Source organism: Teleopsis dalmanni, chromosome 1 (assembly GCF_002237135.1).
Source record: "Teleopsis dalmanni isolate 2A chromosome 1, ASM223713v2, whole genome shotgun sequence".
NCBI lineage: Eukaryota > Metazoa > Arthropoda > Insecta > Diptera > Diopsidae > Teleopsis > Teleopsis dalmanni.
The window spans coordinates 112,132,734-112,204,822 of NC_051846.1; the positions used below are offsets into that span (position 1 = coordinate 112,132,734).

Here is a 72,089-nt window from a genome sequence, read left to right on the forward strand (position 1 = left end):
ACTTAAAAACCTCATATAAATATAACAACGAATGCGTATACACCCACTCCCAATACAGTTAATTAATTTATGTTAATTGTTAATTAACATAATTAACATAATTAATAATACGTATTATTCACCACATACATTTAAAGCAAATGCGCGCGTACCCTCACAATTTATCATGCATCACTTAAGTGCTGCCGTATAAAAAAGTGAATTGGTAGTAGCTTCAGTCTTTGTCATGATTTCACATCAAAACGATATTTAATGATTTATTTGAAAATCATTTAAGAAATTATGTTTACACGCTCAAAAAATTTTGAAGAATATATAACTCATTATATAAGAAGTATTCAAACTGTTTTTTTTTATTTAATTAAAAAATTCGCTTCTACCAAGTTTATTACCGAACATAATAAATTAAAATATTATAAAATTCATATGAAAAAGGCAATAAAAATTAATTTACTGAATGTATATCACATGATCAAGCAAACTAATCCGATTTAAATATTAATACATTAATTTGTATATTTATTTATCATATATTATTTGTTACAATATATATTTTGCTTAGGTAATGTGATATTATTAACCAAATAAAATACGCCTAAGTTGTTTATGTTACTAAAATGTAAACATATGATTAGCAAGCAGCAACAATTTATTGCACTGCAACCCCAAAAGAGAGTAATTTGATGTTATCGTGATAAGATCACATGTATTCAATACGTCTGCCAAAATGTTATAAAAAATAAGTTTTCAAAAGCAACTTCTTTACGTTACGCTCGAAGTGGGTGGAGTTTCCGTTCTTGTAAAGGTATTCTTTGGTTTCGTGTATTTGATATCTGTGAATAAACATATGATTGTGTGAATATATGATTTAACAAATTTTAGTTATGATTGTGTATAAAACTATTATTCAATAAATTTAATAAAAATTTCACTCACTTCGGCATTTTCAGATTTTCAATGTTTGTTTTGAATAGATTTTGACATTTCTTTTCCATTCTTCTAAGATCCTAAAAAAATCTATGATATTAGAACATTTGCAGAGTTGAACAGAAAAATAATCACCATTTCTACAAAGATTTATTTGGTTGAGAAATCTCAACCAAAACGAGATTAACTTTTGTGGGGTAAATCTGTGATTGAACAACTAAATTAGTACTCGAATATTGCTTTAATTTACTTTTAGTCTCATAATGTAAATTTAATAATATACATATTCTTGTCATTACTCGTACATGCTCGTACATGTATGCAAAGTACTCAAAAATAAACTTCCAACAGCTGATTCGACAATTAGACATTAACAATTTCGCAAAAATTATTCAGCGTATATTTCAGACTCTGTATTTATTTAGGATGCTAAACAAAATCAAAGTCATATAATTTTGTACAATATTTAAGGAATTGCATATTTATAACATTAGCAAAGCATTTGTGTCAGTGTAAAATTCACACTTATTTGTCATTCGATTTAATTTTTAATCCTCTTATTATTTATTTATTTTTATTTTTTATTTATTTATTTATAATATTAAGTGCATTAAGTACATGCTTTTTATTGCACTATCTTAAAAACTAACTTAAAAGCTAACAAGATATTTATTCAAGTACAATTTATTTTGAAAATTACAAATAGTAGAAAATAATAAAATTGAGTTAAAAAATACAATTTTGCTATAATTTCAAATTGGATATTATTATATGATATAAAGGAAGTATAAAAATTAAACTAATATTAACATTTAATTTAAAATAAAAATAATAATTTAAATAAGTTCAGTTAACAATAACTTTTTAAAAACTCTTAAATCACATGCATTTCGGGTTGAACTTGGTAAAGCGTTCCATAATCGAATTGAATGAATAAAGAAAAACCTAGTGGTAGCAACAAAATTAAATCTTGGAATTATGAAAAGAAGAGATCTTGTGGAACGCATAGGCTGCAAGCAATTATAAAGGTACTCAGGATATTTAGAAGTTTTTAATTGGAACAGAAATAGGCAGATTCGAATATTTAAATACTGCTCAATGTCACAACCCAGTATAGCGTTTCTATAAACTGTTAGATGATCAAAACGTTTAAGGCCGTAGACGTATCTAGTACAACAGTTTACTACAGTTCTCAGTTTAGCAAGGGACTCGTAGTCCAGTTTACAGTACACCAACGCGGCATAAGTAACTAATGCCAACTATTATAGGCAATATTAGTTGTCTGACCAATAAGCCACGGACATGGACAGGGGTATACTTAGCAGATAAATTCAAATATCTGAGGCAAATAAATGATTTCCTAACGACATGATTGATATGATCAGAGGCATGTAGCTTTGAATTCAAATTAAATCCTAGACATTTAACTGATGCACTATATTTAATAATTGAGTTTCCAATAGCTACCGATGGTAATTCGTCTAAGTTTAATTCAGACCTACTAAGCGGCAATATGATGGTTTTATCTGCATTTAGCAGCATATTGTTTTCAACCGCCCAGCGATGTATGCATGTTAAATCTATATTGATCTTTGTGACAATGTCATTTAAATTATCACTCCGACACGAATAATACATTTGTATATCATCGGCATATCCATGTAGCCTCGAAAATTGACATACTGAGAAAACGTCATTAATATAGATCGAAAATAGCAATGGCCCAAGAATCGATCCTTGAGGAACCCCAGAAGACAGAGGTTTAAAATTTGAAAATTTATTATCAGTAACTACTGACTGAGATCTCTCAGTTAAATAACTAAAAATAAATTTAGAAGCTAAACTGGAGAAGTGGAACTTATTTATGAGCTTTCTACAGAGCAAAGCGTGATCAACTCGATCAAATGCTTTTGAAAAATCTAGAAGGCATAAGTAAGTAACCAAATCCCTATCATAACTTAATCTAATATCTTCAAGGACTTTCAGCAAGGCAGACGCACAACTATGACCTTTTCTGAAACCAGATTGATAAGGAGATAGCAGATGAAAAACGTTTAGATGATTACGAATCTGTTCAGACATTATAGCCTCACACACTTTGGAGAGAGAAGAAAGAATACTGATAGGTCGATAGTCAGAAACTAATGAAGCATTAACTTTTTTCTCAGTTGGAATAACTTTAGCTTGTTTCCATGCCACTGGAAATGTAGAGGTAGTAATACAATAGTTTATAATATGAGTTAATGGAGATATTATAAATGGTGAAATGAGCTTTATGAATTTAAGAGGAATTTCATCTAGCCCAACAGCATTAGACTTAATATTCATTAAATTCTTAAAAACAATATCTTCACTGACGCAGTAAAAACTAAAGCCTTCATTAGCGTCAACAATATTCATATCAAAGAATACTGAAGAAGAGCTACCATTATCCTCTACAGAAGAAACAAAGAAGTTATTTAGAGCATTTGGGTCCATATTGCATATATTTTTACTTTTTCTTGTAACCCCAAGCATTTTGATATTATTCCAAAGGGTTTTAGTAGATTTAGTACCATCAAGCTTAGATTCATAGTAATCTGACTTAGCCTTAAAAACAGTTCTAGCAGCTACATTTCTAGCAATTCTAAACTTCATCCAGTTATATTCCGTAGGGTACTTTTTCCAAACTGCATATTTTCTATTTCTTAAATTAATAAAACGTTTTATTTATTTTCATCTTCAACACCAAATTTTGGTATTTCAACTTTTAAGAACACAAAGCCGTTTACATCTTTTTATTACTAATGCCTTCCGTTGAATGCTTTTCAAAACACTACATCCCTTGGCAGTGGCGTGGCGTCAGCTTTTTGGCAGGGTGTTCACAATTTGATCAAAACGAAAAACCAACTAAAATCTGTTCCTCCACTTTTTAAAAGCAATTTTCCCACCACCTTTGAGGTATGCATGCGGTGCGCTACCTTTTTTAAGGATGTGCTTCCCCAAGAGGCTCCCCTATTAACATCCATTTTCACCGTCGATATCAATTACTTATAAGTGAACCCCATGCGTCTACTTTTCAGGCAAAAATTTTCAATAACAGTATTATAAAAATCTTCCTTTAGCATTAGTTTTTTCAGCAACCTTTTTCTATGGAAATAATTGCTAAACTGAAAAGCCTCTCTTGTCCCATCGAATATCTCAAATATGACTTTATTCTTATCATTGCCGAAAAACTACGCTCTACACTAGCAGTACTAACTGGCTTTGTCAAGATCAGGTTGCATAACTTATATCTTTCCGAAAATGCTCCTTTCAAATCATTATTCAAATATGTCCAAGTATCTAGTTCACCTGAAGATCCTTGAATGTACTATTGTTGTAAATAGATACTAACTCATTATTGAGTTTAATTAGATCAAAAAATGTAGCGTAGCCGTCTTTTAAAGAATTGAATTAAGTAGTGGAAAAAACATTTATATAGCTTTATTTAATAATTCCACAAAAAGGAGTTTATTAAAACTTTTAAATCTTACTTCCATTTGGGATATAATTGTATATATAATTTGATGAAACAGAAATTCCAAATGACTGTGAAGACTTGTACCATCTAGACGACGAGTTTTGTTTGGAGGTCCTATAACGGCTACCGTCTCGTCATAATACTTTTAACATCTTTCTTAAAATTTTGATATTCCGTTTTTCGTTTCTTAAATTTGTGCTTGGCAGTTGTTTATGGCCATATACTTAGCTTGCAGGATATTAAAAAGGATATCTGTAAAAGTACAAATTTTTAATAATAAAAAGTAGGTGCTGAATTTTTCTAAAAAATGTACAAATCCGCTAACACACAGAATACTTATCCCATTGATCTGGGTCCGCTAAAATTCTTACAAGAAAACTAAGTTTATCTATCTTTTTATTATAATCAAAATTTACTATTCTGGAATTTGAAGACCAACAAGTCGCTGCAATATGAAGAAATTTTTGTTTCAAGTGTTCAAAGAAAGCTTGTGTTCTTTTTGTGGAATGTAAAAAGTAGTTTTTAATGCCAGCTATATCACAAAAAATAGTTTACACGCTCCTACGAACTCTACAGATTTCGACAACACCAAATTTAAGCTATGGGCGGAACAGTAAATAAAAACGGCATTTGGGTAAATCTCTCTAACTGCTCCCCCATCACATCCTTGTGCCACTACTGTTTTGCCAAAATCATAGGAAGTTGCTAGGTTAAGGTTATTACAGTAGACAGCTGGGATTGTGATATGTGTGATGACTCATCCAATAAAATACCAACAAAATCAGAATTTTTAATATCACATTTTAGGTGTTTCAAAAGTACTTGATTAATTGCAGCAATTAAATCATTCCGAATGCTATGCAAGTGATTATAAAGTGTTTCATCATATTTACTAATGAAATTCAAAAGTTCAATGTAATTTGCACGATTTTTTGATTCAGCGCACTCATCATGACCGCGTGAACCGTTACGTAATCTTGCATACTTAAATAGCAAGCTGCATCAATCAACCTAAAGCCTTAAAATTTGCCGATTTTTGGAGACAACTTCATTGTATTTATTAAGTGCCATTTTTTTGATTATCTAACATTAAGTTAATTCTGTGTCTACCAAATGTTTTGCAAGACAATATACAGTTTAAGTGCGCAAAACTTTTCTCATGCCTTGCAATACTTGCGCCAAATCCACCTAGAGATTAAACAGTTTCATATGGTGATATGAGCTGCAAACTTTAGCCGCTCATGCAACCACTTTGGCAAATCATCATGTTGGATTCGTATGCATGCAGTTGATATGCGAATAGAACAGAAAATTACTCTCATACAATTCCCACTATATAAATCTCTATTTCTAATATTACGAACGGAAGCACACGTACATTATTTTGTTCATATGCAACGTATGAATGTGCGACCAACTTCTTCGCACACAAAGGAGAGAGACGAAATATAATAGAAATATTCTGTGATTTGAGCTGCAAATATATGAGCACAACTAACAAGTATAGCAGCTAACAGAAGCAAATTAATTGAGTTTTCATAGACAATTATATTTAATTGTTTTTGCTAAAACTTTAAAAATATGTATGTATATGGAAATGTAATAAATAATAATAATTCTTGATGTGAAGATGCTTAATAAATTTATATACCTATGTTATTTGACATTTTGCAAATTATGTTAGGGTGTTCACCGCACACCTCCGCACCTTAGAGCAGTCGTCACTGCTTGCTAGTATGTATAAAATTGCCATAATGACTTTGATTTTTGTTTTGTTTCCATCCTTTGTATGAACTTTTGTCATTTCCACCTCTACATAAAAGTAGGAAAACTCTCATGCAGTCATTTTCTCTTTTACTATATATTTACTTTACGCGGTTCAGTTTTCTTACTGAACCACTTGCTCATAAAAAATGGCAAGCGTGACTTTGATTTTATTTGCACGCTTTTTATGAACTTGGGGTTCACTTTAGTAGACTGAACCTCTAGTCAAATGTAAAGCGATCATCACTCAGTCTTTTCTCTTCTCTTTTGTATTTGCTTGACATAGCATTGAAGGTTCACATTTTTTAGTGAACCGCTTGCTCGTATTAATTTAAGAGTTACGATTATTTTACGTACATATTTTGAGGGGCTTGTTTTCTGTTTTATTTTTGTATTTGCTTGCATGTTTTGTGTTGTGTATTCAATATTGAACATAGTCCCACTGTGAATGTGATTTCATTTGCATGCTTTGTGATCAGGGCGGTGCAGTTTATATCCTGAACTTTAGGATACTTTAAGAGGAAAGTATTTTCTCATTTTTAATTGGAAGTAATGTTGAGTTTAACTAACACATGTTTGATTTTGTTTGTATTGTACTGACAACTGACAACAGTTTGGTGAAATATTTCCTTTTACTTGCTGTTATACTGACCACCTTTATTGATGCGAATAAAAAAATTCCTAAAAATTACAAATGCATCAAATTTTTTTTGACGAACTTTCACTCAAAATACCTTGAGAAATCAGGAGAAATGTCCGTGTGAACTAACGACATTTTTCATTGTAATAGCATGGATAATGTAATAGCACATGTGCAAAATTGGAAATCTGGAGCTGTGTTTAATTTCATACCGTATTTCATACATAATTTCTTAATTCTTTATTTAATAAAGAATTGAACCGACCACGTTGCAAAGTTCTCATAGGTCACACTTTCTATATAATTCATACTTACTTATATATTAATTACGTTGCACGTTATTAATTAATTACGTTATTTTACGTTATTTACAAATTCGTCACTTTAACAGAAACACATGTGTGTAAAGTCCGATAACATTTATTGTGAAATTCGCAAACAAACACGACCGGAAGTAAGCAATACTTAAACTAATATATTAGATTTGTAGATTTTAGTATACTTTATACCAATTAAAACAACTGTCATGTTTCTGATTCTGACATTGTTCTTCACTAGATGAAGAAACCTCGAGTCTACGCTAGCGACCTTTGTTGCAAGTTAAATTGCAACAAAAATGGGTTCTCGTACTTTCCAGACAAAAACTAGCTGACTTTTAGGTTGGATATACACGAGATATTAATTTTGATTTGTTTCATCAGTCTAGAAATTCATCACAATAGAGCGGCCAAGAAGTAAAAACTTCGCATTTTCGCAAGCGGATCAAAACCTTAAATTAAAACTGTTATTTTTGTGCCCAAGATAGGAAGATAAGAAGAAGTAAATATGTAGTTTAATGTCCCTCATTTCTTAAGCTAGTTTCTTATTTTATTTACTAATTTCATTACCTATCGATCAAATTTTTATTCCATAAAAATAATTGTAAATTTATAACATCCGATTTGTAAAAAAATGCATGCTTTGTTGAAAAAAATGCATGCAGGCCTATATTGCATTAAAATAGAAAAAAAATTAGATAATTAATTGTCCTTTGTCAAAGCTACAATCAATTTCATTTCCATGTCGGGCATTATTCTTGAATAGCCGGGTTTATATAGTTTCTTTTGAGTCGCTGGGTTCCAGTGCTTAGGATAAGTTTTTTTACTTTTGTGTGTTGTTGTCAATTTCATCTTTGACTGTGTTAATTCGAAGATCGCGAAGATGAATATTCGCGTTTCTTATATACCAGGGGGCACCGACTATTTGCCGGAGGATTTTTGATTAAATTCCTTGGAGTTTTTCAATGTTTGATGAAGAAGCAGAGCTCCAGAGTTCAAATCCGTAGGCCTATATAGGTTCTATCATTTTATTATAAAGTTGCACTTTATGGGTGAGATTAAGTTTAGAATTTTTGTTTATCAGCCAGTTTAGTTCTTGTTGCTTGTGTTTTAATTGGGTTACTTTGGATTCTATATGCTTTTTCCAAGAAAGCCTTCGTTCGAGGTGCATAAGTATGTATTTTGTGCCATTGCATTGGGGTACTGAAACAGACTGCAGGAATTTACCGAAAAAACTCTCCTTCATTTCTCATTAGTGATGACACTGAAATAGTTTTTGACATAAATGAAAAGAAAAAAATTTGGAAAACATATATTGAAAACGTTTTTTCTGATAGCAGTAGACTAAATAATGATATTTATTTTACAAGTATGCCAACTGGAATGTACATAACTAAAGACAATGTCAAGAAAGCTATACAATCGATGAAAAACAATAAGGCAAATGGCCCAGACGAATTCCATCTGAAATTTTGAAATTAATTGATGAAGAAAATACTAATCAATTAGTAAAATTGTTTAATCATGTATACGATACTGGACAATATCCCGACGACTGGGTAAAATCTACCTTCATAACACTGCCTAAGAAGAAAAATGCAAAAAAATGTAGTGAATGCAGACTTATCAGCCTTATGTCACATGCTCTAAAAATTTTTTTAAAAATTATACACGGCAGAATATACAAAAAATGCGAAGAAGTGATGGGGAAATCACAATTTGGTTTTAAGGAAGGACTTGGAACTCGGGAAGCACTATTATGTATTCAAGTTTTAGTTCAAAACTGTAAAGACGTTCACAAAGACGTTTTTCGCTGTTTTCTCGATTCTCGATTTCTCGAAAATTGGAATTGTTCCAAAGAGATCAAATGCCGTATAGAAATAGCACGAAATACTTTTCTTAGATACAAAAAAGTGCTTAATAGTCATGATCTCAATATTAAAACTAAAATCCGTTTTGCAAAATGCTATGTCTGGTCTATACTTCTATACGCCATGGAAACCTGGATTTTGAAAATTGTTGATATTAACAAACTCGAAGCATTCGAGTTATGGATTTATCGGAAAATTCTCAAAATTCCATGGACAGATCATGTTACAAATAATAAAGTGTTACGAAGAATGAGGTTTGATCGCGAATTGTTAACAATTATAAAAAGAAGGAAAACATCGTACCTGGGACATATTATGCGAAATTCAAAATATGAGCTACTCCAAATGATTATTCAAGGAAAAGTCGAAGGCAAACACGGTATTGGTAGGAAACAATTTTCATTGCTGCGAAACATTCGTCAATGGACTCAAATACGAGAGGTTAGCAGCCTTATAAATATAGCTAGATGCAGAGATCAATACACAGAAATAGTAAAAATTTGTAATTGTGTTTATTAAAAACTAATCAAACAATATAGTATTATGTTATGTTATTATGTTATAATTATTATTATGTTATAATTAATCAATATAGTATTATGTTATGTTATATGATCACCAATATACGAAATCGAATTGGCAAATAAAGAAGAAGAAGATGGGGGTATTACTTTTCCATTAATACGAAGTGCAGGGCAGGTTACTCGTCGTAGAGTGTAGGTTATGTGTGCACTTTTCGATTCGTTAACTTTTATTCTCCGGAGATCGAGCCATTTTTACAGTTTGTTGAGGTGATCTTAAACAGATTTTGTGGCTGTGATTGGATCGTCGCTATGGCTGAGGATGGCAGTGTTGTCTGCAAATGTTGATGTTGTTGTACAGTCTGATGTGAAAATCAGAGCCTCTTGCTCTACCTGTACACTACCTTGGGGTGTTTTATAAATCTTATAAATCTTATAAATCTTCTTTTTGAGAGGTGGTTTTTGATAATTGACAATATATTGTATGGTAAATATTTTTCAAGTTTCCAAAAAAATCCTTCGTGCCAAACTTTGTCGAAGGCTTGAGTTATGTCTAGAAAGACGCTTGAACAATATCGCCTCTACTCAAATGTTCCCTTAATTACTTGTACTATGCGGTTTATTTGTTCAATTGTGTTGCGGTCTTCTCTAAATCCGAATTGGTGGTCATCGAGATTTCCTTTACGAAGAGACACAACATGGAATGAATTTTTTTCAATACTTTATGTTAGGGAGTATATGAGAGCGTTTGAGTTTTTGTCACGCAAAAATATAGGTGGCGGTTTCTGGGTATTGTCGAATCGAGTATTGTGATCATCTTCGGCTAGAACGGCAAATCGATTCGCTGTTAAAATATTTTCTATTTTTTGCGTTTTTGTTGCATTTCCATTATTAGCATTTTCTGGCTTCGGGCTACGTTTTCTTTTAATGATTTGTATATATTTATCCAAGCCACGGACTTTGAGTGTATCAGGGTGATTTGATATGTTACTATTCTTCTTCAAGATAGTTGGCTCTATATTAACATTTTGCGCTGTATTAATTTGTTGCACTGATGTTGTGTTAATTTTAAAGTTGTGATGGCTTGGAAGAAGTTTCACTTACTGAGTATGAGCGTTACCTTTGGGATATGTTTTGTGGCTTTAGTATCTGCTTCGTGGCTGGCATTTCAGAACTACCATCCGCTGCTGAGTGGCATTTAGGAGAGTGGTTTGTTCCTCCACTATGCGAAGGCGGTAATCTATTAATTGGCATATTTTGGCTGGTAGCGCGGAAGTCAGCTGACCAGTCAACTATCTCTGAGTAATTTGATGTCGCCCCTTTTTCTAGAAAAAGAAACTTCTAAATACGTTTTTAATCATAAATCTTCAAAGTTCTATTTTAAATTGCACGAAAAAGGTTTCGTATATATATATTAATAATTTAAATTTCAATTTTACTTTATCAAATAATATTTTAGGCGTCCTTTAGCGTATTTATTTATTTTTATTTATTTGTTAATTTATTTTATTTAATTAGCATAAGTTTTTTATTTAACTACACAACTACACAAATTCGTAGCTTGTAATATGTTTAGTTATTCTACTCTTTTGCAACACTTTTTTTGTAAATTTATTTGGAGCTATTAAGCTTTATTTGCTGTCTCTATCAGCTGTTTTCAAGTGCATGTGATTAGAGAAAAGTAAACAAATTCCAAAATAAATAAAAAAATTCACTTATTCTACAAAAGAAATAAATATAATAATATTTTATTTTTATTGGGCTCTCTTATTTTTTAATTAATCCTGCGTAAGAGTCACTGTCTCGATTATTTGTAATGAATTTAATATCACTTTTTATTTTTTTCACTTACATATGATTGCAATATTTTTTGCATATGATTGCAATATTCGTTGAAATTTGCAATGCAGGAAATAACACTTTTATTTCACAATAGTAACACTTTTATCTTTACTGGCCGAAATGTTTGGCCAGTAAACAACTACTAGCCTAGATAGAAAAAACAGTGCTGTTGTTTTGCGTACATTTCAACCAGTATAGGCTAGCAACGTGCTGTTTTTGCCACACTTGCGAGCCACCGAAAACGCCTTTTTTGAAATAAAAAAATATTAACTCATTACATGCCCCAACGATTTAATACTTTTTATCAGTAAGTTGCCGATAATATTCAAAGAATTTTATTTTGCTCTGCTTAAAAGTAAAACTCCCAGATTTTAAATTATACTAAAGGATTTGCCTTGTGATTTATTTATAGTCATAGCGAATGCAAGCCGAATAGGAAATTGAATTCGTTTAAACTTAAAGGGCATATCGATTGAGATCATTGGAATCCTCGGAATGAGAACTTCATCACTTTTGAATTTTCGTTTGAGTATCATTGCGTGAATCACATTGGCTATCAGTTTTGTTATCACTAAACGCGTTCCATTACATAGTTTTGGTTGGTTTAGATTTCGAAGCATAATGACTACCGAACCATTCTTTAATTGTAAATTGTGCGGTGGTAAGCCAGGCTCCAAGGAGTTCAAAAATTCAGTTGGATAGTTGGTAGCTTCTTCTTCGTTTGTTACACAGTCAATAGATTTGAATGTATGCAGAGTACCAACGATTTGATTTTGAATTACAAAGTTTAAGTCATTCACATCTTTGTTCTTAGCTGCCAAAATTGCTCGCTCACTCAACCATTTTTTGTTTTTATGATTATCAATGATGTTCGGAATTGCTTTATTGATGAGTTCGTCTTTTGATGAGACGAAATTGCAAAAATTTGAAGGAAATGCAATTAATCCTCTCGATTCTTCAACAGCTACACGGCCATTACCGATTAACAGCAATTGCTTGGAGAACTCTTCAGCAGATGTATCGTTTACCAATGCAACTCTCACGTTTGTTACCAGCTGAAGTTTCTTCACATAGCGCCAAAGATTTGATGATTTAAGGCAAGCATTTATTTCGTCGGCAGCAGTCGATTTTGGAATGACTGGGAGTGTTTGGCGAAAATCACCAGACAGTAAAATCATTGCGCCTCCAAAACATCTCGAGTCATTGCGAAGATCTTTCAATGTGTCGAACTGTCAACAGTTTGAAACAGCATTTACAAATTTATTATTTTTGCTAAAATTAGTGGATTTTTCCAATATTTTATAATGTATTCTGCTATTCGGAGCGGAGACGATTCCAACAAATCAAAGATAATTAAAATCGGTTCAGCCGTTCTTGAGTTATGAGTGGTCTAACTAACTCGACTTTCTTTTATGTATATATATAAAGCACGAAAATACAAAGCATAGAATTTACACGCAGAAGAACAACAACAACAGAATATAGCAAGTATCAAAAATACCAACAGCAAATGTACCGATGCGCTACACGAAAGCTTCGGTCGTTTGAGTATAAATAAATGCGTATTGTACAAGCAAATCACTTAGTAATCGACATTCAAAGGCATCAGAATCACGCAGACGACTCAGTAACCAACATCCAACGACATCAGAAGCACGCCGGAAGACTTGGGAATTAACATTTAAAGAAATCAGAAGCACACGGAAAGACTTTATGAGCAACTTTCCCAGGCATCGTAGACACGTCGAAGAGACTAAGTATTTAGAAGCCCCGTAAACAATTTGTTTCATATATATTTATTTATACAAATTTTTATTTTTTATGTATATTCATATATCCATTATATTATATTGATATATTATATTATATCTATATTATATAAAATAATATTCTCCTAATTAAATCCCATTATAAGCGTGAATACGTTTATATCCCACTATAAACGTGTTTACGTTTATAATATAACTTTATACACTACGTTTACGCGAGTCTTAAAATCACTTTTAAAACTGATTTTAAAATTTGTTCTTAGAGCGTTTACGCACAAAAATTAAAAGCACTTTTAAGGTAGCTGTCAATCAATCAGCTGTTTAACAGTAAACAGAAATGTTGATTTTAAACATTTTAAAATGAATAGAGTAAAACTACAAATTGTTTTACTTTTATTGCAAAAAAGAAATATAACCAAAATTGTAGAAAATAATAATGAAGCAACAATGCAGATTTTTAAAACATCTCGTAAAAAATTTACAAAATTACGAGAAATGCGATTGCAGCTCTTTAATAAAATGGCAATAAGTTCCGCTAATGAGGCTTTAATGAATGTAAATGTTTTTATAAAGTTTTTCATAAAATATTTAGAATGCATTTTTGTTTTTAGCTTCCACCACGAATAAGAACTTTTAGCAAAAGGAAGAGAAGTTCGGAATGGTGGGATGTTGAAGTTCTGTAGTTCTATGACGATGAACAATGGATTGTTGCTTTTAGAGTGAATCGACAAATATTTTTTAGGCTTGTAGATTTACTTAAGGATAAAATGGCACCAGCAGAAAATACTTTCGTTGAAGGGTTGAATATTCCCAACCTGAACATATGTACAATCGACAAAATTTGTCGTCCGGACAACTTATGCGAGATCATATATGCGCGTACTTGGCGAGAAAATTTCCACTTCTACATAGAAGCAATTAAAAAAATAATGTAGAAAAAACCAATTTTAAATTAATTAATTTATAATTTTTTTTATAACTAACAATATAATATACAGTGGCTCACAGCTTATTTCGTGCAAGCAATATTTTTGTAGATTTAGTCGTGAAAATCCAAAATTTTGTTCAAAATAAAAAATTTTAAATATGCAACTTTAAAGAATGTTTAGTTCTTATTATAAAACAAAAAAAAAATTTAGCAAAAATATCAATATTCAAGAAGTTAAGTGAACAAAAACAAACATACACCAAATTCTGACCTCACAGCTTATTTCGTGCAATACATTTTTTTTAGAAAATTAATAATTTTTGGCATAAAAAAGTGAATTTTAGTATTTAGTGGGATAGTCCTTTTGTTTAATTACTGCCTCCAACCTTGAACGCATTGAAATAACTAATTTTTGAGTATATTCCACTGAAATTTTTTGCCATTCCAATTTTAAAGCAGCTTTCATACTTTCCTTGCTATAAATGTTATGTTTTCTTATGTTAGTTTTAGAATATGCCATAAATTTGCTATGACACTAAAGTCAGGTGATTGGGGAGGTGTTTGGATGATGTGTGACCAATTCCCAACAAACCAAGTCTGCACAAGACCCGACTTGTGCTTCAGATCGTTATCCTGGTAAAAACAGAAATTGTTAATTATGCCTAAATATTCGGCATTTTTATGCAAATTTTGCTTTAATATATTAAGATACACTTCCTTATCCATTGTTGATTCTATAAATTGTAGATTACCTACTCCTGCCGCTGATTTACACCCCAATACTATCATATGCCTGCCGACGGTTTCGCATGCAGTTTACCAAACACCACCTGTACAAGAATAGTTCTTTCTGAAACGCAGTATTTTTTGTCAATTAGAGTAAATTTGATCTCTACGCTTCAGATGGTATATCATATGTGAAATACTATTAAAAATACGCCAAATATATCACATAATAAGCTCCAAAAAGAAAATTTATATGGCACAGTTAAACACGGTGGCAAGCATGTGATAGTATTGGGGTGTAAATCAGCGGCAGGAGTAGGTAATCTACAATTTATAAAATCAACAATGGATAAGGAAGTGTATCTTAATATATTAAAGCAAAATTTGCATAAAAGTGCCGAATATTTAGGCATAATTAACAATTTCTGTTTTTACCAGGATAACGATCTGAAGCACAAGTCGGGTCTTGTGCAGACTTGGCTTGTTGGGAATTGGTCACACATCATCCAAACACCTCCCCAATCACCTGACTTTAGTGTCATAGCAAATTTATGGCATATTCTGGAACCTAACATAAGAAAACATAACATTTATAGCTTTAAAATTGGAATGTCAAAAAATATCAGTGGAATATACTCAAAAATTAGTTATTTCAATGCGTTCAGGGTTGGAGGCAGTAATTAAACAAAAGGACTATTCCACTAAATACTAAAATTCACTTTTTTATGCCAAAAATGATTAATTTTCTAAAAAAAAATGTATTGCACGAAATAAGCTGTGAGGTCAGAATTTGGTGTATGTTTGTTTTTGTTCACTTAACTTCTTGAATATTGATATTTTTGCTAAATTTTTTTTTTGTTTTATAATAAGAACTAAACATTCTTTAAAGTTGCATATTTAAAATTTTTTATTTTGAACAAAATTTTGGATTTTCACGACTAAATCTACAAAAATATTGCTTGCACGAAATAAGCTGTGAGCCACTGTATATAATATAATATATTTATAACAATTTGTGCTTAATGACAAATTTAAATAATTGAAAATAATAAACTTAATTTAAACTAAACTAAAATGTTTTAAATATATAGTTATCATTACGGTAAAGTTAAGATTTTCAAATAGAGAATAAAAAATAAACAAGTTTAATTAATTTAGATTCTGGGATGCAATTAGGCTTTTTCTATATTTTTTGCCGTCTAACAATTTAATTATTTGTTTTTCTGCAAATATTTTAATTAAACATTCTTCCTCCTCTTTCATCTAATTTTTTCTTTTCATTTCCTTTTTCTCCATATTTTTAGTTATTTGGTTAGTGTTATTTGTAATAAAATTCAAATTATTTGTACCTATTTACTGTTAACAGCTGACAATTCAAACCTTAAACTGCTTTTAAGGTGTTTACGCAAAGATTAAAAGTGACATTTCTTACTAAAAGTGATGTTAAACTACATTTAGTAAGCTAAAAGTGCTTTTAAGCAAAATTCAATTTAGGGTGTTTACTCGATCTTAAAATCGATTTTAAGAGCCTTAAAACAACTTTTAAGGCTCGCGTAAACGTAGTGATATACTCCTAACTAACCCCATTATAGGCGTGAATACGTTCATACATTCCAAACTAAACCCAAACTAAGCCAATTGTTTGGGAGACAAGTTAAAAAAGTATTATGATCAGATCAGATAAGATTTTCAGATTTTTGAATATAATTTAATAAAATTATTATTATAATAAATTTAATATTTTCTAATTTTTATTTATTTATTTTATCCACTAGGGTTTTTATCACAAATTAAAGCATTAACTATTGTTATTTAAAACAATAGATAATGAAAGAAACTCAAATTCTGTAATGAATGGGATTCCTATATTAAGTTAAAATAAACTTTTGCAATTATGCGCAGGTAAAACATTGCTTCTTTTAACTCAAATTTTAGTTAAAGCATTAATAATTTCATTATTTAATAAAAAAGATATTTTACTTTGTTTTATTGTATATAAGAAAATAATAAATTATATACATATTTAAATAATAAAATTATTATTATTATTAGTTGGCCATTACAGACGTGGGTTGTCCTTGGCCCCGTCGAATAGCCTCCGCCAGTCAGCCCGATTAGTTGCTTTCTGATGCCAGTTGGTAGTATCGAGCGCCCTCAAATCGTTGGTCACCTGGTCCTTCCACCGATGATGCAGACGTCCTCTACCGCGTTTTCCACCTGCGGGTACCGAATCCAATACTTTTCTAGCCGGAGCACTTTCTTTCATTCGCACGACATGACCAAGTCAGTGTAGCCGATTAACTATGCACTTAACTATGTCAATTTCGCGGTATAGCTCATACAGCTCATCGTTCAATCTAATTCGATACTCGTTGCCAACGCGTATGGGACCATAGTTCTTCCGAAGAATTTTTCTCTCGAATGCTCCTAACGCCTTCTCATCACCGTTGGTAATTGTCCAAGCTTCTGCACCATACAGCAAGACAGGCATAAGAGATTTGTAGAGCGTGATTTTTCTTTGTCGAGAGAGGGTTTTATTTCTCAATTGCTTACTTAGCCTTAGTAATATTTGTTGGCAAGAGTGATTCTTCGTTGAATCTCAAGGCTGACGTCATTCTTGTTGTTTAAGCTGGTTCCTAAATAAACAAAATGTTTCACAACTTCGAACTTATAATTGTCAACAGTGACGTAGATCCCAAGACGCTCAGGAGATTTGTTTGTTGACAGAAAGTACTTTGTTTTGTTTTCATTTACCACAAGACCCATTTCCTTTGCTTGTTTTTCTAAGTTGAAAAATGCGGCACTGTCGACGAGGGTTTTCAGACAAATAATATCAATATCGTCGGCATACGCAAACAGCATCACACTTTTGTAGAATATGCCAGTACGGTTTAAATCTGCTGCTCGAATTATCGTTTCCAACATTAGGTTAAAGTAGTCACACGACAAGGAGTCACTCTGTCTGAAACCTCGTTTGGTATCAAACGGCTCGGAGAGGTTCTTTCCAATTCTAACGGAGCTGGTGGTGTTGCTCAACGTCATTTTACATAGCCGTATAAGTTTTGCTGGGATACCAAATTTAGACATAGAGTGTGTTTTTAGTCGCAGTGTCAGAAGCAGCTTTGAAGTCGACAATTAGATTGTGTGTATAGATTTATTTTTCTTGAGTCTTCTCCAGGATTTGACGCTCTGTGAATATCTGGTCTAGGGTGGATTTGCTAAGTCTGAAGCCACACTGATGAGGTCCAATCAGTTGATTTACGATTGGCTTCAATCTTTCACAAAATACGTTTGACAGAACCTGCGATAGTTGGCGCAGTTTGCAGGATCACCTTTTTTGTGGATTGGGCAAAGAATCTTAACTTCCAATCGTTGGGTATGCATTCGACCATATGTTGCGAATTAGCTGTAGCATGCATTTTGATAGCTATAGCTTCCAGCTTTAAACAGCTCAGCCGGTAAACCATCGGCACCTGTAGCTTTGTTGTTTTTGAGCCGCGTTATAGGTGTTTTAACTTCATTATGATCGGGAGGTGAGACGATTATTTCATCACCAACGATTGAAAATTCGGAATCATCTTCGCTTTCAGTCACATTACTACTACCGCCATTTAGCGGTTTCAAGTAGTGATTCCTTCAAATATTAAGCATGCTTTGGACATCTATCACCAGATTACCGTTTTCATCTTTGCAGGAATCAACTCCGAGTTTATAACCATTTGTCAGGCTTTTAATTTTTTGACAGAATTTTCGTGCCATATTCCTGTCGCCCAGCTTCTCAAGCTCTACGTACTCACGTCCTTCTGTTTCCTTCTTTTTTCGCCTGAAAAGTCGTTTTTCTTCCCTTTTCTTTTGCCGATATTGCGGCTTGATAATAATAAAATTATTAAAATAATAAAATAAATATGTAAAATAACAATTTTGTATTATTTACTTTTAAAATATTCATTATATTTATTTCTGATCATTTATCCAGCAGACAAATAATGCGATTTTTACATCTAAATCAACATATGATATGCAATTCTTTTCTTTGTTTTGCTCAGTTTCTTACTTTTCGTCATTAAAAAGTGCCATGGTTGCCAAAATTCAACAAAACAAATTTGAAACTGTTGTTGTTCCCAATGTGATGGGATTATATTTGAGATTTAATGAAAACACATTAATTATATGAACAGTTTATTTTTATTTTATTTAATCATTTATTAGTATATTATTATTATGATCTTAGTCAGATCACGTTCTACAATGGACTGTCTTCAGAAACTTATTCTAAATCTTACAATAGTTTCATTGTTTATTTTTAATTGATATATTTATCTTATTCTAACAATATTCTCTTAATTCTAATTGGTTATTCTTATATACTTTGCAATTATAATTTCCATATACTTCCTATTTATAAATGACACATTACCTAAGACAAGAAATGCATAGCAAGTATTTACTGTGCATTTGTTTGCCATGTGTCTCATATTCACATGTGTTCCGATTTGTGTGGTGTCAATATATTTGACATTTATATATTTGATATTTTTTTGCTGAATATCTTGAGGAATCATTTACGCCTAACTGCGGTCAAGATGACGAAACTTATGACGAAACAGACAATCGTTTGATTTTAGAACCTGAGGTTCAGATCCGTCCTGTTACTCCAATAGAGCTAGAACAGGAAATTCAAAAGCTGAAAAATAAAAAATCGCCAGGTTTTGACCTCATCACCGCCGAGGTATTAAAAAAGGTTCCTAATAACATAGTTCTAAGGCTTACTAATTTATTCAATTCGTGCATTCTATTAAAGTACATTCCGAGTCTTTGGAAAGTAGCCGATGTTATAATGATTCTCAAACCCGGGAAGCCAGCGCCTGAGGTCTCATCGTATAGACCAATTTCGCTTCTACCAGTATTATCAAAACTGCTCGAAAAAATTATTGTTAAACGTCTTAACAAACTTATTGAGGACAGAAAATTGATCCCAGACCATCAATTCGGATTTAGAAATAAACATTCTACAATCGATCAAATTCACCGAATTACCAATGTAATTGAACAAGCCTTGGAAGGAAATAAAGTTTGCTCTGCTGTTTTTCTTGATGTAGCCAAAGCATTTGACAAAGTATGGCACAATGGTCTTATGTTAAAGCTGCGAAGCACGCTCCCTAAACAATATTGCGATCTCTTGGAATCCTATTTGACTGACAGATTCTTCCGAATCAAACAAAATGACATTACATCTGAGCTGAAAACAATCAAAGCTGGGGTGCCGCAAGGTAGTATTCTTGGCCCAACTCTCTATTTAATATTCATAGCCGATCTCCCTTCTGCGCTGGATGTTTGTACTGCTACCTTTGCAGATGACACAGCTCTTCTGAGTATTGGTTCAGACGTTGATGATTCAACTAACACACTTCAGGCTACGATTTCTGAAGTCAGTAAATGGTGTAAGAAATGGCGAATAAAACTTAATAGTACTAAATCTGTTCACATTAACTTCACAAATCGGAAAATTCAAAATAAGCCTGTTTATTTGAATGGTTGTGTAATCCCATGCAAAAATACTGCTAAATATCTTGGCATGACGCTAGATGTGAAATTGCGTTGGAAAGAACATGTCAAAATAAAAAGAGAAGAGCTTGATATTAAATGGAAGAAACTGTATTGGCTTATGGGAAAGAAATCCCAACTCTCACTAGAAAACAAACTTTTATTATATAAACAGATCCTTAGACCCGTTTGGAGTTATGGCATACAGATTTGGGGCTGCACAAATAAAACTAACCGTATGGTTATTCAACGTTTTCAAAATAAGGTATTGAGGTGTATTGTTAAAGCGCCTTGGTATATACGTAACTCTGATCTGCATCGGGACCTCGACATTGAATATGTAGCGGACGTCATCACTAAGTTTGCAAATTCTCATGCCTACAGACTTAGGCATCACGTAAATGCAGAGGCTATGTGTCTCTCTTATCCTATGCAATCAGATAGAAGATTAAAAAGAACTCTACCCAACGATCTAGTTGGTAATTAGCTTAAGCATCTTTACTTTAAATTCAATTTTATATTTGATAAACTAAAATTGCTTGTTAGTTTCATTGTAATAAACTAGTTGCAGTATTATATTAAAATAAAAAAAAAAAAAAAAAAAAAAATATATTTGACACCACATGAGCTCTTAACCGAATTTCAAACGGCAAATTATTTATGTCAGAAGTATCATTTTCTGACTCATGCCATAAATTACTAAAATGCAATGGTTAGCTCATTTAAATCAGAACATAAGTGTAAAGAAGAATATGAATGCAATAGTCATCAAAGGCGGCTTTAACATTGAGTAAGGTCAACTATAGATATACCATTACACCAAAACTGCTGTCTCTAAAGCCATTCAGAATAAGGGAGTTGTGTTTTTGGGAATAGCGTGGGAATAGGGAGTTTTGTTCCCTCGGAGTATTCAGAATTGCTATGTTAATGTTTTCTTACCATAAGACCTATGTACAAATACAAAAGGAAATAAAAACAAAAATATATATGATTTGATATATGATTGCAATATTCGTTGAAATTTCCAATGAAAGTTCACAATAGTTCGCTTATTGCGTTGGTAGGACTTCGTTTTAACTGACTGAAATGTGTGACCAGTATACAACTACTGGCATAGATAGAGAAAATAGTGTTGTTGTTTTGCGTACATTTCGGCCAGTATAGGCCAGTAACTTGCTGTCTTTTCCATACTTGCAAGCCACCGAAAGACCTAATATTAACATTATTTGCGACACCCTAGCAACAATTTAACTGAAGCACTATTAACAGCACATAATGCAACTTTTAATATTTTATCGACGCTCCAGTTAAGTTGTTGTCCCAGCTTAACATTGAATTTTTTTCATTCAGTCTTTCAAAAATATACTCGCAACTTACGAAAGAAAGCGTGTGAAGTAACAACAATGCTTTTAAAATCTTAAAACAATAAGAAAAAAATTGTCATCATTGTCCTTCTATTATTCATATTGTTTTCTTTTATTTAAATTAATTAATTTTTAGTGTTTCCAATATTTTTATTTCATATTACACACAACACAAAATAACACATATATAAAAAAAAACAGTTCACATCTTTTAAAAGTGATGCCAATTTTTTAACCAGATTTAATGGCGTTTTTTTAGAACTCTGAAAAAATGTGGCTATAAATTTTTAAAATAAATTATTTCACATTTGCTAAGTTGCTTAAAAATATAAATTGAATGACACAATTTAGCAATGTGAAATAATTTATTTATTTCCAAAATTAATACTTAATTGCTACCTTAAGACAGTTCATTCATTTAGAATTAATCCTGTATTTGGTCACTAATTGCTTTATATCTGTAATCAAAAGCTTTATTGTCAGACTAGGTGATCTCCATAAAATGTATTGTGACTTTGTGGGAGCGTGCCATTAGCTTAAGAAATTTCTGATTACCTTATTATAACCGTACCTTGTTATTTAAGTTCGAACAACGCTGTTGACGAGCGCGGTTTAAGGCGCTTTTACCAGCAAACGATTCGCCTTATTGAAGTAAGTTCTTCAACGTACAGATCAGATCAGCCAGTATTTTTTGTAGTTTTTGGATTTATCATTTTTTATTTCTTATAATAAATAATTCAATACTATTTAATTATATTTTTCAATTATTAATATTGAATTATTTCGTTAAGTCCTGGCAATTATCCTGTGTATTTGCAAGCTGTTCTTACTGTAAATTTAGTTGTTGCTGTTTTTTGTCTTTAAACGGGAAGTCATTGATTTTAGCTGTCTTGCTTCGTCTTTAATTAAAATTTTGTTAACTTTTTTTGATAAACCTTATTCGCGTTAACATAATATTTTTTTTAATATTTCTTTTATTTAACATAAAGTGTAGTTTTCAAATTGTATTTTATTTTTAATAAATAATTAGTAATTTTAAAACGTGCGTTGAAAATGATCAACGTACGTTAATAACAACATATGGTAATGTATACCAATTAACAATTAACAAAGTAAATATTAATAAAATTTTATGATTCCTAAAATACTAAAAAAAATATTCATCAAGATTAAGTACAGCCGAATAAACTGGAACCAGCAATTATTATCAAACTAGCAAAGGCAAAATAAGTTTGTGCTAGACTATTATTAATAATTCTAAATAATGGGGTTATATAAATTCAATTGATATTCTATAAACTTAACTTCTTTGTGACAAAATTTAAAAAAATATAATAATAGTTAGAGTTTTTTAAAAGTGTACATTCATTTTATTAAAGTTTAAATACAAATGTTAGTGAAACAAGCATATGTGTATTTCTAAACTTTGACCAGAATACTTGATTTATGTAATCAATCGTGGAGCATGCAAACCATGAACATTTTCAATAGGCGGGCAATGAGTAGCTCCAAAGGGTCCCCAATCATGAAGACCACGCGAATTAGCTAGGCGATGTGTTAAGCGATGAGCAATGCTAAACCCGCCACTTCCTTCTAATTGTGTTAGTACAATTATAACTTGCCTACATAAAATAAAAATATAACTACCATTTGAAAATGCTAAGTTTAAAATTTTTACCTTTGTAATGGAGGAACTGAATCAACAGTCTTTAGTTCTCCTCTTGTAGAAACTACATTGTAACTTTCATGGCAGTCACATTTCACGTGAATCCATTTATTTTCATGACGATTTTCCACCATCACTACCAGTCCAGCCCACCCCTTAAAACATTTTATTATATATATGAAAGTTTTTATTATAAGGCTTAATTTTTACATACTTTTGTAAGGTAGTAAGCAGTCATTCCTTCTCTTCCTTCATGTCGCTGTCCTTTAGTAAGCGTTAAGTTTATAATAGCATCAGCCAGTATATGTAAGGGCGGATGAATTTGCTCTACCAAAAGACGTTTAGAACTATGAATTGCTAATATACACTGTGGATACTGTAGTGGGTCTTCAATTCCGGTATGCCAATGGTTGAATGCAAGACAGACTAATAGATACATGTCACGCTCAAGCATTTTATGACAACCAACAAAACCGCGAACCTTAAGAAAAAAACAATATTTACAGCTTTTATATAAATTATATTTAACTATATAAATGTTTAATAATGAGTACTTCTTATTTATTATTTCTTATTACCCCAACTCTTTTTTTACACGGTTTCTTTTTACACGGATTTGAAGTTTCACGGTTAAAAAAAAATTTTTTTTGTAAAAAATTTTTAATCTAGTACGGTCTCAAAATCACTGTCTTGTTTGACACTTGGTATTTTTTTTTACACGGATTTCTGAGAAACGTATCTACCGTGTAAAAAAAGAGTTGGGTGTATTATTATTTATTCTTCTAACTCATAATTCATAGCTTTTAAATATCTTGCTTATAATTATATTGAGAATCGCGCTAGCCGATGAGTGATCTTATTGAAGCCAGTAAGTAATTTTTTAAATATCTTATGCCGTTTAATCTGAATTTATTATAAAAAAAATCTGTTGAATGGTTCGATACTGGCAAAAAAGGAGTCGTAAATTTATTTCCCGAACAAACTGTCGTTTAACTAGAGTAAACAGTTAAGATAATATAATTTAATTTATTTAAATTAAATTGTTTATTTCTTCTTCTTTTTTTTGCAATTCAGTTTCGAATATTGGTGATCATATAACATAAAATTATGTACATTGTTTAAATTAACTTTAGATAAATATAATTACAATTTTTTTACGATTTCTGCATATTGTTTTCTGCATCTAACTATATTTATTAGGTTGCCGAACTCTTGTATTCGAGTCCATTGACGTATGTTATTATTATTATTATTTTATTATTATTATTATTCTGTTATTATTATTATTATGTTATTATTATTATTATGTAATTATGTTGGGCACAAGTAGAGGAGAAATGGATATCTCGGGACGGACGAAACTCGACAACTGAACTTTACAGTTTATGATACTAGAACAATTTTTAAACCATTTAGCGTTCCGACGCGGACCTTGCTAATAATTTTATAATAAAGTTATAAATATTACTTTATTTTTTATTTTTGAAGTCTTATCTGTATATTTGTCTTTAATTTTCAAAGCGCCTAAAATTAAATTTTGTTTTCTTTTTATTTAGTAAATTTGTAATTATATTTTTTGTGGTTATAACCGCATTTTTTTTTTGACATTTAATGACTTTTTCATTTTATAAATATACGTTTGTACGAATATCAATTAAGTCCATTTTAGTTTTTAAGAAAATGTACAAAATAATTTGTCCTTGAAGCACTTAATAAAAAATAAAATAAAAATTAATTAAACAAATATCAGGGATAAGCTGTCACAAAAACAAAATATACGATTTCATATAACATATAGGTCGTGTGCGAGTTAGGCTAAGTTGCGTTCTAAATGAGGGAAATTCTAAGTTGTGTCGATAATGTATTGATGTGTCGATACGTGTTGATAAATGGCAAAATGTGTGAAGTGCAAAAAATCCCAAAAAATCTCCCATTTGGTTTAGCATCAACTTAGCCTAACTCGCACACGTCCATAGTAGATATACTGCACGAAGAAGATAATTCCAATTATTATTTCCATAAAATAAAAAACAGAGTTAAAAAGGAGAAACTTAAAAATAATTTTTCCCCAAAAATTACAAAAATAATAAAACTATGCAAAATATGATACATGAAATATATTATTAGTGTATTTTTAATAAATATTATGCTCTGAAGAAGTTTTTATAACCTATAATAGTATATAAATACAGTTATTATTGTGTTACTTCTCATATTCGGATATTTCATATTCCAGCTTTATTTTATCAGTATTATTAAAACAAATCACCGCAATAAAATTTTATACATCCCCTAATATTACATATACATTAATAAATGCATACACAATATCTTTATTTAAAAACACAAACAAAGTACATGCAATACAAGTGCAAATTTTTTCATCTTCTTATGCAAACAAAACAACAATAGGCGTTTCCGGTGGTTCGCAAGTATGGCAAAAAACAGCAAGTTACTGGTCTATACTGGCCGAAATGTACGCAAAACAACAACACTATTTTCTCTATCTATGCCAGTATTTGTATACTGGTCACACATTTCGGCCAGTTAAAACGAAGTGTTATCAACGCAATAACCGAACTATTGTGAACCTTCATTGGAAATTTCAACGAATATTGCAATCATATATCAATAATCATATATAAACAAGAATTCAAACAAAATTCAAAAATTTTATAAATTTAAATATTGAGAAAAAAAAATATCAGTGTTTTATTTTGCATTTTCAACATTTTTCCCATTCCTTTTAATTCTGTATTCATTTTGATTTTCAATTTATATTAATTATTTATTTTTATGCAAAATGTAATTTGCTTGCATTAACATATGTGCACATATATAAGATTTGTTATTTGCCACAACATAACACTTGTCAGATTGCAATAGTGATGTTAATGTCTCGCTTAGCGAATATAGGCCAGCATGCATTTTTTTTGCCACACTTGCGAGACACCGAAAACGCTTAACAGTGTACATTAAAAACATTCCCAAATCGGCTGACGCTAAAGAAGTATTGGGTATTTCTTTAGTTGCATGAGAACTTAAAATGAGAATACAAGACAGAAATAGTGATGGAATAAAATTTTATTATTATAATCTGGCAGATAATTTTATGGCATTTATATTTTGAATTTTGAATTTCTGGCATATGTCCACGGCGGCTACAATTCACATGGTCCATTCGATCAATCAAATTTTAAACTTTTTTTTGGAATAAATGTCGCCGTATGGCGATATTGTGGCATAATATTAGCTTCCAATGCTTCAAGAGTTACTGGTTTGTTGACAAACCAGTAACTTTTCGCACGAACGAAGGGCCAATTAACAGGAACAGTCCTTAAAATAAAGTTGCTACCAAATTGATTTCGCAATAAACCGATTTCTAATTGCGCTGTATAACGAGCTGTGCCGTCTTGTTGGAACCAAATATCCAGTCCAGTACGAACTGAGCCAAAAAACCACAAATCGCGTAAATATTTGAGCGACTGGAGAAAAAAATGTTACCAATGCATTAAACGATCTATTGTGAATTTTCATTTAAAATTTGAACGAATACTTCAGGCACCTGTTCAAAGTTGTTCATAAACAGAAGCTCAAATAAAATTATAACGTTTTAAAAATTTGAAAATAGTGGAAAACAAGCATTTTAAAACTATACAAAATTATTGAAAATTAATGAATAAATTGTAAGTACTTTGAATTTTTAACTTGTCAGTTTTTAACAAGTTTTTGCTTATTAAGAAATTACATTGTTGTGAAAAAAATAATTATATTGAAAAGGAGATTTTAAATAAAATTATGAAATCGATAATGTTAACTGATATGATAAATGTAATTTCATTTTATTTGTAGTTTATATGCTTATTAAGCGTAAACTTAATTTTTGAAGAGTTATTCTAAAATATTCGTAGCAATTCTGAATACTCCCAGGGAACAAAACTCCCTATTCCCACGCTGTTCCCAGAAACACAACTCCCTTATTCTGAATTGCTTAAGAGACAGCAGTTTTGGGAATAACAAATATTTCAAAATTGTTCTGTTGAACTTTTGCAACCATGGCAGTTTTTAATGACGAAAAATGATCAGAAATAAATATAATGAATATTTTATAAGTAAATAATAGAAAATTTTTATTTCATTTATTTATTTTATTATTAAAAAATATATATAATTTATTATTTTCTTATAAACAATAAAATAAAGTAAAATATCTTATTTATTAATTGGAATTATTAATGTTTTAACTAAAATTTAAGTTTGTCTCCAAAAGTCATATCTATATCTATAATTAGGATAGAAATATCCTTCAATTAATAAACTAATAACAGAACTATTATTGCAGATGTTACAATAAAAAAGAAGCAATGTTTTACCTACGCATAATTGCAAAAGTTTATTTTAACTTATTCTAGGAATCCCATTCATTTCAGAATTTAGGTTTCTTTCATTATCTATTGTTTGAAATAACAATAGTTAATGCTTCAATTTGTGGAAAAAAAAACATAAAAAATTATGTAGATAAAATAAATAAATAAAAATTTAAATATATTAAATTTGTAATAAAACTTTTATTAAAATAATAATATTAATAAAATATATTAAATAAAAATTTAGTTATATTAAACTTATAGTAATTTTATTAAAACAAATTCTTAAAACTAATCAACCGCTGTGAATAAAATAAATAAATAAAAATTAGAAAATATTAAACTTATTATAATAATAATTTTATTATAATATTTTCGAAAATCTGATCATTTTCAGTTACTTTCATATTAAATTAAACTATTTTTAATACTTTTTTAACTTGTCTCCCAAATAATTTGGTTGGGAAAAAATTTGTGCAAAATTGGAAAAAAAAACTCCCATTCCCATGCGATTCAGAATAGCAAACTTGGGAATAGGGAACAAACTCCCATTCCCATGCGATTCAGAATAGGGCTGATTCCTTTATAGAAATAAACGCAGACAATGGAGTACAAAGGAAACGGAAATCCGTTACACAACTTTCGTCCATCGGTCGTTGTATTTTACTCCTAACATTGAAAGTATCTACGAAAAATCACTTCTTTCAGTATTTCCTTTAAAAATTTCTTTATTTTAACCAAAGAAACGATAATAAAGTTCTAATATAAAAAATTAACAGTTAGTCTTTAAAAAAATATTAAACACAATTTTATGCAAAAGCAATACTACCAGATTCACCACATCTTAGTCCCATAGAACATCTGTGGGTTTATTTGGAAAATAAGATTCGCCAGCACACGAAAATTGTTCGACTTTTTGTATAGACGCCAAACAAAAACTAATCGTACGATATGCGTTAAACTTTGACAGAATTTGTATAATAGTGTTGCCAGCGTGAAAATAAAAAAAATTTGCCGATTGGATAAGCGCGAGAATTCAAAAATAGGCTTCTCGTTATTTTTTGATCAGAAGGTATTTGCTCTTTGTGAAAATAATATTTGACAGATTGCGAGAGGAAGGCAATATGTTAGCAAGAGAATTTAAGTAAGCGAATTGTTGTTTTTTGCCGCACTTCAGTGCGGCCGAATGTACCTTATATAAAGACTTATAGACTCATGATTTTTTTTACTGAATTTTCAGTTTTTTTAAATATATTTATAGCGATAACAAAAATGCTGGCAATTTTTTTCTACAAATTTTACTTAAATATTTGTAGTAAACTACTGCTAAAAAGCACAATATGGTTACTGTAAAGCAACGATGCATTAGTGAATTGGTCTTTAAAGTAACCATGACTAGGTACTTATTCAATTTTACTTTCTTACGGCCACTTCAACTTTTTAGATAATTATTATTAGTGTTTATATGGAACTTCAAATTAATTCGCGCATATGGATACCTTTTTTTTTAAACACTGAACTGTGTTTAATTATTGTTTAATGTCTATATATGTTAGATGTCACTTATATACACATTCAGTGAACTTTTGCATAATCATTTATTTTGCTGTCATTATTAACCGGCATAATGGTGCGATAAAAGCTGACTTATATAAGGTCAAATAATTATTCAACAGTTCATGCACATACAAACATGTTGCTTATTAAGTGGCGTGAATGTGTACACTACAAACGATATGTGAAGAGGCTATAATTATTAAATAAGCTAAAAAATTTGATATATAATTAGCGATTTTTGAACACGTTATCTACTCTTATGTAAGGTCAAAATATTCTTAGAATATAAAACGTATAAAAAAACTTGCCTGACGTTTGCTATGTTCGACTAATTTTCCTATTTCCGGCGATACTGGAGAGCGGGTTCGAAATATTACAACACATAAATCCAGCTGAGATCTTTGCGATTTTTCTGAATTTCTTTGGCCTTCTTGAAATAAAGTAAATTCAGCTTCAGTAGGTTCCAAAACCGTAAGTAAGACACATGAGATTGAACATAGTGGTTGTAGAGTGCCCTTTTTATATAAATTTGACGATGACAAAAATTATTAAATCTTTATATTTATAAATACCTGCAACCGTATTTCATTCCAACCTTTACGCACTTTACATATATCAATGCAATCAAAATAGTTTAAAACATCTTCAAATGATATCCAAAATACACCTTCAGATGCTCCATGGGGCATTAAAATTTCTCGTAACTCATTCGTCCAGAGATCAGAATCGTCCGACCAGTCTCCTCGCCATGAGAAATGACCCCATGGGTTACGAAGCTTTAATAGTCTATGTCCATGAATATCTTTTACATCTAATACAGAGTAGGCGTGTCGTGGTCGTAGGCCTTTATTTTGATATTCGTCTTCATCGACTTTCATATTCCCACCACCACAACTAGCTCCCATTAAAAAGCGTACACAACGTGAACTTAATAACTGTGCCCAAATTAGGTCCTTATCGAGCTCATCCTCACTAGGCATTGGTAATGAACTGGCTTGTAACGGAATACTCTCACATGGTGCTCCTGTAAGTGTAGCTAATCCTTCAATAGCACGCCCAGATACTAGAGCTTCATAACACCCATGAATTTTTGCCACAGCCTTTTCTATTAAAGGTACCCAAAGTTGTTTACGTTTTGCTTGTGAATACACCAAGTGCCCACGTTTATCACAAGGTAATAGATCATCTACTAATACTGTTGTCCATTTGCCGTCTTTGCACAAACGAACTTGATAAGCTCCTTGAGGGCAAATTTCTTTTGTTACTAAAACTTCTTTAACAAGATCCTCTCGTTCTGCTAGCACAGCTAATGCGCTTAATAACCAACAATTTCCAAGCACACCTTGACAAATATCTGAAGGAAGTGGGGTTCGAAATACCACCCATGGTGGAAACGGTCCACCATCGCAATTAATTTCACTTGGACGTCGCCATAAAACGACTGGATTGCCTTCAGACATATTACTTGTTGGATTATAATATAAACTTTTAGGCGCCGGTGGAAATGAATCATCAACAAATAATTCATTGTTATCGCTACAATATTGAATAATATTTTTCCATTTATTAAGAGCTTCAGTTTCTTCTATATGCCGTAAGTTTTCCATTAATTTACTTTCTTGCACAATGTCTAAACAAATTTGATTGGTTTTTTGTAAAAGATTTTCAGACTGATTAGACACTAAACCACGTGGACTAGAACAAATATCACAAACAACTGAAGCAGAACAATTTTCAAAGGTACAAGCAGGACATTGCCATCTTTTTACAGCATATTTGTTGGTGATGTTCGGTTCGTTATTAACATTACTTGATTGAGCAGAAAAAGATCTTGCACTAGAATTTATTTCGCGATCAACAACTGTAGTAGAACTACTATGTCTCTTTGGAACAGCACCGCTAGAAGATCGACATTGCCTAGGTGAAGGACTACGAGAAGCTTTTTTTGGTGGTATTTGTAAATTAGTGTATTTGGCAGTATGCTGGGTAGAATTGGACATTTCAGCAACTTCAAAAGAACTCTGAGCTAAAACAAAATTTAACTACAATTACATTACAAGTTACAAAAAGAATACCTTCAAAAGTGTTATCTGTTGATTGTTCTTTTTCATTTTCTATTGATAACATGCGAATAGCTTTACAAGCAACACATTCTCCTAAAGAAATAGAGTTTTTTAAAGTACAATGACTACAACTCCAGAACTCTCCCTTTCGCAACGTCATATCTTTAATTGAAGATATGCTTTTAAGTTTAGATCCACCACAAACAATACATGCTATTTCTGTATCGGAATTCACTAAAGTGCATTTCTTACATGTCCAAAAATTATCAACAATTTCGTTTTCTATAAAAAAACAAAAAAATATATTAAATTTGCGATGTAAAAAATCTTATATTTCTTAAATTATAAATTCTTAAATTTTATTACCGTAAGATTTTGTTGTGCTTAAAGTTTTTGTTAGCGTTATCAAACTTGGCTGAGTTAATGAAGGTGTATTTCGATTGGACTCACATATTTCACAATGTTCAATCCATATACGATTATACGCATAGGAACATTTTGTACATGTCCACATTCTACGGGAATTTGATGTAGAATTATTGTCAGTACGAGAGTTATCTCTGCTAAATCTGAAATATATGAAATATATATAATAGAAATATATCAAGCCTAAATATGTAAAAACAAAAAAAAAAGCAAAACCGAAATATGATTATTTAAGATTACTTAACTACATAAAAGAAAAATTCAACTTAAACAATTTACAAAATAAAATTATTGAAATGATTAAAAATAATTGCATATGCTTTCATACATTTTTGATTCACTTGTTTTTTTTGGACCTTTCCATACTTTAGCATAGATAAAATGTTCATCATTAATTTCATCTGTAGCATTTGTGCCCAATGGAATGAAAGAATTCACAGTTTCCAATTTGCCCGCATCTGATTTACATAAATCGATTGTTGAATATAAACTATTTACATTAGTCTTTGATGGAATAGCTTCGCTCATATTATCAGTTTTTTTAAATTCTGCACTAAATTTTAATTTATGCGAATCACAGTCAATGTTGTTGTTAGAGAAACAAATTAATGACTTCTGTTCTTCATTCGGAACATTTAAGACTTCATTTGATTTGTTTTTTAATTTATCCTTTTTATTCACGATTGCATAAATGGGCTGGTCATTTGTTTCATCTATCCACTGATTATTTGATGCAATCGGATTAACTGCTTTTACTCTTGATTTTTTTTTACCAACTAAATCATTTTCATATATATGATCTTCATGCGAAGAAATTTCTCTTGATTTATTTAACGTCGTCAACTCCGCTGTAACGTTTAGATTATCTATAGATTCTTCTGTTGGAATCGGAGGATTAATTTTATCACGATGCTGTTGATTAAAATTTTGACTATTTTTTAAATTCTGAACAGAACCAGGGTTATGAATATTTAATTCATTTGCCCAATCATTCTCTGCAATGCATACATTGTTGGGTGATTCATTTAAGTTCCGAGAATTGGATTCAGTTTTTGATGCTTGTGATAACGTTGTTGTTAATGTAAAATTGCATTCCGTTTCGTTTTTTTTTCTTTGTAACAAGTTTATGGAATCTTTACTTTTTGTGTTTTTTTCATCGCCATCTTTACTATCAGGATCTCTGCACTTTAGCGAACTTTTGACATCTCCTAGCAAATACATATTACTATGAAAAAATTGTCGTACAATTTATTTACTATATTAAAAGAACTTTAAAACAGTTTCATATTGTAAATGGAATAAAGTTATAAAAAGTATAAACAGTAAATATTTAATTCATTATTTTAGATATATGTTTCATTTAATGAAATTTAAATGTATTTCTTTTAAAAGTAATACGTGTTAACTATTTCAAAACACTCGTTGGGAAATATTAAAAAAATTTAACTTTTTCTTCAATGGATACAAAAAAGTATGTCATAGTTTGGAAAAAATTTTTAAAAAAACTTTTCTCTTGGATTCAATCTAGATTTACTCCCGATTTGTCAAATTTTGTTGGCCAATCGAACATTTATAGAGTAATTTAACATGTTTTGTAGTAACATCTATTAGTAAATAATCAGAATTGATAAAACTCTTAATTTAAATAACACAAATAAGTGGTACGTTGACTTTGATTGTAAACAGACGAGTCCACGACTCAAAGTTATAATTTAAAGCATCCATTAATTGAAAAATATTAATTTCATATCACAAAAATTAGATAAACCTTGTTAAATATAAAAACATAGAAAAACATAGAATGTAACTTGCAGCAAATTCAGAATTGCAACTTCAAAATGACCTAACACGCGAAACATCGATGCTAACCAGTAACTAATTAACTATAGTAAAGTAATTGTAATTGATTTAAAAAATATACACATTTCAGTTTAATTAAATATTAAAGAAAACCTATATATAGTATACCCTGGAGAGATTCAATAAATAAATAATTCTAAATAAATAATTCTATTGAATTCTACTTTCGGTTGAATTTTAACTTATTGTTTTTCTATATACAGTGAAACTCGAACTCCTATGTACAAACTTTGAATTTTCAACAACTCTTCTTATATTTTGTTCTCCATAAGTCGAATTTTTGGTTTGCCTTTATATTTTCACATACTTTTGTCAGTTACTTTTCTAACTTGCACGACATTATTGGATCCTGACTTTCGACGACACTTAGAGGGCTAACAACTGCTATTATTATTGTAAATTTCGATGATGGATGATGGAGTTGTGCTTATTGGCAATGAGCAGTAGCCTTTCAATCACAAACATGGGTAAAAGAAATTTGACACGATTTGACAATCACCGAAAAAATTGATTTAATTGTTGAAGTAGATAAATGTGATAAAAAGAAAAAAGATATAGGAGAAAAATATGAAATTCCTTAAACTTGGAGAGTTCTCTTATAATAAACGTAAACGGGTTATAATATATAAATATGATGACGTGGAAGAAGCTATGTTGCAGTGAATAATTAGTGGAATAGCAAAAAGTCTACATCTGTCGGGTAGTATTATTAGAGAAGAGGTAAAGAAGTTTGCAGACACAATAAAAGCTGTTTGCCGCAAATAAAGACCCGATCAAGACAATTTGAACATTTATTTATTCCAAAGCAAAATAATATTAATTAAATATTAATATTAATTAAATATTAATATTAATATTAATTAAATATTAATATTAATATTAATTAAATATTAATATTAATATTAATTAAATATTAATATTAATATTAATATTAATATTAATATTAATTAAATATTAATATTAATATTAATTAAATATTAATATTGTTACGAATTTGATCAGTGTAGCAATGAAATGTTTAAATATTATTTAAACATTATGTCAATTGATATTTTTAAAAAAAATAAGTAGTTGGAATTTGTTTTGAGTGAAGCTGGTTTTACTAAATTTGCTGCTAGCAAATACTAGTTATTTTTAATACAACAAATATAATAAGTATAGTTTCTCCAATTTTAAAAGTTCGTTTCATTTTTACAAAATCCTGTGATTCGAATGAACACGCAGGCGATTACGTAACAATATTAATATTGATTAAATATTAATATTAATATTAATGAATAAAGTATTCGTGTTGCTGTAAAGCTAGACTTTCTTTGTATGGTGACAAAGAAGCTTTATTAAAATTTAGAGGGATTTTGAATAGCAAAGAAAGAAATAAAGGACAAACACAAAAATTTATTTTAATTTTATTGAAGTTTGGTTGACCATACAATGCTGTTTCGAGTATTGCCAAGTACTCTTCATCAGTGGTCTTTGGAATAATCGAATTTTTATTTAATTTGTTTATAGTCCGTATATAATTTGTTTGGACTGCAAGTACCAGGCTTAGAACTCGTGCCTGTCAAATTAGAAGGCTAATCCTCAAATTTAGCTGATAAAGCTGATAAAGATATAAAGCTGATAAAGACAGCAAATAAAGCTTAAAATAAAAAGTGTTGGCAACAGACACAAAAACTAAATAAATTGCAACTCACGAAGTCGTGTTATTGTGCAATAAAAAAATGTTCAAGTATCTTTACAAAAACAAAAAAAAACAATAAATAAATTTATTTATTTATAAATTTAAAATTTTAATTAAACTTCTTTAAGACAAAGAATCGAATCAAGCTGTAGTCAGCAGAAACGCTACCTCTGTTAACGACACTTGGACAGCAGTTAATAATCGTAAACGTCAACGCGATAGTCCAAGTAAAAATCAAACAAAGCTAGACTCATACTGGCTAAATGGACCTGTCAAACCAAACCGATACAGGTAGATGACTCTGAAGAAACTAAAGAATTGTTAAAAAATAATGATACTTCTTCAAACATACTGAAACCTCCACCTATATTTATTAATTAGATATATTGCATCAAACCTTTAATCAATGTATTAAATGAACATGCGCCAAATCAATTCAACTTAAAAATACTATATCCAAGACAAGTAAGAGTTCAACCTTCTACATCAGACTCTTACGTAAGGATTGTAAAACAGTTAGAGTTCAACACACAAAAGGATAGTGTCACCGCAAACCCAAGTGTATCAAGTGCGCTGGAAATTATGCTTCTTTTAATTCTAAAAGGAAATGCAGATCCAATGATGTCAAATGTGTTTTATATGGGGGAAATCATTCTGCCAACTACAAAGAATGTCAAATCTACAAAAACCGGAAGAAAAAAAATGAATCCCCAATTAAAGTTTAGGGTACCAGAACTGCAAATTCAAAAAAATCCGAATTCTCATTTATCACAAACATTCACACAAATAGTGAAGTCAGACACAAGTAGCGCAACAGAGGTGAAGCCAATTTCAAATAATTTTAGGGAAGAATTCCGAGAGATGACAACGCTGTTAAAGCAAATGATGTAATAAATCGTAATAAAGGCCAATTTAGTGATCAACTTGACTACTAAACAAAATTCTTAATTTAGTCGTATACATATGGAGCGCAAATGGATAAAAACAATCTTAAAAATAAACCAGGTCGACATAATAATAAATAACCCTAACGAAGTTTGTCACACATCCTAATGATGGTTCTGCGGTCGATAAAACATAAAATAAAACCATATTGCAGGAATGAAATTCAGACAACAAACATTGTTGTACAAACTAAAGAAGGCGACATGACTTTCTCATCATTCTAGAGCCCACCGCGTCACAGTATCTCGAAGGATATATGTATATTATTTTTTTAGTTGTTTGGATCTAGGTTTCTAGTAGGCGGAGATTTTAATGTCAAACACTTATGATAAAATGGAAGAAGAAAAATAGAAGATAGAATGGATAGAAGATGGATAGAAGAAAAATACCTGACTTAATTGATTTTGCGGTATCAAAGGGGGTATGTATCGAGACAACTACCTGTAAGTTCAATTTCGAATTGTCATCTGACCATTCGCCAATAATAATCACCCTCAATGACTGCTGTGAAATTATGGGAAAATGTATTCTTCATAACAAAAAATACTGGCTGGAACAGTTACCATCAACTAATTACAATTGGTCTAAATACCGAAATCAGATTAAAAACTGAATCTGATGTAACTGAAGCAGTATAGCATTTTAACTCTTCTGCCAAATGTCTGCATGGAAATCAACTCCACCTTTTTTTAAAAGTGTTAAGCAAGATTATCCATTTAACATTAGATACTTGATCAAAACTCGCTTAAACAAATTATATAAACTCGTTAAATCCTTCTTATAAAGTATAACAATAATCGCACGTCTCTATACCTCCAAAATCTAAGTGTTTCAGGTGATACAAAATACTCCCTTTGGAAAGCCATAAAAAAGAGGAACAGACCGATTGATTAGCAACCACCTATATGCAAAATCGACAACTCATGGGCTAAAAGCGATATTGAAAAAGCAGAAATATTCGCGTTATATTTGGACCAGGTCTTTAAACCAAATGATAACCAAAATATGCCTGATATAATGAAACAAAGGATAAAGTTTTTACAAGAGAATTACCAATTAAAACTTCCAATTAAAAAATATTCTATTAACGAAGTTAGGGATGTAATAGCGAAGTTAAAAGTAAAAAAAGCTCCAGGATACGATTTGATCACAGACATGGCCCTGCAGCAGGTACCACCAAATGGATTTGTATTTTTAACTCATTTAATTAACGCTGTGATAATAAGGGGGTTTATTTCGCCACAGTGGAACATAGCGTAAATTTCCATGTTACCGAAACCAGAGAAAAGCCTAGAAAACGTTAAATCATATCGCCCAATAACTCTACTTCCGATCCTGTCAAAAGTTATGGAAATCCTGTTTCTAAAGCGCCTTACACCGATTATTTAACAAAACAAACTCATCCCTGACCATCAATTCGGCTTTCGTCAAAAACATAGCACAATAGAACAAATTCATAGACTTGTCAGACATATCCATAGTACGATAGATGGTAAGAAATATTGCACTGCGGCATTTATAGATATTTTACAAGCTTTTGATCGAGTATGGCATGAGGGCCTTCCCTTCCACTAAATTTTTTCATATTTATTAAATCATACCTCTCGGCAAGGCACTTTTTCATTAAGCATGGAAACAAAACTACAATACTTCATGATATAGGAGCAAGAGTACCTCAAGGTAGCATAATGAGACCAATGCTTTATCTTCTATATACTGCGGATCTTCCCCTTACTGATGAGAGTTATCGGTACATTTGCAGACGACACAGCTATTTTATTAGTTGACAGTGACCCAATCCATGCTTTCACCAAATTACAAACCTGCCTTAACAATGTTGCTCTATGGATGAAAAACTGGCGTATCAAACGGAATGTATCTGTTCAGGTAACATTTACTACAAAACGTTTTACGTGCCGGTTTTAATAAACAATACTCAATTACCACAAGCTGTATAAACAAAATACTTGGGCATACATCTGAATAGTAAACTAACCTGGAAATCACACATATTTAAAAAGCGTAAAGCCTAGGGTCTTAAATTGCGAAACTTATTTTGGTTCCTCAGCCCAAATTCCAATCTATCACTCGACAATAAGCTGCTCATATACAAAACTGTAATAAAATCTACATAGACTTATGGAGTACTACAGCAGACTCAAATCTGGCAATTATCCAGCGTTTTTAATCTAAAACACTATGAATGGTAACAAATGCACATTGGTATATAACGAATAAACAGCTACATAAACAACCACGTGTTCCGACAATTAAGAAAGAAATATCTCGTATTGTAAAGAATTACGCTCATCGCATATATATGCATCCAAACCCGCTGGTTACACACCTGATGTCTCCTCCAACACTTCTACAAGGCTAGAAAGAAAAACATTGAGAGACGTTTTAGATATGTGTATATATATGTAGGTCACATACTTCTATTTTAAGTATATATGGATATGTCACTGGACATAGTCCATGCGTGCCTTTCTTTTTTCAGATCGTAATAACTATTATATTCATATTAATATATATTACTTATTGTTATTCAGACCTGACAGATAAAATAAATTGATTTAAAAAAAAAACTTCAAAATTTTAGCGTCACTTCACTTATAAAATATAGCGTGATCGTTATATGATGCAATATTGCGAAGGATAGCGGAATTAATATGAAACGATTTTTAGTATGCATTTTGTTATTGTTTTATATTTGAATTAAAGCAAAGTACACATTTCCAAATATGCAAAAACAAAAAGCACTTGCCTATTTCTAGCAGGACTTGTTCAAAATTAAAATCAATACCGCATTTGAAATCATGCGTTTATTATTATCATATGAGCATTTATATTCTCTTTGGTTCATATTTCTTTGGTTCTAATGTTGCTCTAAAAATTTGAGTGAGAAATTGAGCATAAAAAGGGTCTACCACTAGACTCGCAGTGTGATCAACGAATTTGTTCCTGATGCACACTCTATGTATTAAATACTCATTGGAATAAGGCGCGTACTACACATCAGATTTGGTTGTACAACTTGTCTGTTGAAATGCAAAATCTGTGCCAAATCTGATATGTAATACCTATATTATAAATAAAATTATTATATATATTATATAATATATAATATAATTATTATATTATATATGAGCGGAGTTTTTAAATTGTTAGTCTTACAAAACTACTGATATTACATAAATTGTAATTAAAAATGCATTTTTAAATGTATTTTTTTTTAGACGCCATAATTTTCAGTAATCAATACAATGAAAATAACCAAGACGCGTAGTACACGGCGTGGCCGTGAATTCTGACAACATCAAACACTAACTTTGACTTGTAACAAAGTTTTTGTTTTGTCACAGACAAATAATATACAGATTGCGAATGCAGAACAAAAATATGGACCCCTTTAATTTTACGGTAGCCAGCTAAAAGCACAATCAGCTTTGAATTGTAGAACAATTAAGACAAACCAAAGCTGTGTATAAAACATTGATCTTAAGTGTTCGAAACACACGAAAGAGCTGTTGAATGTGCATATGAGAAGGTGTGTGATATAGTATAGAAATTGTTGCTATATTTTCTATTCATATTGCTAGTTTGGGTGCTTGTGTGATTTATATGTTGACAATTTTCTGTTTTGCGAACTTATGCTTCCATAGTTTTACTGCATCAAGACGAAAGGGCAATCAGTGAAGTGCAATTTTTTGTTTCCATATTTACAAAATTTGGTTTCTTTTGGGTTAAGAGGAAATAGAGAGGAAAGGGCGTTCAATAGTAGTTAAACACGAAGAAGCGTTGTTTACTGTTGAATGGACACACAAACACACAAATTCAAAGAAATAGTCTTTGCTTTTTGTATACATTTTTTTCTAAAATATATGATTGACTTTGTGTGCATGCAATGCACAACGTTTTCCAAATTATTATAAATTTGATTTCTGATGAAATTTTATACTAGTCTCATATATTTTGATATGAGTTTTGCCTATTATGAGGTGAGTAAACACCGGCAGTAGCCGAACCATAGTTGTTGTTAGTGCAAATGGTATTAATATGTATGGCAGTGAAGATAGTACTATCACCTGTACTAGCCATGATATTATGAAGTATGTTAATAAATACCAAGTTGTTAAATATCTATTTATGTTGTATATTTTAATATGCAATTAATTAAAGCGTTTGAGATTTCAAACGGCCTTTGTCAAACAATGGAATTATGGATATAAAGAACATTATCTTTGCAGAAATATAAAACAAACAAAAAATAACAGCAATACAATAATTCTTTTGGGTTAAGTTTGTGTAGCTTGATGAAATCTGTTCTGTTGTAACCTTATAACTTTTACATTTAGACCTCTAATTTCCCGTCAACAACATTGATAATCTTGTATCTGTAACGACCAGAATTTACGGATTATATCACTACTTTTAAAAAAGTAGTGGTCTATCACACCTACAGACCAAATGCTATGATATGTAAATGCAATGATAATTTGACTGTTACTTTTGAATTTTTACTAAACAAGGTATGGCAATTTTTTTTTAAAAGTCCATCAATCATCTTCCTTCATGATTGAAGAAAATCTAATACGAAAAATGTACACCATTTTTAAAGCAATTTTTCACAATTTTTACTCATATTTTTTGAACTATCCATATTATAAAATGACAAACATTAAACTAACGTAACATATGATCCCTTGGATAGTTGTTTGTTTGACATATCACTAAAGCAAAGCAATGCTATGAAATCAAAACAATGCAATGGACAACTCCTTATATAACGATCATTAAGACGGCATGTGGTGAAGATTATCTAAGTGGTACGACATTAATACCATAAGAAGCGATAGCTATACTTTATTCAACAATTTCAAGAGTGCATTAACAATCCCTTTATATATTTAGTTCAGTCCATTTAATAATAGTAGTTAATAGTAGACAAAATAGTAGTTAATAGTAATAATAGTAGACAAAATAATCCTTTTAAATTATGTACTATAAATTGTTAAAGAAGATAGAAAGATAAAAAAGTATTCAAAACCGATTTTTCACACTGAAATATTCATATGTTAAAGAAACCAATATATTAAAAAATTTTTAATCCTAATTATAATTTATATAAATTATATATAACGCTTACCAAAAATTTTTTTTAAAATAGATCCATTACTTTTTTGCATGAAGTTTTCAGGTATATTAAAAATATCCTTTCGGTTGTTCACAAAACATATATGGCAGCTGCGGCATGAAAAAAACTTTTCTGTGGTAAGACTTTGTGTTCTTCGGAAGCATTTTAGTTGTTTTGAGTGCTTCTTTGAAATCTTATTACTGTCTTGAACATCGTTAGATGATTGCTTTTTATGGGTAATATTATTGGTAGGTAACTTAGAACACTGCTTTCTCGTAATTAGAGTTTCTTTATAAATTGGAGCTAAACCACTGACACTGTCACATATGATACAATGCCATGTAACAGAACTATTATCTGTATCGCATTCCTCGCAAATCCATCGACGGTTTAGTGACGGATTTGAAAAATGATGATATAATTCTATTGAGTTTTTAACATATTTTCGCGCATCTTCACAGTCTACGCAATTACCAGACAGTTTTTGTAATTTTCTTTGTGGTCTTCTTAAACATCCTCTTAATAATGATTTGTATACTTGTTTATACTCTGACCTGAAAATAAATTTTATAAAATATTGTAAGCATATGTATAAAACAAGATTCCTTCGTAATAAAGAATACAAACATACTCGTTGAAGATTGTATATGCCATGAAAGAAATTCACTTTAATATTAAACTTAAAAAATCCTAAAGTTAAGATGATTGATTTGCTAATATCTCAATTAGAGATACGTATAATTCAATATATTCTTTTATACGAGTTAAAAAAATATGTATAAATTTAGATGCGGCCATAATGAAAAAATTAGGTATGAGTCTATTTAAAATTTTACCATATTGTATGTATGGCGTGTTAAAAAATACGCTAACATAATACCGTGGAAATGAATAATTTCTAATTTATTTTTGCTTATGAATTATTATTTGATTTGATTCTGAATTAAATTATCTTAGCTATATGTCAAGGGTAATATTTTTTGCTTATTCATTTTCAGCATTTATATAAATATTAGCAGGTTTACCAAAATGGGAATACCAAACCAATCGGGATGTATCGCCTGAATTTTATTGGAATGTCGGTTGGTATAATGAATATGCGCGTAAACAAGCTATTTTCTCCCCTGAACTTCTCATTATCATTATAATTGATTCAATTAAGTGAAAAAAAATGGTTGATGAACGAATTTCCAAACGCAAATTGTGTGGCGGTAGTTCTGGCAAATCAAGCAAATTTAAGACTTCAGTAGAATAATTTGACATTCTTGTGTTCATCTGCTACCATGTCGATTGATTGACAAAATTTAATTACAAAGTAACACATTTCAATTTTAAAATTGATTTTATTGATATCTTAGTTCTTCGAAACCAGGATCGCACTTCCACAGAACAATGTCCAGATAAATTTGGCATGTATTTGAAAACATACTTCGTATTAATTTATCTTTCGAACTAACAATATTACAAAGGTTTCTGGCAATTTGATGAGTTATATGTCTTCATTAAGACTTGTATTTGCGTTACTAATATTTAGCAAATCGAAAAAACTTCTTCGGGTTAATTGTTTTATACTATACTTAGCCCATAATATATATGCTTTCATGAATGTGGAATAGCTGACAATGCATGTCTAAAGTCACCTGAAAGTAAAATTAGAGTGTCACCAAAACTATCGTTAGCATTGAAATCTTCAAGTGTTCAATTTAATGCTTCAAATGAATGCTTAAGTGGCATTTTTTTATGTTGCATACTGAACTTTTATTTATCTGCAAGTTTAATAACAAATTTAGTCCCAAATTGGCGGTTTTTCTACAATCTAATAATTTAGCAGCGATTCCAGATGATACAAATGCTAAAGCATTTTAGCAGTTGTTATTTCATTTGAACTTTTGCGAGAATGACTAAATGAGCGAGAAGGACTGTCAGCTTCTTTAGCATTATCAACTCTATTTTAAATATGAAAGAATCTTAGTTCTTATAAATAAAAAAAAATTTAACCCCGATATACCAATCTACCGGCCGTTTAGATAATTATTATTTTTGTTAGTAAGTTCAAATACAAATTATATAAAAAAAATTAATGGTTATTAATCTAGCTAATAGCATTGATGAAAAAAGAGTTTAAATGTACTCTATTTATGGCAATACAAATTGCTTATAAAGCGTGGAATAGTGTCAGCAGATCTTGAATTCAAAACTGCTTCTGGGCTTGCGGTTTTAACATAATAAAGATTTAAACGATAATTTATGTCAAGTCGAACAATTTGACATAGATTATCTATTTGACCTTATATGTCAGAACTTTGAAAATGTCGCCCTTTTCGATGATTATGTGAATTTTGTTAATAACGTGGCAATATCTGGTATGTTAACAGATAACGACATTTTCGAAGAAGTTGCCGCTATTAATAATGAGAGCGATAAGGATGACCCCTTCCACCGGTGAAGAAGAACTTATAACGAATCAATAAGCCAAGTCGACCATTCAACAACTACGATATTTTGTTTCAAATTATGCTGTCCAAAAAAAAAATGTTTTTGATTGTTTATTAAGTTTGGAAAAATCAATTGAAGAGATAGCGAAAGAATCTGAAGCAATCAACAACTACAAAGGACTAGCCGGCGCAGCACATTATTTTTTTCTTTGAAAACACTCGGGCAACGGTACGAGAAGTTAACTTCTGTTTAATAAAATTATCATTTTATACTATCAGCAGCTGAGGTTTATTAGTGATATTTTGTGAGAGACAAATGGAAATAAATAAATTTGGGTCTGGCGGTTGGTATTGATTGCCGCGAACTTATAAGACTAAAATTTACTGCGAATATAGTGATATCTTGATACTATATCGATGGAACTGTCGAATAAGGGTTCCAAATCTTGCAGTTGATATTAGTTGCCAGGAAATGGACCCAAGTACTAATTTAATTTCAAATAAGCGGTGGTCGGTTCTTGCTGACATGTTAATTAAGGTACTGTTGGGGTAGTGATTTTTTAAAACGGTGTCGTGTTTGTTTCTTTCCTTTTTTTTTTTAAACCACTGAGAAAATTTCCTCCCTAGCAGACTTGGTACATGGTACAATGACTTTATATATATAAATTTTTTAAAAATCTTTAGTTTGTGAAAAAAAAAATCAAAATTTAAAATAAACGAATTAAAATTAAGTTTAAATTAAAACAAACTTTATAACAAAATGTTAAATTGTGAGTTAAAGATATGATGATAATTTATGAAATACAGTTAACACCTCCCACCTTACTGGTGTTACCATCTTAACACCACTTAAAAATAAATATGCAAAACATGCATATTTGCAGATTTCGTGTATTTGATTTTTATTGGTTTTATTGTTCGTTTGGTGTTTTATTAAGCCTCGTGAGCTCTTCATCGTTGTTGATAAGTTGTTTGGCGAATTTATTAGCGTGACTATTATGACATGCATTTCGTACTGTGGTTCCAAACTTTGAACCATTTAGTGGTTTTAGAAGTCTTAAGGTCTTCGTCATTGTTTATCAATTTATTATTTGGATATTTAGGTGACTCAGCGATTTTGCCATGATTTTCCTACAGTGATTCCAAACTTTCTCCATCACTCTTGGTATATTAAGATCTGTAATACACTGAGGCTATGATTGCATTAACAAGTCTTGCCTTAATTACTCTATTATCTGTAAATGTGATTTCATTATTAATCTATACCATAGCAAATAAAGTTAAAATTTTTGACAGTTCTGTGTAACTCGCTATGGAAAACTGTAAGGAAATTAAAATACCTGGAATACCTCAAATTCCTTAAGAATGGCGAATGATGACAAATTTATATAAAGACAAAGCATCGCTTTTGCACAACGCCTCTCTATGATATATGAGGTGAATAGGCAAAACAATTATAAAGACGTTCACATGATTTTTAAACGTATTGAGTACGTATTTAGTCCTACTGAGAAACAAAAAATTTTATACTAATAGGTGATTAACGAATTATCAGTTGTACAGGTTGTATCAGGTTGTACAGATCTACATGAAACTATTAAATAAGATTTTACAGAAAATATCTTTGATTTGTTGTCAGTTTTATGAACTATTTTCAAAAGATTTTTTATTATCAATTTTGAATTACTTTCGACATGACTGGAAGTAAACTGATTAGTCTATATGAAGCTAATTCAGTAACGGAATTACCTCCAACAATATTATTACCTCCAATTCTCCAACAATATTATTTTAGATACCTTCCATTAAATAAGAAAGATAATGCTTTACTCTTATAATAGTAAAACAATTTTTGAATATTTAATTGAGTCAGATATAGATCGCCAGTTTCAAAAGTTCTGTCAGTATTTTTGGATTTTTATCACATAGTCAGACGAAACTATTTTCTTTCAAATCATTGATTACTCATAATTCACAGCTTTTAATTATAGTTAATTATAGTTTTCTGTGCTTTTTACGGTAGTTAAAGGAATTAATTATTTCAGTTTTGGTATTATGGCACGCTGTTGTAAGAAAAACTGTAATAACTCAATTAGATGTATAGCAAGTGTAACAGCTTTATAGAATATTATTCTATTTATATTTTAAATCTGATTTTAAATTAAATTTTTTGGTATAACATATACCGGGAGATCATTTGCTTTAAAGCAAATTTTATTTTTACTTTACATTTATTTATTATTATTTTTTTTTAAATAATGCTATCAATTGCGTAATAAAATTTATTTTTAATTTTGCAATACTTTTACCGGTTTTGTAATTAAATTTGCTTATGGTTTAGTTTTATCAGCTATTTAAACGGTGTAATAAAATCAATGATGATACAAAATACGAATAATTAACGATTACATTCGTTGACAGATAACTGGAAATTTCGTATGTACTTCTAAAAATCGTCAGAATAGACGAATTTTTAGTGTTGGCAACCATGTGATTTGAGCTTCTTATTAGTTAAGCAATTTCAAAAAGGTTGAACTAAATAAGCCAGCAGTGTTAAAATAAGCAATTGTTCTTTTATGATATGCTTACAAAAGAAAAGACCTTCATTGGTAAAATGTGTAAAAGTAACGAATACAATAAAAAATGTGTAAAAGTAACGAATACAATAAAAAATCTAAATTCGTTACTCTGGCATTTCTTGTATAACGATTACAAAGTAACGGATAATTACATTTTTGGCATTACTACTGACCACATATTTTGGCCATTAAAAAAAAATGTTACCAACGCAATAGGCGAACTATTGTGAACCTTCATTCAATCATATCATATATCATATGTAAAAAAAAATTCAAAAATTTCATAAATTTTAAAATTTCGTTTCATATTAAAACATTTGTTCTAATATTAAGTTACTCGAAGTAAAACGTGAGTAAACTATAAGTAAAGTACAAACTAAGAGCGTAACACAAAAGGTATGTTCTATGTATGCACAGGTGCGTTCCACCAGCAAATTTTCGAGTTAATGAGAGCATCTGAGAGAGCGTAACATCTCATTTTATTTCAAGTAAAATTTGTGAGATGTGTGAATCAGCTGTTTTGGTTTGAATTTAAATTTTTGTATTGTTTATTTGCGCGGCATAAATCTTTTGCACGTTTTAAATATAAAAAACAAAACAATTTCTATAACAAAAAATATTATTACATACAAAAATAAGAAAACGATGAAGAATATGATCCCATTCCAGCGTTGAAAGCATGCTAACAGCATTCATTTCAAAGGATGAATAAATTTATACCCGTTTTATTAAAGTATTGAAATCCAAAGTAAATAAGTTTTAACTTCTAAATAATATCAGTGTGATGCATTTATATTAATGGATACAAATTCTATGATACGAAGCACCCAAATGGTGAAGTTCATAGTGTATGGCGAATTTTCATTAAAAATACTATACAACACTATTAAATAAAACAGTTTTAATAATGCCTTTTCAAACAGAATAGTATTGAAATTTAACAATTAAAAATAAAAATATAATTAATTAATTAATTCAATTCTACACCTGGTTTATGATTTCGTTCTAATATAAACACAGCAAGTAAAATTGTTAATAAAAGCTTTCATAGCAAAAGTAACAAAAACTCTAGAAAAATATGGAAACATAAAAAGTCAAGCACGGCTTTGGATCAGTTGGTTAAGGTGCGCTGATTCTGAGCTTCACATTTGGCAGGACCCGAATTCGATTCCTGGTACTTGCAGTCTCAAAAATAATTATTTACGAATAATTAAATACAAGAATTATTTCCATCACCACTGATGATGAGTATTTGGCAATACTCGAAACAGATGTATGGTCAGCCAAAAATTCAATTAATTAAAATAATATAAAAAAAAAAATAAAAAATTTCTGTTGTAGTTCACTACTGTTCGAAACACAGTTTTATAAAAAATACCTGCAAGCTATTTCCATTTGTATCGAATCTGGACTTATAAAAAGATTATTTCCGCTATTTATTACTTCCGTAGATTTTCAATGTCTACAAATTTCATAATATCAAACATTTCTTGATATACATAGTGTTGATTTTTTAGCTGACGGCAATTTTATTGTGTAAATGGATGAGTCTACGCAGACAATAATTATCAAATTTTTATTCCTTTCGTACCCACGATTTGAACGATTATGTACTTCTGTAAAAGATGAAACATGTTTAATGTTAATTTTGGTAACTTATGCGTCTTTAACTCTACTGATTTTCTTTCTTGAAAAACCAAAAATAAAAATATAATTTGAATTGCAATTCATTGAGATATTACAATCAAGATGAATATCTTCATTAAAGACATTCATTCAAAATAACGGAAAATTTCCTCCTTTTAAAAAACAAAATTTTTGGTATTAAACTAATATGTTAATAATTAAATATAAAGAAATATGGTTACTAAACAAATATTTCATGTTCACATCACATTGTTTTTGTTTACATAACAAAATTTACGCAGCAAAAATTTACTTAAAATATGTCTGTGCAAGTCAATAATGCATTTTTTTATAAAAATTTTATCAAAACACATTTGTGAATAAAAACAAAATGCACAACAAAGTTTTGCAATTAAATATATATTACAATAAAAAAATATGTACACTGTAACGAACCTTCCTGGCCGGGGTTTTACTCGCCGGATTCAAGGTTCAGTCCTACAATAAATTTATTTGATAGGAACAGTGGAATACGGTGGATGGTGACGTTGGTACGGTGATATGGTTTGAAGAAATGTGAATTTCTTCTCTATACAATGGATTTGACGTAGAAATGTTAATTTCGACGCCCCTGACAAAAGGTTTGAAGAAATGTGAATTTCTTCTTTATATGTACAATGGATTTGGCGTAGAAATGTTAATTTCAGCGCCCCTGACAAAAGGTTTGAAGAAATGTGAATTTCTTCTATATACAATGGATTTTGGCGTAGAAATGTTAATTTCGACGCCCCTGACAAAAGGTTTGAAGAAATGTGAATTTCTTCTTCATACAATGGATTTGGTATGGGTGATAATGTTCATGGGTTATTATCACCTTACCGAGTGATTTACTAACGAAAATTTGATTTCGTTATGAACAATAGAGTAATAGAAATTTATATTTCTATTACTATTAACGAAATGTTAATTTCGTTATTAATTATGATTTTTAATAGAAATGTGTATTTCTATTAAAATTAAAAAAAATAAAACAAAATAGAAATCGAGATGTAAATTTCGATTCTTGGTGTTTCAGCACATGTAATATAGAGCGACCTGTTCTTAGCTCGCTGTCTTGCTGAATCCCAGTCTACTGCGTTTGCTTCGCCTTTTATACTTGTGATGTGCGAAGCAAGCAGTATCTTTGTTCTTGTGATTTCAACGGTTCGTTGTTTACAAGTTTCTTTCTATTGTTGTTTGTTTTCTTGTTGTTTATTTTGTTTTTATTATATTTGTGTTGTTTGGTATTATTTGTGTAGTAAAATTTAGTTAGTGTAAATTTTATGTTACAACACCTTGTGAAAAATATAAACACCCAAAAACATGTTATGCACATGAAAAATAGCAACAAACACAAACGAACACAACTGATCTAGAAAAAAAAACATCATGAAGTCTCCAGGACAACAAGTATTTACATAAAGCGGTACATGAAAGATGGATGATGTTAAAAGGGGCATTTCATCAACTAGGAGCTTTCCTACAAATGTTGATATTTAATACGATGTAATACTAAGTGTTGCCAGGTGCAATTTGACATTTCCATTGGAAAGGTTGACATTTTTTAGCATAACGTGTAGAACGTGTTGTCATTGAATTGTGAATTTTTTTATTTACAGAGATTTGAAAAATTCATCTCGGCCAAAAAATGGAATTAACACGTGAACATTTTCGTGCGATCATTTCTCACAACTTTCGACGTGGATTATCACGACTAGAGTGCATTGAAGAACTCTAATCTTTGTATGGCGATGAAGCACCTTCCAATAGCACTGTGAAAAACTGGTCAACGACGAATTTCGTGAAGGTCGTCCAAAAACGGCCGTTGTGCTAGAGAACATTGATACGTGCGTGAACAGATAATGCAAGATCGTCATGTGTCATACCGTGAGAAAGAGGCATCCTTGGGCATTTCTCGCATCAGCATACCGCACATCAAGAAAAAAATGTGTGGTCAACGATTTTCTTCGCCAGAAGATGCTGTTGAAGCGTTCAAAAACCATGTTTTGCAGGTGTCTCAATCGGAGTGGAAAAAGTGCTTCGACAATTGGTTTGACCCAAGCCCATTATAAAAACAAAGGTAGTACTGAAGGTGGCACTGCTGAAGGGTGACAAAATTTTGGACCAAAAACCACACAAAAATTGATTTCTTCGATTACAAAACAAATAGTAGCTATTATTAAATAGAAGAGCTTGGCGACTAAATATTAATTTTTATCGAAAATATTTTTTTTAAATTTGTTTTTTAATTTTTGCGTTAGCTGTGCCAATAATTTTGTTCATCCAAATTTAGTTTTTTTTTTGGTTTTTTAATTTTAAAAAATTAATATAAAAGAATATAAAATGAATTTAAAAGCAAATTTAGCATTTTATCCAAAAAAAATTTTTTTTTGATTAAAAATCGCATCAATAACAGAATAAAAATAATGCTAAAGTTAAATTTGCTTGCTATGCAAAGATTTTGTTCGCCACTGTATTTAAAATCGGGCACATATCTGTCCTATCTGATGTTGAAACATCAAAATATGATATAAATCGTACAGCGATCTTGGTTGCGACATAAATATTTTGACAAACATTTCATTTGTTTTTAACTTTTTTTTTCTCAAATATCAGTTGAATTTATGTAATGTAATTAATTTTAATAAGTATATTTTTAATTTGAAGTGGAAAAAGGTAAAAAGTTTGTAAAAAATCGAGAGTAACAAAGTTTATCACCTGTCAGAGAAGTAAACATCGTTGAAGAATTTCAATTATACCGTCAAATAATTTATTACCAAATATACAAGTCTACAATATAAATTGTGTTCAAAAAGTGCGACTGGACAAAATGCTGCTAGTAAAGATCGGCTTTAGAAGAATCATTTTAGCAAATTGAAAGTGGACTTAATTGAAGATCCTAAAGATGTTACAGTTTAACGTATTAATCATTGAAATGTTCAATAGGAGATAGTCCTTCCCTGAAAATGTTTGTCCTTCCATTGTTCATTTTAGAGTTATGGAAGCAAATTTTGGTAGAAAATTTATACATTATTAACGTAATACCATAGAAAACAAATGTGCTTCACTTAGTTAAAATAGAGATGTATTTTTTTTATGAATTAAAATAAATATTTGATGATTTCTAATTATCATAATGTACAATATCACAAAGAAGTCAGCAAATTCTTAAAAGAGATTGGACTCAATATATAAGTCCAATCTCAGTGTCTTATAAGTTATAAGACACTTATAAAGTCTTAAGTGTTATAGAAAACATGAAGGCCTTTATAAAACGTAAGAATAATGCTTTATTCAGTTAAACTGGGGAAAAAACACTATCGCCGACTTTGAACTTTTTGGAACAAATTTACTTCCGACATTTTGCAATCTTTGTTTGTTGCCCTTCAAATGATCACTCCATTCATAAAATAAAATACACTATCGCAAAATCATTATGTCAACTTTTAGGCGCACATGTGTGTGTACATATATCCAAGTTTGCTCAATTACATTTGCTGTATTATTTGCACCACTAATTTTTTTTAGACATGTAATAAATATTTAATTAATTAAAATTATATAGTTCATAACTTTTTAAAATAAGTATTTAAGTTATAATAAAATTATTGATATTTAGGAACAAAAAATTGCAATTAATTCAATCAATTATTCGAAGGTTCACTGTGTTTTTAACAGAATTTTTTTTGACAATACCTAAATAACATAATCAATAATGTGAGAATGAATTTCTAAAAATAATCGATTGTTGACTACATTTTTTAATAATTCAATAAATTACCTATCTGCTAATAGTGTCTTATCTTGTACAATTATATTTTGCATTGGCATTAAGCTTTCAAGGCCGAAGGAAACTTCGTCTGCAGTATACTCGTTAGGACGTTCTTCACTGCAATTGAAACACCTTATGGATTCTGCTGAATTGACAAAATGGCACTTCGTGCAATTCCACTGCAATACACTAGAGGCATTCCTCATTATTATTGAACTTTTTAATGGATACTATTGAAAACATTACGTTCGACATGCTTGTAATATGACTGTATTAAAATTATTATTTTTATAATTCTTTGATGTTTCTACTTATCTACATCAACAATTCGTCTATGTTCACAAGAAAAACAACACATATGTAATACAACACAAAGGCTGCTTATCGCTCAAGCAGTCGATTAATTATCGGCAACAAAAATAGTTGCATACTGAAAGCGATTAATATTTATTAGACAAGCGGTCATCACAGAAACATATAAATATAACATTCTTTATCAAATAAAAAAAGTGTAATTGTGAGGAAATTCTCAAATTAAAAAATACTTTATAATCAAGTAAATGTTCAGGCTGAACATACAGCTGTTTTAGATTTTTAAAACTCTTAATTTCAATGTTCCCATTGCATTCAAAAAATCAGTTTATCCAATTTAGGTGACTAATGAAATTGATAAATACTGGATTCACACGATTGTACTGGTTGTAATTATAGCTGCACATTTCAAATTATTCTTGATTTAGATAGCAAAACAGGTTCAAATCAAAAAGATTTGTATGAGTATTTTGACAGCTGAAAATAAAATTAAAAAAAATAATATGACTAAGCTACGAAAAACAAGCGCAGCTGCCAAGGCCTTCGGCTCGGATATTATAAATTAAATTTTATTGACTAGATTACAGGCTTTATTACATTTATATATCAAAAATATATTTTTAACAGCAATTAACAGCGAGAACGTTATGGTGTGATGAGAGTAATTGATGAAAATGGAACGTTAATTTCAAATTATAACTGTAAAACTATATATAAATTTGTTTCAAATTTTTTTTTATTATGATTGTTGTATTTAATGTAATTAAAATATTAAATTTAGTATAATATATAGTTTTATTATAATAACTTTCATATTTTAATTGAAAAACTATATTTACATTTGTTTTTATTATGATTGTGTATTTAAAATAATTAAAATTCTAAATATAGTACAGTAGCAGTAGTAGTAGCTTTATTTTTACTTCATTTTAAAGTTATTATATTACATCGAAGTTATATAATAATTATAACACATATAATTATAATAAATATACATAAAGCTTACAGCTATGGCATTTTAGCCGTCTGCCGGAAGTTTAGATTAATCTAATAGCTAATTAACTAATAACTAATTAATCCAATTTTTATAAATATTAAATAGATATTCTTACTTATGAGCTCAATACAACATAAAAATGAAATTAAATTACTTTAACAAAAATAATAGATTTTATATAAGTTAATTTAAAAATCTTCATTAATAATATTTTGCCTATATTTAAATGTAGTTTTAATAAACGCCGTTAACAATCTCCAGTTGGGGCCATTCAGTAACCGTATGGTTTCATCGACATCGAGCGCGGGTTTACCGAAGTACAGCAATCTATTTTCTTTAAAAATTGAGCATTCGCCTACTAAGTGTATAACATCGCCTTTCAATTTAAGGTTGCATATCGTGCACAGCGTGTCTAGACTTTCGTGCGGTACGTAGCACAATCGTAGGAGCTCGCCGCGGGTTTTGAAGATTGTCCTTATTGTTTCTAGGTCATATTGCTCGTGAAAGTAACTATTGACACCTAGATCATAATTCAACTTACTATATGCATCTCTCGATATACTGTTTCTTGCCGTTTCTACAAAATTTCTACGTTCTTCAATACTTAGTTTCGTTATTATATTTTTTTGCCTCATTTTCCAGTTTTCATTAATACTCAAATCATTAGTTATATTTAACTCGGATGCCAGATTTGACCATTTTTCAAAAAATAATGTTTTTTCATTTATTAGGTACTGCGCTAATGTTTTTTGAATCCTATTGTCTGGCAAATTCCTAACACGATTGATGTAATCAAAATGCAATTTTAATGTTTGGATATATAGCGTCGGTAGACCAGTTTCTAAATGCACCATATAATTTGGGGTATTTTTCGGCAAACGAAACGTTCTCTTTATATAAAATGTCTGTAATTTTTCTACTGCGTCATATTTATCAACACCCCAGATTTGCGCTGCATAATTCAGAACTGACTTAACTGTGGCTTCAAAAACTTTGTATTTTACGAGCAGTGACACTTTCGGATTTCCTAAGACATTTATCCAGGTACAATTAATAGCCAATTTAGCTTCCTTTAACTTCTCGTTCAAGTGGTTATCGAATTTTGCGTTATATTTCATATTTATTCCTAAATATTTATAATTATTAACCACTTCTAATTGATCATCGTTAAGGTACCATTTTTCATCATTTCTCAATCTTCTAGCATGTTTCCTAAATACCATCACTTTCGATTTGTCTGTATTTATAGATAGTCTCCATAAGTTGCAATATCTATTTAGTTCATCTATCATATTTTGTAACATTATTGGAGAATCTGCAAACAACACAATATCAGCAGCATATAATAGTAGGGCTTAAGACACAACCTTGTCTCACTCCGGTACACGTTTGGAACCATCTCGAAGTACTTCTTCCGTCCCATACTGTTGACTCATTGTTGCAGTATAGACTTTACAGTATTTTCAAAATTTTTGTTGAAAGACCCAGCTGGCTTAGTTTGTAAAATAGTACGTTTCTTTGTATTGTATCGAAAGCAGCTTTAAGATCTACGTAAAAAACATATAACTTCTTGCTTTTTGCAATAAACTCTTGCGCTACACTAGTGATGACGAAAATATTATCTACCGTGGAGTAACCTTTTCGAAATCCAGCTTGAAATTCGCTTAATATGTTGTTTTGATCATTCTGTTATACAGAAGTGTTGTAAATACTTTAGCTGATGTATTAAGAAATGCTATTCCTCTATAATTTGATACATTATTTGGGTCACCTTTTTTAAATAGGGGAAATGTTATGGCTTTTTTGTAACTATCAGGTGGGGCTGCATTTTCAAATATATAATTGTATGATTCAGCCATATGCTCTATAAATTGTTGGCATATAAAATATTGGCATATTTCAAAAACTCAGCTGGAATTCTGTTTTCACCTGCGGCTTTGTTATTTTTTAAATTCTGGAGCACTGCATAGACTTCTTCAATCTTTATTGGGGCATCTAACGCTTCATTTATTACATACGGCAGGACATAACTGAAAGACTTGCTTACTATATTGCTATTTAACTGGTTTTTAAAATGTGCCGCCAAAGCTTCGGCGTCCACTTTAATTCCTTTTATGTAATCTGCACGATTTATTTTTTTAACTCCACTCCAAAATGATTTACTATCAGCTGCTTGGGATATCGACATTGCCATTTCAGTGAAATATGACTTCCTTTTCTCATCACACAGCTTTTTGTATTCTCTGTTTACATTTTTGTATTTCTCTAAATCAGCTATATCACCACCTTTTTTAACTGTTTGTAGCCATTTAAATGATTTCTTTCTTGCAGTTTCACATTCAAAATCATACCATTTTTGTTTCCTATTTATACCCGCCGAATTACCCTGAAACGATTTTGCTGCTTGTTTTACACAATATTGAAGAATGTCATCTCCTTCCTTCGACGCAAATGTACTACCTTCGCATGCATTAAGGGATTCTTCAAGCTTTTCTTGGTACAGATCTTTATATTTATCTTTCCATATCAGTTTCGGTAGCAACTGCATTTTATTTTCATTTGAATTAGAGGCATCTAGATTTACCATAATTTCCAGTGGCTGATGATCCGAGTATATCATGTCACGTATTTAAAACTCTTCAGTTATTATTAACCATACTTCTTTCACAAAACAATAATCTATCGTTGACCTTGCTACACCTCTGATAAACGTAAATGTACCCTCTCTGTCGCCTTTAGTGCGGCCATTTAACACGGTGACACCAAATGAATTGCAAATTTCTAGTAATTGTTTGCCATTTCTATCTACAATTGTATCCATTGCTACTCTGTGGCCCAATAATTCAGCCCACTGCATATTTGGGCTGAATTCCAGACATTGTTCTTTGCCTATTCGTGCATTGAAGTCACCTATTATCATGACATTTTCGTTCTGAGCTTCCACTAATATTTCACATAAGTTATTGAGATCATTTAGCCAGTTATTGCAATTTAGGTAAACTGGGATTAAACATAACTTTTGATTATTAGTGGTTATCTCGATTATTGTTGAGTTCATAATGTGCTTGTACACCACAGTACCGCAAAATTGCAATTGCTTTCGTACACCATACAATTTTCCTCCACTGGCTCGACCTCTATTTGTTGTTCTTGTTGCAGGCACCCAATAAAGATTGTATTCTATAAATGTGTTTTCAATGTAATCTGTCTTACTTACTAAAAATGTTTGAAATAAAACAAATATATCGAATTTTTAAATATACTTCATAAATTCTATAAACTTATACTTATTTGCTAAACCAGCTACCTTATACGATAATATTTTAAATTTAGATGCTTATTTAGTGTCTGACCTGGCGGCATTTGCATTTTTTTGAGTTCCACAGTATTTAATTTTTTGTTTGACATCTTTAACGATTTCCTTTTTTACTAACAGTTTTTTGGCTGATTTATTTTTTAAAAAAGCTTGTTTTTCTCGAGCACTTCTTCCACTTCAATCTCACCATACAATTGCTTTAATTGCTCAACACCGTCACCATCTTTGCACTTTAGTTTCTTATTTTTATCAAAGTGCATCCATTTTTAACATAAATTTTGTGAGTCTTTCTGATGGCTTGAAGATCTCTTTTCAGCTGTAATAAAGCTTATTTATTTTCCTGTCTAGTCAAGCTCAAGTCCTTTTCAATATAAATCGGAGTGCCATGCAGTTTTTTACCATTCTTTAAGACATCTTTTGCCATTTCTGATGTTTCCAATTCTGCAATTACACTCACTTTATTTTTCTTTTCAAATATTACTTTTGTGTCTCGAACTTTAATACTTGTCATAGCCATTTTATCTCGGAAAATTGCCTCCACATCTTTTTTTTTTGCTTTATCTTTTAGTAAACCTTTCAATAGTACATTACGACTTTTACTTTGTTTGACAAGTCTTTCAATCTCCCTCCTGTCCTCCTGTCCTCATCTCTATCATTTCTTAATTGTTCTAATTCTAGTTTTAGCCTTTGGTTCTCGTTCTCCAATTTTTCCATTTTCACAGACACGTTGCCTATCTGTTCTTTAAGTTCGCTTATGTCACTCTTTGATGCTAGCGTAGCTATTTGGGAATCAAAGTTGTTACTCAAGCCTGCAATATTCGATTCGAATTTATCCGTCATTTGCTGAATAGCCAGCATAACATCACCGAGCGATAAGTCTGGCGAAAGCTCAGATCGCATATGTTTTTCTTGGCTCTGTGCTTGCCTATTCGGTGTGCACAGGTCCGATTTACTCGTGGCGTTTTTTGCGTCTGCTGGTGGCGATCTTTCAACTGGCATTTTATATATACAAGGTGAGATGAAAAAACTGCAACCAACTTCAGACTGCTGTCATTTCTAAACCGCTCGTCCCACAGCTGTCAGATTTATTCTAGTGACAGCTCATTATATTGTTTACAAGCGCACAAAAGCATTTTGGTGGGAATTTTTCAAAAAAAAAGTTATTTGTGATGGAATTCAAGCGTGATAGTGTGATTGCTTTGCATTTGGCTGGAAAACCACAAGTGGCTATCGTTAGAGCCCTCCAGCATTTAGAAGTGAATAAATGTTTTGTGTCTCGTACCATCGCTCGTTACCATGATACTGGTAGCGTAGCCCGACGTCAAGGAAGTGGACGAAAAAAAACAGCAACATCGGCAGAAATGGTTCGAAAAGTGAAAAAGCGAATTGAACGAAATCCGCGTCGCAGTGGACGAAAAATGGCTCGTGAGCTGAACATATCGCAATATGCCATTCGGCAAATATTGAAAAATGAGCTTGGACTAAAGCCATTCAAGTTCCAAAAAGTGCAAGATCTTACTGATGCGCAAAAAAAAGTTAGACTCGAAAAAGCTAAAGAGTTGTTTCGCTTGGCCGAAAGTGGTGAACTGCCGAATTTGGTTTTCTCCGATGAGAAACCATTCGTTATCCAGCAGTTTGTAAACAAACAAAATGATCGTGTTTACTTGCCAGAGAGGTCAGCTGAAAATTTGCAACTTCGGTTGGCCATCACAACTCAAAAGCCGGCCATGGTGATGGTGTGGGCCGCCATAACAGCCGATGGTCGCTCGCCGCTCGTATTCATCGACCGTGGTGTCAAATTAAATGCGCAAATCTATCGCGAAAATATTTTGGAGGGAGTTCTGAAGCCCTGGGCACGCAAACATTTCGGCCGCAGACCTTGGACATTCCAACAGGACTCAGCACCATCGCACTCAGCACGCGCCATCCAAGAATGGTTAAGAAATGAGGTTCCTCGCTTCATTTCCACCGCACAATGGCCACCAAAATCTCCGGATGCCAATCCGTTGGACTATTGTGCCTGGGGTATTTTGGAAAGCAAGGTTGGAACTAAAAAATACCAAAGTGTCGATCATCTCAAGCAAGCGCTTCGCCGAGAATGGGACAAAATACCGCAGAGCCACTTTCGGGCCAGCGTGTGATGGTTTCATTGGCCGTTTGAAGGCCATAGTTCGTGCCAAAGGTGGCCAATTCGAACAAATCTAAACCAATTCTCAAATTTGATGTTATTTCCGACATTTTTTGCTTTCATTCAATAAAATTTAAAAAAAATGAAAAAATTATGGCGTTTTACTTTGTTGCAGTTTTTTCATCTCACCTTGTATATGTTTTATTTAATATTATGATATAACTGAAAAGTTTTTAATTTTTTAAATTTTGCTTGTGTTTTCTTTGAAAGCATAAAATTCGGTTTGATACACAAACCCGACAGCACAGACAAGAACCACTCAGAGCTTTATACTTAGTATATTTTCTATAATTTTGTATCGAGCTTAACACTCAATATAATTTTAAGTTCCACTGATCGTAAGCATTTTTGTGTATATTTGGTTTTTCACTGTTGTTAAATACAACGTTACTTTGTCCACTGAAGTCTCAATAAATAAAATTATATTATTATCAAATTTTTGCACAACATTCCAACGCGTAGTAATTACACAAACGTTTATTTTCAGTAATCAACCAATTGTCATAAGTTTCTCACGATACAACTTAAATTTTTCATTAAACTTTTAAGCGCGCGCACTTATTAGATATCATTCAATAGGGTTGCCAATCCAAACTCCAAATATAGTACAGTATATGTACTAAGTATTTACATATGTGAATATATATGTATTATACTTATTCTTTTTTGTGTTGGCAGTTAACACATCCATCTTATTGTTGATGCTTTTCAATACTATAAGCATCTCTTTTAATGTGTGGTTCTGCTTTTCATTTTGCTTAGTGGTAAAGAAGGTGTTGATTCTACTTGCTGTGTGGACGTGGGAGAGGCAAAGTTGTTATCTTCAATTTCTTCACTCTCAGAAATTCTATCTCAAAGAAGACTGATTGCTAATACTGTAGAAGAAAACAGAAATTGTTGTTATTAATATGTAAAATAAAAAACAAGTCATTTATTTACCGGAATGTCTGCTCCAGGGGTATTTCGATCCGGTAAAACTTGCAAAATGTTTGTGTTATATATTGCCAGCTGTATTTTATTTATTTTGTTGGTGATGTAAGTAAAATTAAATAAAATTAAAATAACAAATAGCACTTATACCAAAAGTGTAAGAGTTTTATTAGATCCTCTAGAAGCATTTAGTTTTCAGCACACTTTCGCCAAAAGTTTTTAGTCTTTTTATGACTAACTGAACCCGAAAATTGATCCCGAGCAATACAAATATTTTGCTTTAGTAGCTCCATTAAAATATTTTTTGTTTTAAATCCATTTATTTTATTACAATCTGTCAGGTATAAATGACAATAAGTATTATATATAAATATAAATCGTAATAATAGTTATTACGATCTAAACAAAGGCGCGTATGGACTATACCCAGTGACATATCCATATATATTTAAAATAGAAGTGTGTGTCCTACATATACACATATCTTAAACCTCTCTCGATGTTTTCCTTCTCAGCCTTGTAAAAGTGTTGGAAGGGGACATCAGGTGTATAACCAGCGGGTTTGGATGCATATATATGCGATGAGCGTAATTCTTTACAATACGAGATATTTCTTCCTTGAATGTCCGAACATGTAATTGTTTATGTAGCTGTTCATTCGTTATATACCAAGGTGCATTTGTTATCATACGTAGTGTTTTAGATTAAAAACGCTGGATAATTGCCAGATTTGAGTCTGCTGCAGTACCCCATAATTGGGCTCCATAAGTCTATGTAGATTTTATTACAGTTTTGTATAAAAGCAGCTTATTGTCGCTTGACAGTTTGGAATTTCGGCTGAGGAACCAAAATAAGTTTCGCAATTTGAGCCCCAAGGCTTTACGCTTTTTAAATATGTGTGGTTTCCAGGTTAGTTTACTATTCAGATGTATGCCCAAGTATTTTGTTTATACAGCTTGTGGTAATTGAGTATTGTTTATAAAACCGGCACGTAGAACGTTTTGTAGTAAATGTTACCTGAACAGATACATACCGTTTGATACGCCAGTTTTTCATCCATAGAGCAACATTGTTAAGGCAGGTTTGTAGTTTGAGGAAAGCATGGATTGGGTCACTGTCAACTGATAAAATAGCTGTGTCGTCTGCAAATGTACCGATAACTCTCATCAGTAAGGGGAAGATCCGCAGTATATAGAAGATAAAGCATTGGTCCCATTATGTTACCTTGAGGTACTCCTGCTCCTATATTATAAAGTACTGTAGTTTCATTTCCATGCTTAATGAAAAAGTGCCTTGCCGAGTGGTATGATTTTGTAAATATGAAAAAATTTAGGGGTAGGTTCAGTTTTAGTTTGAAAAGAAGGCCTCATGCCATACTCGATCAAAAGCTTGTAAAATATCTATAAATGCCGCAGTGCAATATTTCTTACCATCTATCGCACTATGGATATGTCTGACAAGTCTATGAATTTGTTCTATTGTGCTATGTTTTTGGATGAGTCTGTTTTGTTGAATAATCAGTATACGGCGCTTTAGAAACATGATTTTCATAACTTTTGACAGGATCGGAAGTAGACTTATTGGGCGATATGATTTGATATCTTCTAGGCGGAATAAACCTTTATTATCAGAGCGTTAATTAAATGAGTTAAAAATACAAATTTATTTGGTGGTAGCTGCTGCAGGGCCATGTCTGTGATCAAATCGTATCCTAGAGCTTTTTTTATTTTTAACTTCGCTATTACATCCCTTACTTCATTAATAGTATATCTTTTAATTGGAAGTTTTAATTGGTAATTCTCTTGTAGAAAATTTATCCTCTGTTTCATTATATCAGGCATATTTTGGTTATCATTTGGTTTATAGACCTGGTCCAAATATAACGCGAATATTTCTGCTTTTTCAATATCGCTTTTAGCCCATGAGTTGTCGATTTTGCGTATAGGTGGTTGCTAAGCAATCGGTCTGTTTCTCTTTTTTATGGCTTTCCAGAGGGAGTATTTTGTATCACTTGAAGCACTTAGATTTTGGAGGTATAGGGACGTGCGATTATTGTTATACTTTATAAGAAGGATTTAACGAGTTTACATAATTTGTTTAAGCGAGTTTTACCCGCAGGGAGTCTTTTGTTAATGTTTTCTCATCCTACGCTTTTCTTTGATTAAGTATCTAATGTTAAATGGATAATCTTGCTTAACACTTTTAGAAAAAGGTGGAGTTGATTCCCATGCAGACATTTGGACAGAAGAGTTGAAATGATCTACTACTCGGCTAGACTCAGAGGAAGATTCTATATTACCATAAAAATTCTTCCAAGCTACTCTTTTTGACCGCGTAATAACTTATTTGTATTCAATTTGTTTCTCTTTATACGGTGTCCAGTTTCCTGTGGCTTTGGCATAGTTGAAGAGTTTTCTGTAAATTTTGCGGAGGTTTGAATATTAAGATTCCATCAAGGAGATTTAGGTTTGGCCCGAAATTTCGAGGGCTGCATTTGTGGTTCCTACTATTGAAATCTATTTTGATCTAAGAGAAGGTTTGCGGGAACTTCTTACAGTGTATCCTGGTTGCTGTCCCAAAGAAAGGTGACATTTCGCTCTGCAAAAATTATCGTGGAATCATGCTACTGCGTGCTACGTCAAAAATCCTGTCGAGGATGATTCTCAACCGCATTTAACTGAAACTTGATCAGTAGCTGAGGAAACAGCTAGTCGGATTCTGTTCAAACGGTTCGTGCGTCGACCTTACGAATTGTCGTCGACTACAATAAGTGTTTGACAGCGTATACCATGGCAGTATTTGGGAGGCACTTAGATCCAAAGGAGTGTCTGACAAGTTAACATAATCAGAGCACCATACGCTACTTCAAATGCAGAGTGTTCTATAATGGTGACCTTTTAGACAACATCGCAAACAACACAGGAATACGCCAAGGATACTTTCTTTCATCTATCCTCTTTTTCATCGTCATCAACGGTATTCTGCAAAACTCTATTGATGGAAAGCGAAGAGGCATTTATTGGAACTTTACTGAACAACTTGAAGACCTGGCTTATGCAGATGACATCTGCTTAATTTCAGTGAAACACGAAATGCTTCGAATCCAGGAAGATTGGTCTAAAAATCAACATCGACAAAACGAATTCTATTAATATTAGCATTATGGCAAAACACGATTGCTTAACAGGTCGAAGATTTTACTTACCTAGGTAGTGTAATACCCCCAGATTGCAAGAAATATGGAACTCAGCGAAAATATTCTTCTCACAATAATGAGACTACTTAAATCAAAAGTTATATGAATGTGAGACCTGACTTTTAACCGATGTAACCAACTTTCTTACTGGTAAAATTCAAAGTTTCGTCAACAATTGTCTTCTACGCATTCGCAAGGTGTGGTGGTCAAATGCCATCAATAACTCCGACTTACATAAAAAATGTAGATTTAAACGTATGGCCAATTATATAAAACTACAAAAATGGCGGTGGCTAGATCACACATCATGTAAGGGCGCCACACAAATTTTTCGACAAGCTCTTGTTTAGAACCCTTAAGGCAGCCGTAAGAAGGTACTTCCTAAAAACATATGGAAAAGAACATTGCAAAAGGAAAAAGAGTTCGAAAAAACGTAAAAAAAGCTGAAGATTTTAACGAAAAACAAAACCAGATGGAAGTGCTTTATTGAATGGAGCCCTATGCTCCATAATAACATTTACTACGGCAAATATTGTAATCAAAAGCCAGTTCAATTACACTAACAAAACAATAGTGTATATTACATTTCTCCGGTATAAAAGAAGCGTCAAGCAAGCAATCTGGACCATCAGTTAAGTAGCAAGCTTGTGATCACATCACATCACTAGAACTGCTTTGTTCAGGAATGAAATTCACATTTCTTGAAACAGGAAGTCAGTAAAGCAACGAGCTGGTATCCAGATCATTGTAATAAGTTCTGAGTGCGGCAAAAATAGAAATTACATTTCTACTTTTGAATAGTAATTCCCACTGCTCACAAATACATCGCCCACTGCTAATGAAATTACCATTTCTTTAACAAATATATACAAAGTGATAGTAATTTCAATTTACTATCACAAATACAAAGTCCACGCCTAACGAAATACACATTTCGTTAGAAACCTTTTCAAGTGTGGTAGAAATTTATTTTCACCCCAAGAAATTTACATTTCTTCGGTGGATTCATCGTCCACGACGAAATTCGCATTTCAAAGCAAAACCTTTGCTTTATGAAAGAAATTCATTTTTATTTAAACAAGAGTCAGAGAATAGTTCAATGCATTTTCAATTCTCCCATACTCGTCCCATCTTTCTACTATTTAAAACTATTAAATTTATTGTAGCACTAGACCAAACATCTGACGAACTAAACCTCGGCGAAAACGGTTTGTTACAAAATTGATGATTCAGACTTAGACTAGAACTTAATCAGACTGTTGACTTTTTAGTAAAAATTATAGGCATCATTATTTTTTCTACACAGCCCGATTTTATCTCACTCGTGCCTTATTGATCTCGTTTCTTCCGTCTGACTACTCACCTCTTTCCGCTCCTCATCACTCGATATTGATCACGCATATTTCCGTAGCTGCTGACTGCAGAGTCCTTTCATAGGCCGTGTTCTTTGCAGCAATGACATCTTCCACAGTTATGTGTAGTGAGTGAGAGATATGACCGTATTGAAGGCGAAGAGTTTGACAGTCTCTTATCCAACATTTGCGTCAAAATCCTCGAGAACAATTTGGACATGATATTTGGGACTGCAGTCATTAATTTCCTCGAAAAATTTTCGCATATTATTTTTTAGCTGCTAGAATATTTTACGTCATTGGTTTTATTATACAACATTTCGTAGATATGCGGTGAGTGGACATGGTAAATCCATTTATACTCAGTTATATCGTCGCCAATTTTGTATACTATATTCTGAATTATTCATATTTATTCAAATCCATATTCTTGAATGTATATATATCCTTTAGTTTAGAGTAGCTGTAGAGTTGATGTGTATCTTGTCTAGCTAAATATATTAATATAAATATTATGTTACTTTACACATAATTTTTTTTGGGTGTAATGTAATGCAAATAAAAGTTAATTATTAAAGCCAAAATATTATTGAGTTTAGCCGTTGAACTCAACACTCATTTTATGCAGAATTGCATGTGCAGAATTGCATGTACAGAATTGCATGTTTTTTTTTTATTTTTTTTTTTTCCATTAGAGGTGTAATCTTCTAAAGATGCTGTAAAAGCATGCCCGATTCATACTGTTCGCTACCACTCTTTCTCAAGTTTACGCAGGTACGATGCTCTTGCATATGCCAAACTTGCGACACAGTACGCCTACGGACTAAACCTTAACCCCTATAAATAACACTGCCCTTTAGAAAACGTCCCGCGGGACCACCAGTTAGGTATTACTTCGCGAGGACAGGGCGAGCACTAACGCTCTATTTCTCAACTATCATTTACTCTCATTTGGCGTTGTCGTTCATCTCGTCGCAGTTGTTGCATGATTGCTGTAATTATATGATTAAATTGTTCACAGGCATCTTTAGAGGACAACATGTATTGTACGACTCTATGACATGTAACATGGTTACCCATTAATCTTTCTAATGCTTCTCTAGCGCGTGTAAAACGTATACAAGTTGTCAGTATGTGCTCAACGCTTTCTACCACTTTACCACAATGCAAACAAAAGGGGTCATCAGCATGTTTATATTTGAACAAATATTCTCGGAAACAACCATGCCCTGTGAGAAACTGTGTAACATAGTAATTAGGTTCACCATATTTCCTTGAGGTCCAGGCAGCAATTGATGGAATAAGATTGTATGTCCATCTTCCTTTTGTTGATGTAATCCACCGTTGTTGCCACTGTACGTATATTTGACTTCGTACCTCATCTTTGTAGTTTCGGCTAAGACACTCTTGTGATTTGAGATCTCTCAGAGCTGCAGCTTCTTTAGCCTGTAAGTCTATTGGTATTCGTCCAGCAATGACGTTTATAGCTACTTCGGAGACTGTACGAAACGCGCAGCATACCCTTAATGATGCTAATCTATGAGCTGACACCAAAGATCTTGTATATGATAAACGGAAGGCTGCGGGATACCATATTGGTGCGCCATACATCATTACTGAAGTCGACACTGATGTCAATAGTCTTCGACCTGCATATCTTGGACCACCAATGTTTGGCATTAATATTGCAACTGCTGCACCGATTCTAATTGCTTTGTCACCAGCAGACTTCAGATGTTCCTTGAAGTTAAGCCTTTGATCTATTTTGACACCCAGATAATTAATTACCGAGCTTGATTTGATAGAAAGCTCGCCAACATGTATGTCAATAAATTCTATTCTTTTTCTACTACTTAGAAGAACTGCTTCGGTTTTGTGCTCTGATAATTCCAGGCCCATTGACTCAAGCCAAAGTTTGACCACTACGATGGTGCTATCACATTTCATTACAAGCTCGTTGATGGTTTTTGCAACCGCTACAATTGCAATATCATCAGCGTAACCAATTAACTGCACTCCAGCTGGTTTTTCTACATTAAATACGCCATCATACATTACGTTCCAGAGAATGGGGCCTAAAACTGAGCCTTGTGGAACTCCTGCTGACACTAAATATGTCTTCACACCGTCGTTCGTGTCATACATTAGAATGCGGTCGTTGAAATAGCTTATGATCATTCTAAGTAGATATGCCGGTATTTCCAGTTTTGCTAGTGCTTCTATTGTTGCGTTCCAGTCCGCTGAATTGAAAGCATTTTTGATATCCAGCGTGATTATAGCACAGTATTCTTTGCTGCCGCCTCTCCATCTTTTTCCATCCAGCGCATTTTGGGCTATATTATGCACTTTTGCTATAGCATTTATTGTACTCTGGCCTTTCCTGAAACCATGTTGCCATATTGACAGGCCATTTGGTCCTTCTGTGTACTGTTCCAATCTGGTAGCAATAAGTTTTTCAAACAGCTTTCCAGTAGTATCCAGCATGCACAACGGTCGGTAAGATGACGGCTCATGTAAGTGCTTCCCTTTTTTAGGGATAAGGACTAGTCGTTCTACTTTCCACGGTTTTGGAAACACACCTTCTACTAGACACAATGAGAATACTTCCGCAAACAGTTCTGGCCTTCTATATACGATTTGTTTAAGCGCGCCATTTGGGATACCATCAACGCCAGGTGCTTTCGTATCCTTAATGATTTTTGCGGCTTCAAGAACTTCGCTTGGAGTAATTAAATTAACTGCACATGAAGAATTGCATGTGCAGTTACCAGTAGGTATTTAGGTCAACATTTTAGTTTCAATTTTCTGCGTAATAACAATCTCGTTGAGTGGTGTTACCTTGTGAAAATTTTGACAATGAAAAAATAAATAACAAGAGTTATCGGTTATAGATTTCGTTAAAGACATATTGTTGTAACACCACTCTTGTTTAGTGGTGTTACAATATGAATTGATAATTTGATAATAAGAAAATAAATAAAATGAGTTATTGTCAAGAGTTATTGTTTAAGATATATATTGTTGGGTATTAACATATTTACGAAGAAGATAGTATCAAGAATCAACAGTATCAACAGTGATAATAAGAAGTAATGTAAACCACAATAACCAGAAACCTACAGCAGTAACAGCAACAAAAGCAGCGGCAACAATAACAACAGCAGCGCTAGCAACAGTAACAACAACAGCAGTAACAGCATCAACAACAGTATTAACGGCAGCTGCAATTAAAACAACAAGAACATCAACAGCGGCAGTAACAGTTGTACCAGCAGTGTAATAAGTAAAAAGTCGATATGTGAAATTCAAAAGTGCGTATTTATTTGTTGGGTGGATTGTTTAGAGATTCTAGAATATAATTTGGATACACCGGTAGGATACACCGGCAGTGTCGTCGTTCGTAGAAAATTCAGAGAGTTTTGCAACACTTCCAAATAGGAGGGTTACAGATAAATCTTTATCGACCGTGGTATTAACGGTTAAACTAGTTTAACAACCGGTTAAAAACGTCGGTAAGATTTCAAAAAAACGAAAGTTGAAGTTATCGTTATAGTGAGTAAATGTTTGTGTTTGTTTTAGAAATATGATATAGTAGTTAGCTTGGTGGACTACATAGAAGGAATCATAACTGATGTTTACGTTGTATTGGCTTCAGCAAATAATTGATGAAAAAGATGATGCTATTCATATTTGCATTTATCAGTATCGCAACAGTTAAATTCTAACTCTTGCAGCATTTTGAATTCAGCGCGTTGCCGTTTCCAAACTTACTCGTGAGTACCTGTAACTATCTCTACATAAGGGAAATTCTCTGCATTGATATCAAAATTTGGCAAGAGTGTAATTTTGCATATTTTGAGGTTTTCATATTATTTATGTTTTCTTTAGCATCGGACAGGTCAATTAATGTGTTACAAATAAAAAATTTATATCCGAATACTTATCCGAATAACCTCTAAACGAAGAAACAAAACTAAACAAACTCTAAAGAACTCTAAAGACATCCCGTTGAAACCGTAGGCAAAGAGACTTTAAACCAATACTCATCTCTGGATCGCTTAAAAGGACAACACACATTTTTTAATTTATATAGTAATGGAATCATTTACTTATAAAAACAATCTAAACTCTTCATAATATTTATTGACTTTTCAACTTTATTTAATTGTACTAAATAATAAAAAATAAAGGAAAATTTAAAATAAAAGCGAGTCTTTCAATATTTTGATAACGTCCAAAGAAGCCCATTATAACAACAAAGGTAGAACTGAAGGAGGCACTGCTGAAGAGTGACAAAATTTTGAACCAAAAACCACACAAAAATTGATTTCTTCGATTACAAAACAAATAGTAGCTATTATTAAATAGAAGAGCTTGGCCACTATATATTAATTTTTATCGAAAATGTTTTTTTTAAATTTGTTTTTTAATTTTTGCGTTAGCTGTGCCAATAATTTTGTTCAGCCAAATTTAGTTTTTTTTTTTTTGGTTTTTTAATTTTAAAAAATTAAATATAAAAGAATATAAAATGAATTTAAAAGCAAATTTAGCATTTTATCTAAAAAATTTTTTGTTGATTAAAAATCGCATCATTAACAGAATAAAAATAATGCTAAAGTACAATTTGCTTGTTGTGACTTTGTTCGTCACTGTATACTATGTATATATAATTCATATTTCTAATGTTAATGTATTTTATTATTTTTTCTTTATGACATGAACTTAAATATTGTTACATTGTATTTAAATTTTATAGTACCCTGATCAAAAACATAGAAATATATGTTTTTGCCCTGATTATGACTATAGATTATAGTCGAAATATCGGTAAAAATAAAACTTTTAATAACAAATAAATATTTTTAAAAAGTTTTTTATTTAACTGTAGACCAATTAGCCCGTAAAAAAACAAAATAATTTTTTAAAAATTTTTTGGTCATTAAAACAATAAATTATGTTTAATGCTATGTTCAGACAGCCAAATTTCTTTAGTTTGGGAAAAATTAAACTAAGTTAGTTTCGAAAGTGTTCATACTGCTCGAAATTAAGAGAATCATATGTTTTTTGCTTACAAATGGAATTGCATGCTCAAAACACTATTTGTATTTGGGATGTTTTAAAATTTGATATTTAAATTCAAAAATTTGATTTTTGAAATTAAATAAAAATAAATAAAAAATATAGTATAGGAAAAAATGAACAATAATATGGAACTCTTGTTAAAATATGTTTTTCAAAATATTTGAAATCGTCAAGCTACTGCAAAAATAATAAGTAGCTCCTTAGACAATGACTTACAATTGGTGAAGCAAAACATTGTTACTTTAAATCAACAAAGGGAGGACTGCTATAAAACTATACTACTTGGAACAACGCCATCTGTACCAAGACCATTTTGGAAATTTGTAAATATATCATCGTACATTGAAATGATGATATTTAATTTTTTTTTTATAGAACCGGCAATCAGCATTTTGGAACAAGAGCTGTCACCCGGAAAATGTTTTTAAAACACATTTTCGTGTAACTCGAAACAGTTTTACAGTTCTGTGAGTTGTTAAAATCTTTACAAAAAAAGGACTAATTGGCGTAAAATGGTTCCGCTTGATAAAAGAATCGCAATTATTTATGTGCGTTAGGATCTTCAGGGGAATACAGAGCAGTGTGTGAATTATTTACCGTTGGCAAATCTACAGTATGCACTATTGTATTGGAATTTTGCAGAATTATATGGGAAGTAATGTCACCTATATATTTAAAAAGATTTCCATTAATACAAGAAACCGTGGCAGAATGTGTAAAAGGTTTTGAATTTCTCAGATTCCCACAATGTTTAGGAACCCTTGGTATATACTTATAAATTTAAACGTACTTAAAAAAGTGTATAATAATAATTTTATTTAGATGGATGCCATATTAAACCCAAACCCAGAGGATGCAGTTGATTATTAGTTTTTTTAGCTTTAGTGGATTTCAGGTATGTTTATTATTATTTTTCACTCTATTTTATATTAATACGTTACTAGATACCGTTTCATGTACATTAATGTGGGAACTCCTGGACGTTGTAATGATTCGTATATATATGAAACATCCAACTTAAAAAAGATGTTAAATACATGCAACTTGTTAAGGAAAAATAAGAGAAATATATGCAACTTGGATGTGCTAGTATATCTAATAGCAGATTCGGCATTTAGGCTAACCCAAACTTTAATGAAACCATATCCATTTAATGTTGATATGCGTCGATAAAAACAAATTGTAACTACAAACTTTCGAAATGTAGAAGGGTTGTTGAAAATGCATTTGGACACTTAAAAGCACGATTTCGACGAATAGGAAAGGGTTTGGACAATATAATCAATAATGCAAATATTATTGTAAGTGCTTGTTGTCTATTGCACAATTTTTTAAATGAAAATTACCACATTAATGTACAATGGTTAAAAGAGCTGAAAAACATTGATGAAAACTAACATCCTGACCAAGAACCCATTGTTTTTGATATGAAACCTAGACAAGCTATTGCAACTTACTTGAGTATGTACATATTTATTTATTATTTGACATATTTTAACTTATTTTTTAGTTATTTACGTTTTATTAAAATAAAGATAATAATAATAAAGTTAGTAATAAGTAAATAATAAGATAGAAAATAACTAAATTACTTACCTTTTACTGAAATAATTCAATCTATTTCTTCTTTTAAGCTGTGGGGATGATATTGGAGTCGACGATGTGGTGGTAGGCACTTCTGATAATACTGGTGGCAATAAAGTTGACATCGACGTTGATAACGCAGTCGCTTCTGACAATACTGGTAACAATAATGTTGACATAGGGGATGATGACATTGCCATTTCTTCCTCCAGATAATCCTCATGAAAGCCTGCATCTAAAATATTGAAAAACCGTTAAACATTAAAGATAAACATAATAAAAATAACAAATTTATAACAGACTGCATGAATAATTTATTTTTTAATATTTATTTACCATAAATACTTTATATTTGAAAATTTTTTTGACTCGTTCTTAATGCACCATTTTTCCTGTTGAACTACCAGAAGGACCAATTTTGCAATTTTCTTTTCTTCAAATTAAAAACAATTAAATATTATGACTTTATTACATTAATCCCAAATACCTGAATTTTGAGGTCATGTTATTAATTTTCGTTTGCACTTCTTTGGGATTGTGCATAAATCCGAGTTGATTTAATTCATCGCTTATTTCTTTATGCACATGTCCGTTCTTGCGTGCACCACGAAAGCCCTCCATATTACACTCCTAAAGTTCCAAAAGCGCATTTTCTGCTGTTTGAATTACTTTTAAAATATTTTCCCGGTTTTATTAAAGTCAGCTGTTTTTAAAAATACGTGTCACTTTTTCGTTATCTCAACTTTATCTTTTGTCAAAGACGATAAAGAAAAGAAACTGAGAGTTACTCGAAATATTGTGTATAAATTTTTCTGGATTATTCAAATAATATTCAAAATTTTGAGTAAATAGGTGAAAATATCACGCAGTACAAAAACAAAAAGAATTAATGCTACATGATGGCGTGTGAATATTTTCCCCACCCAGTCTAGTTAATTTTGCCTACCTGGTTCCTACTCACCACGATATTTGCTAAAATAAGAGCACTTTCTGAGAAATTTCGTTATCTGTTTTGGGTTTTTAACATTAAAAATCCGTTAGGAGAAAACGTGCCAAAGTTGCAATTAAGTGCACAAACACGACATTAGTGAAAGAACAATAAGGCGGAATTTGTTTTCATTTATAAAAACATTAAAAAAGGTAATTATTTCAGAAAAATATACGAATTATTATTTAATAAAAATTTATTTACAGATGAAACGGAAGTGCGTACCAGGATGTTTAAATTTCAAGCATCTGTACATTTTTCCAAAGGAATTTCGAA

General features: G+C 31.3%; 2 protein-coding genes across 5 annotated transcripts; both read right to left on the reverse strand.

Annotated features, from left to right (window-relative positions):
• Nucleotides 1-11,755: 11,755 nt before the first annotated feature.
• LOC119665571 lies at nt 11,756-12,562 on the reverse strand. Its single transcript, XM_038074798.1, has one exon. The coding sequence runs from the start codon at nt 12,560-12,562 to the stop codon at nt 11,756-11,758; it is 807 nt and encodes a 268-aa protein (XP_037930726.1).
• A 10,494-nt stretch (nt 12,563-23,056) lies between these two features.
• Nucleotides 23,057-52,255, reverse strand: LOC119676654 (calpain-D). 4 transcript variants are annotated; one of them, XM_038087915.1, is made up of 11 exons: nt 52,115-52,254; nt 51,878-52,057; nt 41,430-41,971; nt 32,123-33,002; nt 31,735-31,937; nt 31,381-31,650; nt 29,878-31,331; nt 29,614-29,820; nt 23,596-23,862; nt 23,394-23,536; nt 23,057-23,337 (listed from the first exon to the last, which is right to left on the reverse strand). In XM_038087915.1, the coding sequence occupies exons 2-11, from the start codon at nt 51,925-51,927 to the stop codon at nt 23,160-23,162; spliced, it is 4,194 nt and encodes a 1,397-aa protein (XP_037943843.1). In that variant the 5' UTR covers nt 51,928-52,057; nt 52,115-52,254; the 3' UTR covers nt 23,057-23,159. The 4 variants fall into 4 exon arrangements, with proteins under 4 accessions (XP_037943843.1, XP_037943836.1, XP_037943849.1 ...); XM_038087908.1 differs by having other exon boundaries at nt 51,878-52,255; XM_038087921.1 differs by lacking the exons at nt 51,878-52,057; nt 52,115-52,254 and adding an exon at nt 47,810-48,036.
• Between the last annotated feature and the right edge of the window lie 19,834 nt (nt 52,256-72,089).

Bases quoted from the DNA above. Each gene is read 5' to 3' on its own strand.
- LOC119665571 (XM_038074798.1), bottom strand. From the start codon at position 12,562: ATGATTTTACTGTCTGGTGATTTTCGCCAAACACTCCCAGTCATTCCA.
- LOC119676654 (XM_038087908.1), bottom strand. From the start codon at position 52,074: ATGAGGAATGCCTCTAGTGTATTGCAGTGGAATTGCACGAAGTGCCAT. The intron at 33,003-41,429 runs GTAAGCGTTATA...TGTATTTGCTAG, and splicing joins TATTTTAAAAAAAATTTTTG to GAGATGTCAAAAGTTCGCTA. The intron at 23,338-23,393 runs GTAAAAATTTTA...TATTTTATGTAG, and splicing joins TCAGTTCCTCCATTACAAAG to GCAAGTTATAATTGTACTAA.